At 45.8% G+C, this 68,072-nt stretch overlaps 6 protein-coding genes across 17 annotated transcripts in view; 3 read left to right on the top strand and 3 right to left on the bottom strand.

Annotated features, from left to right (window-relative positions):
* Nucleotides 1-20,799: 20,799 nt before the first annotated feature.
* On the bottom strand, nt 20,800-28,222 carry mfng (MFNG O-fucosylpeptide 3-beta-N-acetylglucosaminyltransferase). The gene is made up of 8 exons (XM_003972278.3): nt 27,516-28,222; nt 25,261-25,306; nt 24,997-25,099; nt 24,404-24,557; nt 23,383-23,468; nt 22,680-22,845; nt 22,513-22,598; nt 20,800-22,161 (listed from the first exon to the last, which is right to left on the bottom strand). The coding sequence occupies exons 1-8, from the start codon at nt 27,813-27,815 to the stop codon at nt 22,110-22,112; spliced, it is 993 nt and encodes a 330-aa protein (XP_003972327.1). The 5' UTR covers nt 27,816-28,222; the 3' UTR covers nt 20,800-22,109.
* On the top strand, nt 27,647-35,308 carry LOC101073623 (E3 ubiquitin/ISG15 ligase TRIM25-like). Of its 5 annotated transcripts, XM_011612745.2 has the most exons (14): nt 27,651-27,784; nt 28,640-28,737; nt 28,836-28,888; nt 28,987-29,124; nt 29,238-29,359; nt 30,200-30,914; nt 31,150-31,248; nt 31,346-31,426; nt 31,574-31,726; nt 31,940-32,096; nt 32,318-32,356; nt 32,706-32,756; nt 33,438-33,515; nt 34,094-35,308. In XM_011612745.2, the coding sequence occupies exons 6-14, from the start codon at nt 30,333-30,335 to the stop codon at nt 34,645-34,647; spliced, it is 1,794 nt and encodes a 597-aa protein (XP_011611047.2). In that variant the 5' UTR covers nt 27,651-27,784; nt 28,640-28,737; nt 28,836-28,888; nt 28,987-29,124; nt 29,238-29,359; nt 30,200-30,332; the 3' UTR covers nt 34,648-35,308. The 5 variants fall into 5 exon arrangements, with proteins under 5 accessions (XP_029706314.1, XP_011611048.2, XP_029706315.1 ...); XM_029850454.1 differs by lacking the exon at nt 28,640-28,737 and having other exon boundaries at nt 27,647-27,784; nt 31,153-31,248; XM_011612746.2 differs by lacking the exon at nt 28,640-28,737 and having other exon boundaries at nt 27,647-27,784.
* A 325-nt stretch (nt 35,309-35,633) lies between these two features.
* Nucleotides 35,634-42,456, top strand: man2b1 (mannosidase, alpha, class 2B, member 1). 2 transcript variants are annotated; one of them, XM_011612741.2, is made up of 23 exons: nt 35,634-35,789; nt 36,114-36,216; nt 36,720-36,893; nt 36,967-37,160; nt 37,333-37,465; nt 37,592-37,737; nt 37,964-38,163; nt 38,237-38,357; nt 38,521-38,599; nt 38,742-38,851; nt 38,969-39,076; nt 39,156-39,272; nt 39,350-39,532; nt 39,595-39,692; nt 39,760-39,880; nt 39,949-40,067; nt 40,141-40,242; nt 40,309-40,396; nt 40,467-40,547; nt 40,612-40,836; nt 40,952-41,101; nt 41,192-41,291; nt 41,861-42,456. In XM_011612741.2, exons 1-23 carry the CDS (start codon nt 35,655-35,657, stop codon nt 41,956-41,958), a joined length of 2,985 nt encoding a protein of 994 aa, XP_011611043.2. In that variant the 5' UTR covers nt 35,634-35,654; the 3' UTR covers nt 41,959-42,456. The 2 variants fall into 2 exon arrangements, with proteins under 2 accessions (XP_011611043.2, XP_003972325.3); XM_003972276.3 differs by having other exon boundaries at nt 41,189-41,291.
* trmt1 (tRNA methyltransferase 1) lies at nt 42,085-47,316 on the bottom strand. 2 transcript variants are annotated; one of them, XM_011612742.2, is made up of 16 exons: nt 47,186-47,316; nt 46,244-46,564; nt 45,843-46,050; nt 45,188-45,375; nt 44,959-45,074; nt 44,650-44,762; nt 44,046-44,194; nt 43,870-43,953; nt 43,736-43,805; nt 43,527-43,661; nt 43,374-43,459; nt 43,152-43,260; nt 42,952-43,028; nt 42,696-42,815; nt 42,470-42,584; nt 42,085-42,337 (listed from the first exon to the last, which is right to left on the bottom strand). In XM_011612742.2, exons 2-16 carry the CDS (start codon nt 46,549-46,551, stop codon nt 42,263-42,265), a joined length of 1,953 nt encoding a protein of 650 aa, XP_011611044.2. In that variant the 5' UTR covers nt 46,552-46,564; nt 47,186-47,316; the 3' UTR covers nt 42,085-42,262. The 2 variants fall into 2 exon arrangements, with proteins under 2 accessions (XP_011611044.2, XP_011611046.2); XM_011612744.2 differs by having other exon boundaries at nt 47,112-47,262.
* Nucleotides 47,317-48,577: 1,261 nt separating this feature from the next.
* nacc1b (nucleus accumbens associated 1, BEN and BTB (POZ) domain containing b) lies at nt 48,578-63,195 on the top strand. 6 transcript variants are annotated; one of them, XM_029850135.1, is made up of 8 exons: nt 48,578-48,770; nt 54,960-55,110; nt 55,713-55,955; nt 56,331-56,540; nt 56,620-57,079; nt 57,188-57,485; nt 57,641-57,738; nt 57,813-63,195. In XM_029850135.1, exons 2-8 carry the CDS (start codon nt 54,985-54,987, stop codon nt 58,136-58,138), a joined length of 1,761 nt encoding a protein of 586 aa, XP_029705995.1. In that variant the 5' UTR covers nt 48,578-48,770; nt 54,960-54,984; the 3' UTR covers nt 58,139-63,195. The 6 variants fall into 6 exon arrangements, with proteins under 6 accessions (XP_029705995.1, XP_029705996.1, XP_011611040.1 ...); XM_029850136.1 differs by lacking the exon at nt 48,578-48,770 and adding an exon at nt 49,511-49,694; XM_011612738.2 differs by lacking the exon at nt 48,578-48,770 and adding an exon at nt 49,512-49,699.
* A 3,032-nt stretch (nt 63,196-66,227) lies between these two features.
* The window catches only part of LOC101071151 (syntaxin-10), an 8,544-nt gene continuing 6,699 nt past the window's right edge, over nt 66,228-68,072 (bottom strand). Inside the window, exons 8-9 of the mRNA XM_003972266.3 lie at nt 67,975-68,069; nt 66,228-67,898 (exon numbers count right to left, since the gene is read on the bottom strand). Of these exons, the coding sequence (XP_003972315.2) occupies nt 67,822-67,898; nt 67,975-68,069 (172 nt within the window). The 3' untranslated portion in view covers nt 66,228-67,821. The remainder of the gene's footprint in view (nt 67,899-67,974; nt 68,070-68,072) is intronic.

Genomic DNA, 68,072 nt, shown 5'->3' with positions numbered 1-68,072 from the left:
CTAAATGTTGACCTCCATTTTTGCCTTATATTTGTCAATGTTTCTCAAATAAAGAAAAAGTAAACATGACAATCACTTACGTTACTGGGGTTGTGGCAGTTCTTAATTCCTAGGACCTGTTTCCTGTTTGGTTTGAGAGTGCTAGGACCCAGGGAGTGGCTCCTTTGTCATGATGGGTGACACCTGGAGGGACTGCTCCCCTTTAAATGTGGCTGCATTAGAAGCCTTCAGCCCTCTGGCTATGGTTACCTGTCTGGTTTTGAGTTTGTTTTCGGTTTTGGCTTAGCTTATCCTACTTCTGAGTGCTGTTCCCTCCAATTAATTTGTCTATTTGTTTTGAAACATCTTGCATGGTCTCCACAGTATTTTGTCCTTCCTGGCTGTGACAGATTTGTCAAAATAAATAGTAAGAAAAGATCTGTTACTGAAAGCAAAACTACAAAACATATTTTTTCTCTGTGTCAAAAGAAAATACAATGTTCTGACCTTTGCAACTGTGTCCCAAGGGTATTGCCATGTTTTTCAACAGACACTCTCCTCTGTGCACAGCATTTATGCTAGCTCTCTCTGAAAGGTTTTACCCATATTGGTTTTATGTGCCTTACAAAACAGCAACTAACTAATTAAAGCATGAGTCACATTCACACTGAAGCGTATAAACCAACAACCATTGTTTAATTAAGGTGTTGCAACATGCTTATGTCATATATTAAGATGAGGTGAGGTAGGTGCTCCAGCATAAATTGGTATCTGACAGGGGTATGTGCCAGGACCAATGCATTTTACATTAGTCTTCCGCACTTTATGTGATATTAACTGGGAATTTGTTATCAATTCCCATCCCAGCAGAAAGTTATCAGGGCTTCCTTCCTTTACCTGCACATTGCTGATAAAATCAGAAACTTTCTTTCTCATTCTGACTACTGTAATCCCCTGTGAAGCGGTTCTGAGGGGAATGTGGGGCTCTGCCTTCAGGGAGTCCCTGCATAAGGTGGCACAGAAGGATGACTGAAAGCGGTGCTTTTAAGGCCACATGCAGACTGAACTCAGCTTAAGCTGTTCTGTCTGTCCTTGTCAGGGAAGTGGCAATATGTAAGAAATTTATTGCATTTTAATCCTTTACCCAACATGGGCCAAAGTCTTTGTTTAGTAGGGTTCTTAACATTCAAACAGCAGCATTTTTACACTCTAGCAAATGCCTGTTGGAATCATCTGGACAAAAGAAACATTCACAGTAAATAAAAGATAAGGTGGAGATGTGTGTGTGTGTGTGTGTGTGTGTGTGGGGGGGGGGGGGCGAAGATTCATTCATTGTTAAATTAATTTAGAAGGAAAAAAAAATGAAAATCTAGATTTAATTCACTGCATTTTGTCCTTTAATTACTTCCTGGATTTCCATGCTCATCTTCCAACTTATCGTGCTCTTGCACTGTGAAAGAAAGAAAGACTCAAACGATTGAGTGCAGTTCACACAATTATCAGGAGAGCTGCCTTCATAAAAGTAACAATTAAGTTGGGATTCCTATTTCTCATGGCTGCAGATGTCTAATTAGAGGTCATGTGCAAATTGTGTGTATTCCTCAGTATTAGTGGAATGTAAAGGCCATAATTGACCTCAAATAGAGTTTATTCTTTAGCCACGAGCTCTGGTGGAAACCCCACTGAGGCGAGTGCAGCAGCACTATGTGGTACACAATGACTTGTTTGGATCAAAACACATCTGATATGTTGAGGAACATGAGCACTGTCCCCAGTGCCTCTTGCTGAGCCCTGAGTGTAACATGAGAGCTCTTAAATATGGCGATGAGCTTCCTGAGTTGTAAAAATGTTGTTGTTTCCCACAATAATTTAATCATTCTAATTAAGTCTATGTCTACTACGCAAATATTAAAAAAAATACATTACACAAACCAAACACACGCCCTACAACTTCCTGTTTAAAGGTCGTCCGTCTTGGGGCCAGGTTGATCTTAGCAGGGATTTCTGTAGAAAAATGTGTATGTTTACACAAATGCACAAAATCTAAAGCAAAACTTGGAAGTTTCAAGCAGTTTGTCCTGCTCATGCTACGACAGTAGCATAGCAATCTTTTCATGTGGGTTTCGTATGTATTGCCTACAAATCAAGATTCAATAGCTGCTATGGATTATTGCATGTGTATAATTTTATCATTTTTATTGTTATTGTGTCATTGTGGCATCTAAACTCCTTAGCTCAAGTTGTACATGAATCAACTAAGCAAGAGAGGCGGCACTTTTGGAAGATCATCCAATTATGTCCCACAATACCTGGAATTGTATCATTCCTATTTGGTCCATCTAACACATTGAACTTCCAATTTGAAGGCTGTAAAATCAGACACTTCCATTTGGGCCAACTATGGTCGATGGATGCGCTGCCGGAACGCGGATTTGTGCTCCTCCACGTTTGTCTTTGCACGGATGTGTGCGTAAAATGAACACAGCCATGCGATGAGGAGAGAGGACCCAGAGAAGGCTGTGAACTGCAGAAGCTAAGCGAGTGTGTGTTCAGGTAGGGCCGTGCGTGTGCATGTGTGGGCGCAATCTGGGCGCTGCCGTGTATCCGTCTATATAGAATCTGTTGGTGAAACAAATGCTGTCTTTAAGCACATCTGCTGTGTCGTGACACCAGCCTTGTTTAAATTCTTTTCTGGAGTCCAGATCATCATCTTGGTGTGATTTAAGGCCACACACCGCCAACTGTAAACAAGTGCTTATCAATGATTGTCTACTGAGCCACTGAATAACAAATTAAATGAGGGTTCAATATAATTAAATTGGCTAAATCTAATTAAATAGAGGGAGGGGGATCCATCACAGATCGGACTTCACACTTAAAGAAGAGAGCAGACTGCTGCAGCCTAAAATAGCCACGCTGGCTGTGCTGTTAGAAGCTGCGCATCACACTTTCTTTAAAAGCCGAAGAACGTTTGCTTGTGTGTTGATGTCTGACAGCGGCGGCTGTTGTCTAACTGGCACAGAACTTATTTATTCCCAGCAGACCTCTGTTAAAAATAGCACCCTGGCAGCACAGGTCACCCCCTGCTGAGCGCGACTGTGGTTTTTCTCGCTCACCTGGTCGGATTAATGCTGTTAGTGTTGATCTGCCCCGTCAAAGCTTCATTTCATAGTTGTTTTCTCTGCCCTCATCTATAAAAGCAACCATTTACCGGCTGAATTCATCCTGGGGAAGATTTTGGAACGGCGTTGCCAGTCCACTGATAGCAGCTCGGATCTCAGATCAGTCCTTACATTTGTATTCATGGCGCTGACCCACGATACGTATCGATCTGTCCGCAGCAAAAGAGCTGTTCGCTCGCTGGATCGATGAAAGACACACTCAGAGATGCAAAGATCTTACCGAAACTGCTCTATGGAGGGGGAGTGGGCCCAAGCAGGACCTCTTTGGGGTGGGGGGTTGTCTCTATAGATTAAAGCTCCCATTAGTGCCACATCAAACCATCCAATCCCACCATTCTCTCACGCATTTTTGAGTTTTGGCTCACTGAATGCATGGAAAGTTGTGCTCATCTGACTGTATTGGGCTCTAAGAGGAATCCTAACTGTCTGTGCTGTACTGCCTGTATACCTGCATGATTGTGCATGAGCAGGCACACACATGTGGTGGAAGGTAATTGCTTCTCCCTCCATCTGATCGAACAAGAGGAGCAGCAGCTGCAAAGACTTCGTGTCAGCCGTGTTGAAAAGCTCTTAATTGGATGTTGGGTTTTCTTATGGCTTTTTTTGCGGGGGGGGTCTTTAGACTCATTGAATCATCACTTCGCCAACATTGTCTCGTTTACTAGTTTCCAGGTCAGGTCATAATTTATTTTTGTATGTATTTCTATGCTCTAGTCTATGCCCATCCTCTCCTCCCCTCCCCTCCCCTCGCCTCTCCTCTCCTCTCCTCTCCTCTCCTCTCCTCTCCTCTCCTCTCCTCTCCTCTCCTCTCCTCTCCTCTCCTCTCCTCTCTCTACCCAACCGGCCATCAGCAGGAGGGTCCCCCCACATGAGCCTGGTCCTGCTCAAGGTTTCTTCCTGTTAAAGGGGAGTTTTTCCTTGCCACTGTTGCTTGTCTGGGGTTAGGCCCTGGGATTCTGGAAAGCGCCTTGAAACAATTTTGATTATAAAAAACGCTATATAAATAAAGATTGATTTGATTTAATTTGATTTGATTTGATTTATCCTTTTGCAGCATCACCTGCCGGAATGCACTAATGCTAACGCCGTGCGCAGCTCCCCAGCTCCACCACACGGAGCTCTGCTTCATTCATTTGAAATGTAATAACGTTGCAGCTCCAGAATCACTTTAATTTGTTTCACCACCACTTCTAATTTCTTTTGCAGCTGAAATCGGCGTGTGGCGCTGTGAGAAACTGGCCTGCGTCCAAACAAGCAAAGCACTGGAAAAGAGGGCACCAGGAAATTAACAACAGTGGTCTAATTGGCTCCTGGAGCTGCAGTCTCTGTTTTATTACATCTGCTGCTGGTCAGGATGAGGGGCTCCAGGAAAATGGAGCAACATTTATCTGGGTCTAGCTCCTGTTGCTACATGAGAGGCTGTTGGCCTCCTTTCATGGCCTGTGTTGAATTTGTGTCTAAAGGCTGAGGCCAAGGTGTTGGTCCCAATACTGAGGAGCAACATTCGGTGCGAGCTTCTCCTCAAAAAGCAGCTTTATTCACCAAGGAATTCTTATTCATGTCAGTTTTATTACCTGGGAGTTTTCTCCTGCCTCTGAGTGGTATTTTCCCAATTACCCAAAAGATTGCAAGTCGTTCAGGGACACACGTTTCCTCCAGCGTGCCCGCTGCGGTGACAATATTTCTGCTGCTCAGAACGCTTCTAATGAAATTTCATATGAATTTTCAGTTAACGGCAAACTGGTTCTTGCCGGCTAATCAAACAAGCGCTGAAATTTTGGAGAGCGCCAGACTCGAGTTTTGTTACGAATATGCTGATGCTGATCTTCAAATATTCATCAGTTAACCGAATGGCCTCATGTTTGAGTCAAGTATCGACGGCTTCATGCTAAATCTTTTTTACTGAGCAGCCTCATCAGGAGACCCTGAGGCCAGCCGACCAACTGGTCCTGCACACAGCACTTAGTTCCTCCTTATGTTTGCTTGTCTAAGTGGAATAACTTGTGAAAGAATACTGTAAGTAATCTACATTTCCTCATATCAGTGAAAGTGCTGTGGGGGGTGTTGCGATTTTCAGAGAGAGGAACCAGCTTATAGAACCAGGGTGCGTGCATTCTGATGAAATACTCCGGAGAGCAAAATCAGAGGCCTCACACTGAAACAGATAATTTATCTGATGGTCAGGTCTCGCGTGGGTGTATGTGGATGATGGGAAAATGTGAAATGCAAACATTAGCATTGACAGCAGGATACATACATTAATGCAACACGCAGCATCTCAAGCTGAAATGGTCGACTTCCGCAGGCAAAAAGCTCCATTTCACACTGTTGCATCAACTGCCGTCCGTTTAGCTAAATAAGCAGTGTGTTGAGAAGTTGAAATAAAAGGCATCACATTGTTTTATCTAAAGGCAAATAGCTTTAATTGGTATTTGAATTATTAATGGCCTGGATTCGCATCTAAACTTCTACAAACAGAAGGTGCAAATGATTTCACTGGCGTTGCCACCAGTAGGAACACAAGCACTGAGGGTTTAATTAGCATCCCCACTCTGATGCAGGTCTCATTAACTTCAGGCTCATTCCCGCTTGGTTGGAAATGACAATCAAGGGCCGCCGCATTTTTCTGACATCAGTTGTGAAAATCCACCAGCAGCTTGAGGGACGTTTGGACACGATCTTTGCTGCACTCACAGTAAACATCTCCGTTTAATGGCTACAACCTTAGGTTAACTTAGCTTATCACTACCCTTCATCTTCATCACCATCATCTTCATCCACATCATCATCAGTCATGACCCACAACAACATAAAATCCAATTATTTGCAGCCCCAGAACTAAAGAAAAAAAAACCTTTCCCAATCAATCTCTCGCACCAGCTCCCACATCTGGTGTTGCTATGGCGACCATGCTATCGCTGCAAATGCTGACTCTTACACGTTAGAATGTTAGAAAAATATGATCAACTTTAAAGTCATTGTCGCCGTGTGACAACAGGCCCTCTGCAGTCAGTTGGGAACATAAATAATACTACAGAAGGGTCAGATTCCCGACGTTCCGAACACATCATCTACTGAACTGTTTTAGTGCTTTTCTGTGCTGCCGGGTAACGGCTGAAATCCAGGTGATGTCCACGATTGTGAGCTGCGTCCTCTAAAACTGACGCTCAAACTGTGGATGCGGAATTGTAGCCAGTGTCGTCCTTCATCCAGGACATCTTTGGTGAGGTCTTCGGGATCCCGTGGACTAACAGGAATTTGGAGAGATTTATTCCACTTTTATGCGTTTGGTTTGGCTTCTGGCTTGGCTGCTGTTTGATATTCATCAGCCTGTAAACAACTGCCAAAGCATCGATGATGGAAAGAGCAAATTCAGGGAGAAAACATGCAATGCTTTTTAAGAATTAAAACGGAAGCATAAAAACCCTAAAAGATTTATGCGCCCTTGATTCTTTTAGCACCTCCGATGCCAGTCGGGTCTTAATTTCTACTCATAATGAAGTCCCAGGAGGCCTTGTGCAATCCACCCTTGACGTCAGTGCTTCCTTTTTCTTCGCTCCTGGTGAGATCAGCCCATTTCCACTCTCAAATCATCAAATATTCATGCTCACCATCAAAATATGCCATGGTTGCACCAACATTTTGGGAATACCACCTGGACCTGACAAGAGTTTGACCTTTCTCTCCTGTGACATCCTGACAGACCTCCATCACTCCTCACACCAGCTACGAATGTTTAATTTTCAATTCTCAGTAGAAAAGCTGCGGTAAACATCTGGACGCTGCAAAACAAGGCTGCAAAGTCACTAAACAGGCTGTTTAAACAGCAGATTAACAGACAAAATAAATAAAACTGCAAAGAACTTGAATTCGCAGAAGGAACAAGCAGATGTTCAAATAATCCTCCCAAAAAGAATCTCTTTAATGTCTTTAATTTTTGTCCAGCTCAACTCCTCCCCACACATATCCTTAAACTTCTATCTTTGTGAGGACTTTCATAGATATGGATTATGTCTTGACCCTCAAACAGTCCTTTTAAGTTGTGAGGACAAGACAAAATGTCCTCACTTTGCAAGTACAATTAGTATTTTGGTTCTCAATGTGTAGCAAATACAAGACCACACACACAAAGTTATTTTAGTTTCTGATCGGAGCTACTACACTACAGTAATTACACTTTACACTGAAACCTTTTGCAGGGGCAGATCTATTAAGTGATGTTAGTTTTAATATCCCATGAATATTTGTGAGAGATTCCACCTCGTGCCCAGAGAAACAGCCAGACAGATATTTCCTGCTTAAGTTGTCAGCCTGTTTATGACTAATGTGGAAACGCTTCCAGGTTGTTCCTGCGGCGACGCCGAGCACAGGCCCGACCCGACATTGTTCAGTTAACACGTAATGTGTCGCTGATCAGTTTCTCATTAACGTCGCTCGCGTCTGCTGAATTCCATTTGAGTGTGAAAGGACTGACGGGGGCTGCTGCTACGTAGGAGACGAGGAGTGCATAATTAATCCCAAAGTGATGCCACAAATCTCTTCCGTGGCAACAGAAAAGTAACGACGGTGAATTTTAAACTCCACAATAAATGTCCACGCTAAAAAAGGACACTGAGTGGAAAATGTGCAGCGCGTTAATGTCGGGCACAGGGACGAGAGTTTGTGTAACCGGACGCTTGTGGACAATAGAAGTAATTAAAACACACACACAAGCTTTGCGTTTTTCATGGCTTCTTTGCAGGCCTCCACTGGTCGTGTTCCCATTTGCTGACCACTAAATTTACTTGACTGAGTGAAGCTGAGGTGCTGCAAAACACGTCTTCAGCACACGGTTCACCTCAGCGTCTATTAGCATCATCACATGCTAGCTGAGGCTTGACGCTACGATGCGAGTGCATGATAAATATATCTAATTCTGAATATAGGATTCAGTCACTGTGTTGCAAGCTCAGAGTGACGGCTCAGGTGTGAGTGCCCTCTTTTTTCAGGTCTAAACCGTCACAGGAAGTTAATAAGGTTGCAGAAGCGACAAAAATCATCCTCTTATCTGCTGGGAAATGGCTCCTATCAGATGTTTGACAGGGGCTAATTAGCAGACTATGCTGTAAGGTTTCATCGTTATGAACCTGATCTCATCTGGGCTCATCCATTGTTTGGTGGTATGCAGACACAGGCGGTGCCCTTGAGCAAAGCAGGCCCGGTACATTCATCTGCCTTTTGTTCCACGCGGTTTGAGGCACGACCCGACACTGTTTAATGGCCTAAAGTTCACAAACATGACCCTCCTCCCGAAACGTATAACTTTTACCTTTATCGGTGCGTCAGAAGACCCCAGAAATATTGTGTTCTAATCTCCAAAGATTGTCCTTTTCTTTACTTTCTAATTTTAGGGTCTTTCTGGAAAACTGAAGATGACGCCATGCTAACTTGCGCTAACCGACCACCTAACAAATGATGAAATGAATGAGTTTCAGCCTAAATGTTATTATCCTGAGGTTATTAGCCTTAAAAACGTTTTTGACATACTGTACCGAAACCCAAATGGCATAAAAGTTATCAACTTTCTGTATGCAAGAGCAGATTTCACACCAGCTTTGAGGAGGATGCAGCAAATCCAGCAGATGGAGCATTTGTGTGTGAGCCACAGCCAGAAAGTTGGTGTTTTATGGAAGCGTAGCCTCTTTGGTGATGAGAACTCTGGGACAAACACAGAAAAAGAGAGCCACAGGAGAAAAGCTGGTTGGAGGGAGAAACACACAGCAGATCGCTCTCGATGGCTCGAAAGCAAAGGATGTGATGGAAAATAGGCATGTGTGGGTGGAGGGGTGGCAGTTGTTCACACTGGGAATTAAACAAGAAACAAGAGAAGCAGAATAGTCTGACAAAAGACAGATTAGGGAGGCGTCCCCTCAAAACGCTCTGCCCAACATCAGATCTGGCCTTTGGATAATTCCGATTACGTGTGTGGAAGAAATGAGGAACATTCTTTTATCTCATCAACCCCATTTAAAGGGAGAGATAGGCTGAAAAAGAAATGTACTGATGACTTCTGGGCGGGGAAGCGGGGCTGAGACGGTTCTTCAGGAAGAGTCTAACGTGCTGAGACGTGTCGTCCATCTGACTGCAAACTTTCTCATCCGAATATTGACGAGTAGGAAATGACCAAAGTCTTGGCTCGATTCTGGAGGCGCCCACGTGAACAGAACTCGCCTCGTCCCCCCGGCGACCACACCAGATTGCAGCGGCCGCTTCGATTCGGCTGCAACGTGCAAGCATTGATATCTGATGGCTGCATATTTTAATGGCATTAAGGATGTTGTTGGGGATGCGGCGGAGTGTCGCAGGTTATTAATCATATATGCAGCAACAACGGGCCATGGGGCTGAAATCAAAGGCAGAGGGACGAAGACGGGTAATGAAGGAGCGAGGTAGAACAGATGGAGAGAAGGCCAACGCCAATGTTAATTAAGAAGAGACAACAAAGGCAGTCTTTTATAAAGGGTTGAAAAATGGCAGGAAATCCATGAAGGTGCGTGGAAGTGAAGGCAGCATGGCTTAAGCGTCACCCCGTAAGCCTCTTAGAGGGACCTTTAGAAGCCGGGAGATGGGAGGAATGTCAAATTAGTCTATTTCTCTGCTGGTAATTACTCTCTATCTCCGCATTAACAGCTTATTTAACAGGGAAAATGTATTAAACAGGAGGAGATACTGAAGCAGAGGACACAGAGGACGGAGAGGAAGGACTCCTCACTGGATGTCTGGTAGAAACTCTTTAATCTTCATGGACGTCACCTTCCTCTCTGTGTGGGTGTGATGTAACAGGTGAGTGCGCGGCTCAGGTTGCTGGTTCCATTCCTGCTTTCGCCGACTGGAAGCAGATGCAGCTCTGCAGCGTCGCCTCCGTCTAATCTGTTGCATTTACTGTTTTTTACTCTTTTGCACCCGCCCTCTGTGAAATCCTCATCGGAAATCCTTTATCCCGAATAACTCTGATGTTCTTCTGCCTAATATAACATCACATTTACATACTGTTCATTTGCAATTTCATGTATTTTGTCATATCTGCATAATGCCTCATCTGTCATGCCGCCGTGTTTTTTTTCGGCTCAAGCGAACACTGTCTACCGCATGAAAAGTTGCTTTAAAAAGAGTTCTTCCTCAGTTTGGTGCACCTCAGGTGCACCCTGGTGAAGCCTCTGCAGGTGAACTCTAAAGAGATGATTGTTGTGCTTTGTGCGAGAACAACAAGCCTCCTTCACTCAGCCGTGCCCTGAAAAACCCCTCCCTTTTGGAATAAACGTAGCAGAATGCTGACAACAACCTGAACCACGGTGCTTCTCCTCCACCTGCCTGCTCTTAATTCCGAATTAACGACGGACGTTGACCTGCAATGACTCGGCGGATCTCGTGAAGCTGATTTCTTCCTGAAAAAGGCCCAGAGGGCGGAGGAAAAGCGGAGACATCACAGAGCAGTATGTGAATGTGTGCAGATGTTCTTTTTCACACATTAATTTACCTGATGTCGAGCCTGCAGATCAAAACAAGTTCAGCTTTAAACAATCCTCCATTGTCATCCTTTCATATCAAAAGTGCTTCAGCCTCTCATTTCAGCCTTTTATGCTACAGGTAATTCAAAGAGACCATTAATAATGTCTGCAGCAAAGTTTCATGAAGGCGCAACCTACAGCTAAACGCTCAATGCGTTATTCTGGCATCCGGATGGGAGTCGTGCGGGATTTATGATTAATTATGGGTGTTTGGGGGATGCTCTGTGAGGTCTGACCACGCTCGGTTGACTTTAATTAGTTTGTGATCCCTAAACAGCTTTTATTGTTCTAGTCTGAGTAAACGGAGCCAGAAAAGCTCCTCGGAGGACTCAGATTTTGATAAACCTGCTCAGTTCTGCCATGTGGGTATTTCATCGCCTTTCTTTCCATACTTCCCATTTCCCTAAACGACCAGTTTCCACTGTTTATTTTTCCATCTCTCTGTGTGTCACAGTCCTGCACGTCACATTTTCTCAGCAGAAAAATCGGTTCACAGTTTCAAGCCTGAAAGAGCAGCTGGGTTTTAAAGCTCAACCTTTCCTGATTGGCTGTGGTTACATGTGGTGCTGCTGCAGGATCCACCAGGTTTAACAGTGATTTGGGCTGTTTTAATTATTTTTAACAGTCATATTTATGTCATATTTTAATCATATTTTAGCAACTTCTTCATATGTGTTTCCCACCATTAAGTCTGAGTCCCTGCTCATTTAGCCCCAGACAGGGTCCCATGGTGCGGCTGGTCATCAGCCCGGAGGCAGGAATGCTTCCTGGACAGGATGCACACACACTTGGGGGCAGTTTAGGGTCTCGCACCACCTTAATGCGCATGCATCTGGTCTCTGGGAGCTGTTTTTAGGGGATGTCAGAGCAACTGAGTTGCTTCGTTCCTAAATTGTACTGGACACCAAAGTAGCATTTACTGCTCAGCACACCAGCTGCCGTTTTATCTTAAAAGTGTCGACATGGGTGTGAGCTGATCAACAAGCAGAAAGACAAGCTTGCAACGTTTGTGGATGGCAATTACAGCCAGGTTGAGAACCAGGAGAGCAGTGCACCGCAAAAGACTGGGACAACTAAAGCTCAATCACCAAGAGCGCTGGCACCAGCAGGGCAGCCCAAGCAACCTGCTAATTGGTGGCCCAGGAGCTGGAGTTAATAAACTGCTGAGGTGATGGATTACAGGTGAGCCGCCTCGAACAGGAGGCTCATCTAAGCCCTAATCAGGGAGGTGGAAGCAGGGAAACAGCAGGGTTAGTCCAACCTGGACCCGAAACCAAGTCAGATGAAAGGAACCAATAGACGCTGCAATATGGTGCCGTGCCTGAACTTCCTCCCACTCTTTGGTTCTTTGTTTCTCCTGTTTTATGCCAGCTGATTTTCTACCTTCATGACGGTTTCAAGCCGACATCCTCTCGCACTGGCCCCTGCCTTACTCGCACTAATGGAGGGTCAGATGAAGGACGGCGTGTGGAGCAGGGCCTGGAGGTGGCGGCTGTGCACCAGCGTTGGGACCTCAGACGGCGTCTGACAGTGATGCTGTTTAACACAATCGTCCAGCCCGTGGGCCAAAGGTCTGTTCACATTATGGTGAAGCGCTGAGCACAAGCCAAGAGCATCTTGTGTGTGTGTGTGTGCGTGCGTGCATGCGCGTGTGTGTGCATATTTAGCATATGTGGTGCACGCACTTGCCCCTACATCCCTCATCATTTATGCTTTGTGATAACTGAATCAATAAAGTGAGCAAAGGACACTTGAGTTCCGTGGAGATGCAGAGGTCACGCTCGGTCAGCTGAGAAGGATTCTTGTTGTGAACATCTAAAGCTAATCGCTGCTTCTCTCTGTCTAATTGGTGGATGATGAAAGAGCTAATTAGCACAGAGAATGTGTGAAGAAGGCCAAGGTAAGGGAATCGTGAAAGTCGAGCTAAGCTGGGAGCAAAAGGCCAAAATGGAGCAGGACGTATGGTTGTCCTCTCCTCTGATCAGCTGAGGTTGGTTACCACAAGGTTCAGGAGCAACGATCCTGCAAAAACAATGATGCCTTTAAATTTAGCTCATTCTCGCTTTCAAATTATGGAAGTAGAAATACTCTGGGGAAAACACTCTGGTGTTTGGGATGCAACTTAATCCGGGCCTTTAATTAACGCTGTTGTCGAAGCTGCTCTGCCCAGCCTGCATTCTGAAGTGGGTCACTCTGGCTCGGGCTTTTATTCTCAAGACAACACCTAAACACTCTTCATCACATATTAATTAGATTTCCAGTTGGTTTGAAGACCTGCATGTTTATTTCATCGTTTTCTCCCATCAGATTTCCATAGTAATGTATTCAAATTAGAACCGTCATCAGTATCAGAGTTCATCAGCCGAGATGAGGCTGAGTGGAGATGGGGCACATCCTCCATCCTCATCCGTCCTGCTCCTTCTGCTTGAAAACTGTGGTGGTAGCTGGGCTTATTGGGGGGAAAGTTAATGAAAAGTATGTCTCGGGGGAGGGATACAAGAACATCCCGGTCAGTGAACATGCTGGATTTCAGCCCGATCTATTTTTTTTGAGAAATGGAGGGACTAATACATGCAAATCTGCCTGGAGGAGCTTGTCTTCACACAGTGTTGACACAAGAAGGAGAAGAAGTGAGAGGACAAACAGTGCAAATCATATTTTTTACCTTTTTTTTAGCATCTATTTAGATCCGCATTATGGTTTTAAGAGGGAATCCTGTGCCTTTTCTCTCTCTGCAGTGCTCATTTTGGGCCTGCTTCCTCCAAGGTTGAGGCCTGGAGAACTCTTTCCAAGTAAGGCAGGCTGCACAAAGCAGCTTTTCACATAATTGGAATTGTTTTAAAACAGAGGCTTTTCCAAGTGTTTTGGTGTTTTAAATTTGACATACACTTTCTTTACATCATCTTAGTCAGGATGCTAATTGCTTGGCTTAAGGCTTGAAAGGGAAAAGGAGCTGGAGAGACTCATTAAAGGAGAACAAAGAGGGATACAAACACAATAAGATGAAGAGCTGGGGGGGGCGTGATGGCTAGCAGAGCAAAGGCTCTTCTCTTCTCTGGGTCCAGGCCCAGAAAGCCTCTCAGGTGAATGTGGTCAGTTGCTCATTACTCCTCAAAACACACATGGAGATAAATGGCTGCACATTGCTCAGCCAAAGTAATTAAAACCACCGCCCTATGCGTGGGGAGGCCAAGTTAAACTGGGGACGTACCAGTTTCACAAAGGTAGGGAAGGCACAATCAAAACAAACGACCCCACACAATTGTATACACACACCACGCCTGGCCTGTTTACCCTCTTTAGCGCTCATGTGATGCACGGTTTCTGCTACACATGGAGCCTGAGACAGAAAATCCTTCATATCTCATAATTGGTCATTCCTGGACACCATCTGTGAAGTGCTGCTAGCATATGTCTGCTCTGAACCATGCTAATGTAGCATCCTGCTTTAATGGGCTGTTTTGAAAACACGTGCCAAAGTCTCACAGGGTTTAGCTTGACTGCTACTGTATGCTAATTAGTGGGCTCTGGGATTTAGATGAGAGTGGTGAGGTGGACCTCATTAAACCCAGAAGAACAAGGAGAATCAAAGAGCGGGGGAGGAGGAGAATGTTGCCCCAGAATGGGCAACAAGAAGCAGCCAAATGACAGAAAGGCCGTTCCAAAACTTGCGTGCGCCGTTGGCTCATTTAAGACCTCATCTCCCCAATCATGGATCCTTAACTCATCATTTCCAGGCCTGTTACGTCAGGCTGTCAATTCTCTGTTTGCTGCATTGTGTATAATTGTGTATTACATTGAACATAAACTTCTGAACATGCTGAACTTGTATGGTTGTTGGCTTCATCTCAGGGGCAAAAAAATCTCCAGAAAACTGCACCAGGTGATCAGCATTTAACCTCCTCCGGTCTTACTTTTAATCATCACTAGCGCCATCTTCTGGGAAAGGTAGTTAAATTTGTTTAACAAGTTGTACTTGTCTTTCTGCTGTTCGGGGACATTTAGATTTACAGCATCTCTAATAACAGGCTGCTCTTAGAGCACCGTGTTGCACTTTCAAATCAATACTCAATTTTTTTCGCCTTCTGCTGCTGCCTTTCAGAGTCTCGTAAACACGGTTCTATTATTTCGCTTGTGCTTCTTCTTGGCTGAGAGCCTTGCCCTCCCTTTGTTTCTCAGCAGAGAACTCAGCAGTAGATGAATGGCAGATTTCCTCCCGCAGCTACACATTTCCTCTGAATGGGTAGTTGGTGTTACCGTCGACGTCGCCTGAGCGACGTGCCCCGAAATGTTCGCTCGACACGTTTGCAATCAGGGTGTGATTGTGAGCAATGCTTCCTTCCACTTGTAAGGACTCACACAGAAACACAGCAGCAACGTGAACAATTACCCACAAGTATCCAACACCGACGGCGCTCTGAAAACAGGTGGTTTATTGTTTAAAGAGACAAAAGGAGCACACAGGCGCTAAGTGTGCTGCCAGATGCGTGGCATCCTTCAGCGTGTGGTGAGCAGGGGCTTTTGTGCCAGACAGAATGCATTAAAAAACATTCAGACACGCTGGGCTCCGCGTGGGCGCCACCACCAGACCATCAGATGGTGTTAAAGGTAATTGGTCCGCTGGGTTCTAATCATGGCCCCCGTGGCGGTGGGATGCGAGGGTGCGCCAGAGCTGCACGGGCCAATGCTGCGGTAAAGGGCGGTGGAATGGTTCCCAGTAAAGGACTGTAGGAAGCCGGGGAGGACTCGCGTGGAACATCTGGCTCCTCCAACAATTAGGACAGTGCCTAATATCTGTGTGTGTCTGTCTGAGTTTTAACCTTTTGCTGTCATCGGTTCAGATTTCAAGAACCGCACGCATGATTCTGTTGTATCAGAGACACAGCAAGTGCTTTACAAAGCTAAAGCTAAAGCTGAGCTGCCTTCAGGGGAAAAAGTCTCGAAATATAAATCTGACCATCTGCATGAGCTGTGTTTACACATTTCTTTAGTTTTTATTAATTGCACTGTTTCCATGTCAAAACCCTCTCGAGCCTTCTCATTTCACCACAGGGCTTTTAAAATACAACTGACTGATCTTGAATATCTAGGTTGTTGTTTTCACAGCAGAAGCCACTCTGTTTTATTATTCATAGTTAAAATAATAGATTGGAATCCAAGTACAAGTTTATAATCAGAAAATGAATCTGCCAACAAATAAAACACATATTTTTTATTTGCATTTTAACAAAAAGCAGTCTTTCACAAAAGAGACAAAACTCACTAATTAGCATAAAGATCAGGATTTTTATGTCTTCTGCAGCTGTAAGTCCTCGACTCCTGGATCATTTTGAAGATCTGTTCGTGCCCACGTATGAAGTGTGAGTAATGGAAACACTATTGGGTTCTGGGAGGTTGGTTACGGTTTTCTTCCTGCAGGGGGCGTGATGGAGCTTCTCCCCTGCCGCAGCTGGAGCCGCAGGCAGACGCACCTGTGGCCTATCAGTAATCTAGTCCCCTATTTAAAGCCTGTACTCCTGTTGGCCAGTGGTGGATTGTTTTGTCCCTTACGCGAAACCCCGACTCTTTGTGATTTTGCCTTTTGTGATTTTGCCTACTGTGATTGGACTATCGTGGTGAGTTTCCCCCGTGGACTGTTTGCCGGATTCTTCCGAGGTCTCGATGCCTCTTGTGGATCGTTCATTTGCCTGTTGCCTCCACTAAAAGTTTTTCGGACACCACCCTCCACTGTGTGCTGCCTGCTTTCGGGTCCTGCTACATCTGCTCCTAACAAACATTCTGTGTGTCTGGCAGCTCAATAGAGACTTAAAACTGACAGCTTGACAGGTTTTAGCCATTCCACACATCTCAAACTGGGCTTGTAATCCTCAAACATTCATTTAGAAGTTCCATCAACCGGCATGTTTTTAAAAATTGGTCGGTATTGTGTAAGAGGTGAAAAGCAGCCTGTCATCGCTGAGTTAATTTTCCTGTCAGTCAACGTCAAAGCTGGGGAAAAAACCCGGGAGAGTCGCGTTCTCTTATTAAGAGACGAGAACTCGTATTAACAGATGAGGATCTTACCACTAATAAAGAAATTGGAAGAAAATACGGAGAAAAAGGAATGTGGTGAACTGGAACCACCAGAGGGTCTGCCGTCACCTCTGTGCTTCAGGCGCTGCCATGTTTGTTGGTGCGGAGACATTACGCAGCTCAGTGGTTTCCATTTAGGTTTCCCATCGGCCCCCTGAGCGCTGTCATCTCTGCGGGCTCTGCACAGCAGTGCTCGCCGCGTCTGGGCTGTTTTAACATCGTATTACGGTCCAAGACCAACAGTTACTTATTTCCAATAGCTGCTAATTGGGCTGAACTTGTGTTTGGTACTTTTGGGTCAGACGTCTACTACCTTGATGATCCAGTGTTCCAAACCAAGCGGGAAATGATGTGAACAGACCTTCTGGTGGAATTTTCTCCTGGTAAACTAGAATGTTCACTGAGGCTTCCAAACCAGGCAGGGATGGGACAGAGCAGCCAGAGTCCCCCAGAGATCCGTATCCTCACGGGTGGTTCCAGCATAGCGGCTCACTGGCTAAATAAAGCATTGAGTTTTTACTGCTAATATGGGATGAAAAATACAATGAAAGGAGACGAATCCTTAATGAAAGTGTGATTGAACGAGTTCGTGTCGGCGCAGAGGCGGGGGACATTAGGCATGGACAAGCAAACGACCTTGTCTCCCACAGAAAGGACTTTGGCTAATGTGCAGCTCGCTGCATGACACGAGAGCCCCCAGATGAAACTGCACGATTGGACGCGCGGGTGCTTGATTTGACAGGCAGGTAAAGTGCATCAGCAGCCAGTACAGCCAGACGTTCCTAAAGCTCCTACCTCATCACAGCATGGCTAATGCCTTTGTTTTGCATTCCTGCTGTTATTGGCAATGTGAGTAAAATTTTACCTAATATTTGTATACATATCAATATTCCGCAGCGTTACCCTGGAGCATTCTGCTTCCTGACCTGCAGCTCTCTGTGACTGGCTGACTCCTTCTTCACCCCTAAGCTCAGCCCATCTTTGGTTTCCTGAATGTGGACATGCCTGAGGCTTAATTAGCTCCATTAGTAGGCACTCACACATGTAGTTATTTCTTCCTCTGCAGCCCCCCCCCCCCCCCCCACCTTACCTTTCCTCTCCCCTCCAACAGCTGAGACCCTCTGGCCCTGAGCACTTCCTGTTTTTAAGATCCATTAAAATAAAGGTGCCGCAGAGTTCAGGGGAGAGCGGCATTGATGTTTGACCCGTTTTGCCTGGCTTGTCACCAGGCGACAGCAGCAGACCCTCCGGTAGGTCCTGGATGTCTGACTGGGCCCTCGTGGCTCACGCCTGCCCAGATTGTAATTGGCTGGCTGGAGGCCATTTCCTGACAGCTGGTGGGAGGATGCAGGATCCTCCAATTAGAAAAACACAGAAAGAGACGCTGTTTGAGTCATTACAAAAGAAAGCAATTGTGCCTTTCATAGTTGTATGCCTCCGAAGCTGTGATTAACATTGATTAAAAAGTGTTTTAATGCTAATCAGCATCAGTGATTATTCAAATTGGTCAGTCCTCAAGTATTTGAACTGGCCTCCAGTGTTTTTCGTTGTTTACCAGCAAGAAATGGTTATAAAAACGAACACCCTTGCTCCAAAGACTTTCTTTGTGATGGAACAGCTGAGGAGCAGCTTCTCAATTCACAGCTCATCAAATATTGAAGCTTGTGGAGACCTTTCACTTCAACCTGGAGGAGCTGCAGCTGGTTCCATTGTAGAATTGCACTCAGGTAGAGAAGCCACATTATCCCTAAATCTGTGGGTTCAGTCAGCTTCGCGTGGATTTTAAAATCAGTACCCTGGCAATAAAGAGCTCTGGATAGTCGCTGGAGCCCCCACTACAGGGTAAACCTGGAGGAACCTAAAGAGAAACATCCAAAGAGAACAGCTGCCTCGTGTTATACAGACGGTAATTTATACTAATCTGTTGGACTGATGGTGCGTTTGTGTGTCCTGCTGTAATTAAACTGTAGTAATGAATGAGTGCATCAGTAAACAACTGTACAGGCAGAGAAGCTCCACTCTCACATCATTAATGAGAATAAAGCACCAACAATAATCTGAGCTGATGTGTCACAAGGTCCAAAACTAAAGTTTACTTTAGATTTGTGACGTCTGCTTAGAGAGATGAACACTGACTGCTTCAGAAGATCCGCGTTCATCTTTTTAACCTGCCAGGTCTTTAAATGTCTCTGCAGTTTCAGGAACACGGAGAGTTAAATTCATCCGCAGCATATTTACACTCAGATTTTCCAGTTTAAGGAGGTTTAAACGGGACTTTTCTCACCAGCACACTCAAAACGTGCAGGCTAGACTTTGTTTTCAATATAAACGAGCCCATTACACTTTATGGTCAAGGAACATTTTTAAAGGAAAAAAAAAAATCCAGCAATAAAACTGACATCTGATGCTTTTAGGAGATTTTTTTTTTTTTTTATGTAACGGGATTTAAAAAAAGAGAAATAAGGGGGGCAGTCATTGCTTGTTTCCTCTGTTTTAAACATTTAAACTGCTCCTCAGAGGGATGACGTCTCTGCTCTGCCAAAAACTCTGCTCATCTACAATTTCTAACTTCATCACAACTATTGACAAAATCTGCTCGAGCACAACAAGGGCAATAAACTCTGAAACATCATTAGCCATTAGCTCTTGATTTAGCATTTAGCAGCACTGTTTGCTGAGCGTGTTTGAACAGGTTTACATCGTCATTAGAGTGGAACGAGCTTTCACAGCTTTGATTTCCTTTGAGGTGATCTGCAGCTGACGTCCTAAATAACAGTCTGGGGTTTAGCGAAGAAGGCAGGAGCACATCTGTGATAGTTCCTGAACCATCTGTAAAGTTCCCTCATCACTCATCCAGAGAGCTTCTGAAAAGATTTGGTCGCATCTTTGAGGTCTTGAGAACATCAGAGGACAGAGAAATCATCCGATTCAACCTGTAAATTATTATTCCAAAGACCAGCACGGCTCGCTGACATGTTTATTACTGACAGCAGCAGCAGCAGCTCAGAGTTAGTCTGCAAACATATTTTTCAAACTTTTATATCAATTACGTTCATTTCCATCAGGTTGTCATGAATGTGAAAACAGGTAAAATGAGGCGTGAAAACAGGCAGTCAGAGAGTTCTTATTGGAAACAGTCTGATGGCGTTCCAAAAGTTCAGACAGAGAATAATAATGTGAGAAAAGTGGTGGGAAAAAATGGAAATGGTTCATTTATTCAGAAGATGGTGATTTATTTATTCATCAAACAGCAACAGCAACTAGCCTGAAGTCTGGACTGGAGTCTGGACTGGGGCCTGTATGGACCCCCACGGACCCTACAGAGGTGTAAGAAGGTGCCCCCCTCTGTTAGGAGGGGGAACCAGTCTCTTTTTGGAAGTGTGAAGCTGAGCTGCTCAGCCTTCAGCCCTACTGGGTTCCAGTGCTCCTCCTCTTCAACGTGACATCAGATTGACCACCCTCCTCTTCTGTCCCACTTAGTCCACCTCTTTTGTCCTACCTGGCTGCACAGAACTAGTCATCATACCCCAAACCTCCTGCGGGTGCTCCGGGCTCTGGGCTGGTGTGAGGCCAGCTGATGCTCGGAGGAGCCGAACGTCCCGGCTCACAGCCGCCATCTTCAGAGCTCCACTTCTGTCACTTTCACTGAAAATGACGACGACGAAGAAGCGGCTGAGAGTCATCCAGTCAACCATGAACCAGAGGATATGTTTTGTCCATCTTTCTCCATATGTGAATAGTTTTATTCAGTTTTCCTTCCGCCTGGACCACTTTGTCATGTTTAACAGTTTAAAAATAGTCGTTAGCTTCTACAAACTCAGCAGGTAAAATGAGGAATATGTTTTTAAGGAACCTTCTGATCCGCCTGATATTTTCTGCTGATGGTGCACGAAAGAACTGGTTGCACGTATCCATCTGCTCCATTATCAGCGCAAACAAAGAAAGTGCTTCGGTACCATCATTCTTGCTGCCAAAAATACACACTAATGCTGCAGATTCAAAAGAAAGAGGCCTCGATCTCAGCCAATTATTATTTATGGAAAAGGTTCTGAGAAAATCTCATCAAATGATTACAGGGATTTTGGACTGATGCGCTTTTTAAGTTTTTCTTCTTAAGATGCAACATTGGGCTTGATGGATAGTTCTTTTCAAACCAAGATGGACTGAAGAAACATTAGCAGCCCAATTAAAGGTAAAGCTTGTTTTGAGGCCCATTAGTCACACAAATGTGGTGTCATAACAAAGAGATGGAGGTGGAAAAAAAGAGGAATTCTTCACAGAGCCGTCAGGGCGCCTCAGTTTTCAATGGAAACGTTGGTGTCAAGGATCTTTGATGCCACCGACTTGGATTTCTGACCCAAAAGGTCTTAAGTGGAGACCCCCAGGAACCCCCCCCCACCCAACAACATCTGAAAGGCTTCATCTCTGAGTGGCTCCTGATTGTTTACCTGTCAGAAACATACCTGTCCCACTTTACACCAGTGTTCCCTGTACCCTCCCAGCATCCCTAGGTCTGGCAACACGGTGCATCATACGAGCGCCGCGAGTTTACAGTCAACAAGCGTTACATCCCTCACGCTTTCCAATTCACACAAGGTCGTCTCAGACGCATCTGTATTCACCGCCAGTAGTCAGCAAACAAGCAGCCCCGGCCTGCAGGCTGCGTGTGGCCTCGGCCTCCAACACCTCCACCCCCTCTGATTGTGCGCATGTTATTAGGAGATTCTGGTTTTGACCCGCTGCTGATTACTGCAGCTGGTGTCGGTTCCAGACCCGTCTGTAATCTCCTCGGCTGGTGGAGCCTCGGTTGTTGGCAAGGTCAAAATTATGCATGCAACAAAAGCACAGGTGTGAGGTCTTCAGCCATGGGCTTGCAGGGAGAAATATGAGTAAACACAGATGGATGGAGGGATGGAGGGAGGGAGGTGAAAGAGCAGGAAAAACACACAGAGGAGGTTAGCTAGGAGAAGCTGGAGGGTCTGACTGTAGATGTAACCAAACCAGCACCACTAGAATCTCAACACCAAGTTGGCATCAAGAAAGTGTTTATGGGATTAAAAAGGGAAAGCCTGCTAGCTTCTGTACAGGTTAACCGCTGGAGCTTCGGCCGTCATCTTACCTTTCAGCCATTTTTGATCAGCCCAACTTAAAGGAAACTGCAATTTTTATTTCACTGACAGTGAATCTATTTTGTGTCTCCCAGTCTAAAGTGCTTAGTTCTTGCCTATAAAAAAGATAAAAACATCCAGTAGTAAAACAGCAAATGTCCATCTGGAAGACAGAGATGAATCCTGTCTGCTGGACGAAGAATTCTGTGTGGGCGAAGACTTCAGGGACACCAGCTGGTGAGAGGGAACAGCAGACAGTGGACGCTCTTAAACCTGCAGAAGTTGGAGACAGAACGCCAGAAGAAACACCTCAGTGGTGAGGCTTTAATCCGCCATCAAAAACGGCGTCCGCTAACATAACAGGCAAAAATATCTGAGCTTTGTTTCACTTTGATCTAATCGGAGTCTCATGGAAAACTAGCTGAAAGAATAGGTGGGTTTCTGTCAAGACTTTTGTCAGACTGGGATAGTTGTCAAGGTCCTGAAACAAACCTGGGCCCATGGGAGGGAGCCTGCACGTGAAGAATAAATGAGTGTAGCACTGTGAGGAGGTGATTTACTGAGGTTCTTCTTTGTTACTTTTCCAGCAACAACATAGGAAGCTACAGAATATGACGAACAGACCTGGAGGGGTCGTCCTCTTTAGTGAAGCTCCCTTTGACCTCAATGGTGTTCATCTTGTTCTCAAACATCCCATAACTCAAAGTGACCTGCAGCAAAGAAAGCACCATTAAGAGGCTAAGAGAGCAGCAGGAGAGTAGGAAGCACCGAGGACGAAGAGCTGGGACCACCTGCTGTGGAAGGCTCCTGTGGCCGATGAGCAGCAGGTTCTCCAGGTGGGAGTGGAACAGAGGGGAGTGGACCATGGAGACACCCAGACGCTCCTCCACGATGAACCCCACCGTGCAGTCGTCAGGGAGACGGATCTTTGCCGACGTCAGCTCAAACCGGGAGCCGCTGGCAGGGAAACGATCGTTTTTCGGTCACCGTTGTCGCGGATTTGAGCAAAGGTCGTTATACACGCGAAAACATGTCAAAACGTGTCATAAAGGCCAGTCGAGGTGAAAACATCACTTATAACGGATTCATTGATTAAAGGTTCCCATTCTATAGGACTGAAACTGATGAACATGTCCCTAAACAGAGAACGATGGGCCGCCTGCGTGTTTTGGATCAATACCGGCGTCTTCTTCGGTGCTGACCTTTTCCAGAGAAGGGACTAAACTTTTCTGATGGACTCGTCCACCAGTCTCCCTTCTAGTAGAAACAATTAATTATATAGCACCAGATCGGTGCTGTGTTTGTCCAGCATTGTTTGGGGCCCTTCCAGGAGTATTTAAAGCCTTTGTTGCATTAATGAGCCGTCCTGGTGTCTTGGCTAACCCAGCTAATGCTAAATAACCCAGGGACGCTCTGGGGAACACAGACGCATTCGATGGTTCAGACTCGTTTGCATGTTTGACTGTAAAGATGAAGGAGCTGGCTGGTAAATACCTGGCCCATGGCGCCATTTTCTCCGCCAGCCGCCTACTGAGGCAGAATCCCGCTCCACCTGTGGCGAACCAGAAGTGCACTTCCCTCTGGAAAAACACACACACACATACACACATACTTTAGGCACTAACCCCGCACCGGTCCCAACATGGGGCCCAACCTCAACCCAGCAGGTCTGCTGTGCAAGCATCAATATTCCTCCATCTTCTCCCCCACCCATTTATCCACTATGTTAATATTTTGATCATTTCCTCTCTTTTCCTCACTCTTCAGATTTATTTCTCGTTTCTCTTTAAAACGGAGTCGCTTCATTTCCTGTCTCTTCACTCCAGAGTCCAATTTTTTAGCAAATTCCTTTGTTGTCGTCTCATTTCCTCCCCTCTTCTAGCAGGAAATGGAGAAAATGAGGGAAGATGAGAAAGAGAGTCGTCCCTGTCCCTCCTCCCATCTGTCCTCAGTGGAGCACTGAACTGATGATGTAAATGAGGGCGATCAGAAGACGGGATGTGAAACAGGCGAGAAAGAGAAGTGGCGCGCTGATCCTTAACTTTGACATCAGCGTGTTTCCGGAATTATGGAATCAGCTCTAACTCATTTCGCGTTTCTTAGACGTGGGATCTTTCTAATTTACCTTGACTGCCCGTCCCCTGCAGCTGGAGCTTACCTGCTCCGTCCCCGTGTTTTGACCCAACATAAATTATCAAAGTCCAGTTTTCAAAACGTCTTAATTCAATTTAATTAACGTCTAAAATTATCCCTAAACCAGTTGGCTGCAAACATTAGTTTGGGCATCAGGATGTTGAGATAATAGGAGGTTTCATTACCCCCAAAAAATGAGAATAAAATTTGAATCCCTTTAATAATAAATGATGGATTTTGGACTTTCATGACCCCTTCTCACTCTCTCCTGTCTGAGGGTGTCTTTGATATTCCGATTTTAACTCAGCAGAGCCTAATGTTGCACCCAGCCTCAGACTCAGTGTTAGAGGGATTAAGCTGTATGAGTGCTCTGCTTTGGTACCGTTTTGTTGCCGTCCATCAGCTCGTGGGCAGTGATGGGCTTGTCCAGGCTTGGTTTGCCCACGTAGACGTCGCCGTCCTGGGGGAAACGTGACAGCAGCGACAGCAGCGCCTCAGGGTTCAAGTAGTTGTCGTCGTCCACGTGACAAAACCACCTGCAGGAGGTGAAATAACGTGATAATGATGCTAAAACCCAACCAGAGCTTTAAAAGCCACCAGCTGCTGCTGTTCTGGCTGCCAAACGAATAAAATGAGTTTCCTTTCAAACTCAGACAGGCTCCGGTTCTGTCTTCAGCCCGAATTCAGCAGCTGCCTCCATCTCTGCCAGCTATAGCAGGACACTTTTATAAACTGTCTCTGATCCCACAGCTAACAGTTTAATGTGAATATGAGAGGAAGAAATCTTGAGCAGGACCAGGGTCCGACGTGGGGGAGAAGTTTAGAGTAAAAAGAAGATATTTAAGTGTACCTGAAGCCCAGAGGACCCAGAAAAATATTTTAAAACAGGTAGGAAGTTAGCAGAGATCCAGCTGCCAGCTTTCTGAAGGCAGGAATAGCACCAACAACCTCAGCCTCTGCTGGCTGTTCCCTCACCTCTTGTCTGAGGCCATGAAGCTGTCATACTCTGCAGACATCTTACAGGACAGAGCCTGTTGGCTGTGGTCGGAGTGGCAGCTGGTGACAAGCAGGTTCACACCTGCACAGATGCAGGAACATGTCACCTTTATACCCATGATGGAAGATCATTTTTGATATTTTCAGATGAGTTCAGAGAGGTGCTCTCCAAATTAAGGAGACAGTCACTCTCCTTCTAACATTAAGGTTTCTTGCAGAGATCAGGTTCGTGCTGCTGCTTACCTTCTGCACGCAGGTTCTCATCCTCCGTGTCTGTGAAAATGAACGTCTGAATTGGAAAAGAAAGAAAAGAAAATGCATTAAAATGATTAATTCGTCTGGCTGGATTATTTCCTGTCCTTAACCTCATATCAGAGAATAGATAGATGGATGGATGGATGTGTGGTTAAAGAAATGAATTGATAAATAGACGGAGCTATGCTGACCTCTAGCGGTAAATCTGTGGTAAAACATGCAACGTCCGAACATCCTTAAATTCTTTGAAGCTACTTTAAACAAGTGTTGTCATTAAAATGGATTTGCTTATTACAAAAGGTGGTCTTATTTAAGTTTTTAAAGTTGGGGTTTAATAATTAAAAACATGAATTTCATAATGTCTTCTTCATCCAAGAGGAACCTGATGTGGTTAGTTCTTCCTGTGTTACTTCATATGTTTCAGACATTTTCCAGAGGGTCGTGAATCCTTTCAAGCACTTCTGCAATCCTGATTCAGTCAGGTGTAACCCCGGCCCCTTTATCTGTGCATCCAGCAGATGGAGTTAGCTATAAAACACCGTATTGACTTGAAAATCCTGGGACAGAACTCCACCTGCGGCTGGCATCCCTGAACAATTTCATTTCAGCACGATAAAAATCTGATGAGCGCTGAGAGCCGGAGAGGTTTGCATCGGGGAATTTGAACAGGCAACAGTGGCATCACGCTCCATCTCCACACACCCTGGGGCTGTGATCACGGCCTGCGCCAGACAGGCAGTAAATAACCTCCGAGTGGGACAAATCACCCGTTAGATGAGATAAACACAAAGCATAAATCATGTTTTATTCAAGAGCTGCAAACGCAGCCTCGCCAGAAACCAAAAGCCTGAAATGTGTTTGGAAGCCTTCACGTTGGGTCTGCACCTCTGTGACTGATGCTGAGAAGAATTAGACGTGGATTCTGCAGAGGACTCCTCTGAGAGAAGCCTGGCATTTTCAAGCGTGTGCAACTCAACACAGACAACCGGCCTATTGAGAGGTGAAGAACCTGACCAGACAGAGCCGACACAGATTCTTCAGGTTCCTGCATCTTCCTCCAGCTGGCGACCATCTCCAGAAACAGGAGATGTGGTTGTTTCTGCCCAGTTGAGTTCAGACATGGTGGCGTCCCTCAGAGTGGATCTACACGCATGTTTTTTACATATATGGGTCTCTGCAGGGAACTGACGCAAAAAACGGCCAGGTCCAACTTTGGTTGCAAACTCTGAATTTGAAAAAAAAAAAAAAAAAATTAAAAATCAAAAATACACAGCGTGTTGAAAAATGTGGGTGGAGTGTTGCCGTTCCGACAGCAGAGGGAGACAGATCAAGACTAGCGTGTACAAACAGGTTGCCTCGTCGCTGTGTTGCTGCAACGTGTTGCTGCGTTTTCAGGAAGGTGCAGTTCCCAACGAGCAGGTAAATGACCCAGGTGCATTCTGGGAACTCTCAGGTCTGACCTTTGACCCCTGTTTTTTGTGATTTTCACGTTAAGCAACAGTGTTTGTGTATGTGATGAATTTCTGTTCTGCATTCTGCCTCTCCACTTCCTGTTCTGTGACCAGCTTCCTTTTCAGTATTGTTAACCAGGTCGCTACTTCCCCTCAATTCAGACAGCCTCTGCCTGCACAGCTTCCTGTGTGTGTGTGTGTGTGTGTGTGTGTGTGTGTGTGTGTGTGTGTGTGTGTGTTTCAGTTACTGTTCATTTTCCACATTTTGTAACTGCTGAAAAATGTTTTGAAGTGGTAGAAAATAGAAATGTGTGAAACTCTGATCCAGGAACAGACAAAGCAAAGACAGAAGAGCATCTTCCTCGTTCACTCTGAAATTCTGAAGATTTGAGGTGGTTCTTCCAGTGTGTGTGTGTGAGTGTTTGTGCGTGTGTAAGGGAGAGAGATCACAAATGTTACTTGAACCTGTCGATCAGCATCATAATGTCATTTTAGAGGTTTTCAATTTATACTTGGACCCAAACGAAATCTAAATCATCATCACTGGATTTAAAGTCGGTTCTTCTCTTGAATCATGAATACGGACATATAAATATAAGCTCATCCCCTTATGATGGACTGTTCGGAGAAGCAACAGTAATTCAAAACGAATCTGAAACTGCTGAAAAGCCCCCAGAAATGCCGAATTAAAATTTTCTTTCCACGTGCTCAGAGATGACTGACACCCGCAGTTCAGTTGGTCACACGCACACGCACAGAGCTGTAGTTTTCTGTCCCGGCCACCTGTCTCACCTGCGCTTTGGTCTTGGAGATCCAGGTCTGCAGCAGCAGCGCCAGGCGTGTCCTGTGGAACCTGCCGGTGGTCTTCACAGCGATGAAGACCTGCTCCAGCTTCAGCCGTGGGCCAGGAACGGAGGCCGGGTTGGTGTCAGCCGCTGTCTGTGCGTGTCTGGAGGAGCGCGGCTGAACGGCTGCGCTGCGGCGCGCATGAGGAGCGTTGGTGCCGGCGCGTAACTGAAAGTCCACGTAGAGGATGATGAAGATGGCCAAGACCACAACAGGTAACCTCCGACACAGCCATTTCTTATGCATGGCAGAAAAAGTTATTCAGATTCCAGATAATGTTAAAATCTCACAAATCCTCATGTCGGTCCCCCTCGAGGTCTTCAGGGTTCAACATCCTTCAAATAACCAAAGAAAACTCAGCCCGAACGGAAACGCTGTCCGGTTTTCATCCGGTTTTCTTGGTTTATCTGAGGTGTTGCTACATTAAGACATTAAGTCACAGTCTCCGGTTAGCCGCAAGTATCAAACTACAGACGCCAGATAAGAAACTTTCGGTCAGAGACTTCAAAATAAAAAACCGGAACTGATGAGAATTTCGCGAACTTCATGATGACAAAAGTATAAGAAATTGTTTATGATAAAAGTTATTTTCTGGTAGGGGACGTCTTTAAATCTGTATTTATAAAGTCTGTTTATAGTTTAAATACTGTAAATTGTGACATAAACAGCTGCCAAAAATGTATGTGAAAAACCCGTTGAGTTTGGAAACATCTAAGCAGAAACCACAGTGGAACTCTCCGCCTCTTCCTTCCTGATTGGAGGTTTCTGGTGTTCAGTCGAGTCAAAATCACAATCAGAAATTAATATATCCATAAAAGTGGAACAAAAGGTTGACTTTTGGAATTCTAAACTCAGCCCAGTGTGTCAGAGTTGGAGACTGAGATGGGAAATCACCACAGGTTTTAACTCTGACCCTTTTTCTAGAGGAGTGATGAGTTCCTCCGTTCTGATTAGTTCTGTTCAGATAAAAACAGAATCAACATGATTTTATCCCGTACATGAAATGGAGAAACATGTCCTAAATGAAAGCAGCCTTTATGAGTCATGGACACAAACATGTGTTTATGCAGGCTGCTGAGGAGGAACTGGAAGTTCTTCTAAACTGGTGCAGTTCTGCCACCTCTCTAGAGATCTGATTGATTCACCTCGGACCCTCGTTGCCACCTTTGTATGTTTGTCCTTTCTCAGCGTTCTCGCCTTACATCCATCCCTCCCTATGTCGCTCCTCCTCACCCACTGACCAGCTGCTTTCCTCCTCTCCGCCAGGACTTGGACCAGGTCAGACCCACCACTCTTTCGTATCCATGGCAGTCCCGCAGGTAAACCAGAGAATCAGGCGGCACACCCAAGCTGGCAGAGGCCCGGCAGAGGCCCAGCATCGCCTTACGGGCTTACTGAAAAGAATCTTTTCTTGCAGGACAAGTCCGCCAGCACCTCACTGTGAACAAAGAGCCAGGGGAGTCCAGGGATGGGCCCCTTTCTCAAGGCTTTGTGTTCTGCTGGGATTTGGACCCCGGTCAACAACTGTGATTGGAGGATGAGGAGAGGTCATAAGGTTGTTGTGTGTGTTCCAACATAATTCCAACATAATTTTTAACGTGTTTTTGAAGCAGGTTCTGGGTGTTTGAGTCATCTCTATGAGAATGACCTTCTCTGCTCTTTTGGCAGCTACTGGAGAGCATCAGCCTGTCTTGTGTGTGAAACAACATCCTGACTCATCCTCAGATCTGCAACCTTCCTGCTGCAACATACTTTGATGCTTTTGCTCCTCCTGTTCCTGCCTTTTAAAGGTATATTAAGACACAATCTACACAGAATATTTGCAAAGCAATATGACAGTTTTGAACAATCTGACAACGATGCTGCTATTTGTTCATTGTCCATTTTTATTTGAGCCTAACAATTCATGAGTTTGTAAAGACATTACATAAAATTTAAAAACAAAAATGAAATTCAGAACCGTGAAATGTCTGCGCATAATGTTTCCAAGTAACTTCCTGCGCTATATTCTCCGTTTAAATGACATTGATCCGGGTTTATTCCGCTCAGTCGTTCCAGTTTGGATGGTTTTAGCATTGTTTGCGGTGGCCAACAGGGGGCACTATAGATACATACAGAACATTTCTCCGTGGAAGCTTACGTAAGATTGAATATTTATCAAGCGTTTTTAAGTCTTTTTACGGTGTGTGTGTGTGTGTGTGTCTGTGTGTGTGTGTGTGTGTGTGTGTGTGTGTGTGTGTGTGTGTGTGTGTGTGTGACTGACAAACGTTTCCCTGCAAGCAGAGGATTTGACAAGTTAAACGAAAATACAGAGTATTTTATTATCCAACTTGAATTAAAAATATGAACATTACGTCATAGCCTGTTAATGGGGATCTTTCAGCAAAATTTCCTTAGAAATTACATTTCTAAGGAAAAGATCCCACTGTCACTCAGAACATCACATGCAGGTATTAGTAGTAATTCAGCTTGAGTTTCTCATATAAAACAAGTGAGGAATTAGTTTTTGGACTGTGTTTTGGCAAATAATAACCCCAAACTCTCTTTTCACGCCCTCAACTGTTTCTTTAATTGCTAATGTTGCCCCTAAGGCCCCAACAAAGTTCAACAACTCATTATTTTCATCTCAGATGACGTCACTGACGGGGACTTCCGGGTTCCTGACCGCGCCCCTTCACAGGAGGAAACCGGAGCCGCCGTCCCGGTCATCCCCGGGACCATTGAAGCAAGAACCAGAGCCACAGAGGCCAGTGTGACGGAGCCATGGCCCACGCCAGTATCTCGGTGACGGAGAGCCAGTTCAAGTGTCCCGTGTGCCTGGACATCCTGAAGGAGCCGGTGTCCACCCCCTGCGGACACACCTACTGCATGTCCTGCATCAACAACTACTGGGACCAGGCCGAGTCCGGTCAGTTCAGCTGCCCCCAGTGCCGGGAGACATTCAGCCCCCGGCCGGTGCTGCGGAGGAACACAGTGCTCGCCGAAGTCGTCGATAAAATCAAGCTGAGCGAAATGTTCGCGGCCCCGGAACTCTACAGTGGTGGTGACGGGGACGTCCCTTGCGACTTCTGCCCGGCGGAGAACAAGCTGAGGGCGGTCAAGTCGTGTCTGGTGTGCCTGGCGTCCTTCTGCGAGCACCACGTTGTGCCGCACCGGGAGGTGGGCACGCTGCGGCGGCACAAGCTGGTGGCCGCGGTGGCGTGTCTCCCGGAGCGGCTGTGCGCTCAGCACCGGCTGGGTCTGGAGCCTGCGGGGGGCGGCTTGGAGTGGAGCGGCGGCTGCCTGCTGTGCGAGGCTGACCAAGAGGAGCTGCATAACGTGGACGCCCACAGAGCCAGGAGACAGGTAATATAGTCATTATTTTACCGCGATTATATTTATCAATGACCCAATTTCACGTAATTTAGAGGTTCCATAGCCGCAGGTGGATTATAAATTACATTTCCATTCAATCAAAAATGTATAAATGCAAGCAAATAGGATAATGGACATAAGACTGATAGGCTTTTTTTTTTTAATAAAAAAAAAGGTTCTTGACCACAAGGACTGTGGAAATATATAAATGTTATAAACATGTTAGCAGCTGCAGCTACAGGAGACTCAGAAGAACATCCAGGAGAGGATGAGGAGAGGAGAGAGAGAGCTGGAGGAGCTCCAGAAGAGCCTGCAGTTACTCAAGGTCTCACACACATACACACGTGCAGGAATGCTAAGGGATTTTTGGAAAATAGCATTTGGATATTCTTCATATTTAACGCCTCTTGCATGGGCTCCAGGCGTCGGCCTTGGCTGTTCTGGAGGAGAGTGAAGCTGTGTTTGCAGACATTTCAGAGCATCTGGAGAAGACAAAAGCAGAGGTGAGCAGCAGGATGATGGGCTGGCAGCTCCATCCATTCGTGGTCTCAGTGTGTCCCAGTAGTTCCTGTTACAGGACATGAGCAGATTTAAATGACCCATCAAGACACCCGTGGTGCAGGGTCACAGTCTTTGCCTTTGTTCTTCAGGTTCGAACGAAGCTAAAGGCAAAGGAGCGAGTGGCGGTTGGGCGAACTGAGCGCGACATAGAGACACTGGAGAAAGACCTGGAGGAGCTGAGGAGGAGGGATCAGGAGATTAGTCGGCTCCTCCAAAGTGGGGACAGTGCCCACTTTTTACAGGTGAGGTGGAGAAATTTGAGTGGAACTGGGAAACGTGTTGTACAGTAAACTAAAAGCCATAACAAGATAGATTAAGAGGCGCATCGAAGGAGCAGCTCAGAGGGAAGAATGAGTCCGTGGTGGAAAACACAGTGCCTGTTTTAGAAGTTATTTTTAATTTCAGGGGGGTATTAAGCTGTACTTTCCACTTACTTTATATTTTTCTTGACCCAGGCTGCTCCTCCGCTCTTTGTTACCACCAACGGTTGGCACAACAGAGCTGTCTGCCTGCCCTCGGAGGCCTTCGGCAGCGCCAGGAGAGCGCTGAGCCACCTCTGCAGCCGTTTGGAGGAGGTCTGCAGGGAGGAGGAGGATAAAATCAGCAGGGCAGGTATGATATGGGTCACATTCAGGCAGGAACCCACTTTAGAGTGGGTTAAGGTCTTTTTTTAAGATTTCTATACATTTTGACTATTTTTAGTGCTGTTTTTATATTGTGTAATGAGATTTTTCCCTATTTTATCCCACTGTGTCATTATTTCTAACTAAGTCCCTCTTACATTTCTGTAAATGAGCTTCCACGAAGTTTTACTGACTGTGTTTTTGTTCCAGTCAATGAAAACTACGTCTCTGCCGGCGAATGTGTGAAAGGTAAGCAAACGGAACATGATACACACACGCGTGCGGCTCTGTGTGTGTGTCAGGTCTGAGCTGAGCCGTGTCAACATGACATTTAATGCTACAATAGCGTCAAACTGAATTATTGATGATGAGACAGACGCTCGTATCCAGCTCAACGGCAGTGAAATTCAGTTAAACTGTCCAAGTGTGTGTGTGTGTGTCTGAGAGTGTAGGTCATTGACTATATATTTGATCACTGCTGACTGTCTTTGCCCGGTTTATTACTTGACTATGGTGGTTATTATTAATATTATTGATAATATATCAATACAAAGCAAATCTATACTGTTCTGATGAGGGGAATGAAATCTCAATGCAGAGAACTCCAAACCACACCAAACACAACCAACATCTGCAGGGCAAAGTGAGGGTAAGTTGCTAAAGGAAAATGCCAATTTTTCACTTTTTAATTTTCATCAAATTACATTTTAACGTCAAGGAAACGTGTTTTTCACCACAACGTCGCACTCTCACCTGCCTGTACGGAGCAGTCTGGCAATTTGGGAAATGCGCTTGTCCATGTTCACCATCACCATCATTCTACACTTGAATTCCGGGTGAATCAGTATGAATTACAGTTTAGAAGGTTAGATGATTAGTTCCTTACAGTTGTGGATAATCACAGATTCATCCTTCTCTAAAGCAATGAAGGCGAATTAATGTGGTGGAAAGTAGTTTCCCAATTTAGAGAGTTTTGGGTTATTATTTGCCAATAGTTTCTCAATTTAGGCTCTAAATATGTGTTAAAGCTGGAGTCTGGGATTTCTGAGTTGTCATTTAAGTGTTTTTCCCAAAATGCTGAATTACTCCTGTTTCCCATCTGGTGGAAATGTGAAGAATAAAGAAGCAAATTAAATCTATTGAAAACTAACCCTGCATGTGCAACAGGAAAATCTAAAATTAACCATGGTTAAAGTCACTTTTCTGTCTGCCTTGCCTGGGATTCCCTCTTTACTTTCCTTTTCTCTTAACATTTGAGTTCTTTCTTTTCCTTTGATGTGAAAATACTAGAAGACCGATTTAAAACCCTCCTCAATGTTTGCTTTTTCAGCCGCGCCTTCGTCCTTCCGTCTGTCCTCGTTGTCTCTGCAGCTGGCTGACCAGAGGATGAGGGCAGTCTTCCTCCACTGTGAGTAATCTCTGACCAGTCGAATCTCCTTTTTCTGATGTCCTTCTTTCCATCCTCGCACACATAAGAAAGATGAAATCGGAGCGGCCAGTCTCGTGTGCCTCATCAAAGTTGGATGATGAGGAACTCACTGTATTTTTGACGTGCATCAGGAAGCAGCTAACACAATGACAGCTAACACCTTGTTAGGTGTTAATTATTTACGCTGAGGGGGATTACAGCCCTAAGTGTCATTTATCCCATCTGGGCCAGAAGGTCAGTTGAGATTTCTGGGTCAGGAAGTGGGAAACATCTCTGCTGTTCAGGGTGCAGCCCTCCCTCCGTGTTACCTCTTCTTTTCCTTGGTTGAGTTAATTGCCGAGTTAAACTAGGTCAGGCTGCTGCCAGCTCACGCAGGTTCTGAAGCTAACGCCCCATTGTGGAAACACAAGCCAGGTCAAAGTATAGCGTTCTAAACCATACAATGACCTGCTGCCCTGTCCTGAGGTCCATATGTGGCCTAATGTGGGTCAGACTCAAAAGTGATGGGGTTTACTGTCTCCTGTGTAGCTTCTGACTGATTTTTTTCTTTCTTTCAGGTGCTTGTCGTCTCTCCTTAGACCCTGATACTGCCCACCCCACTCTGCTTCTCCTGGAGGGACATCAACGTGCCCACTGTGGCGAGGAGCCTCAGTCTTACCCACCTCACCCACAGCGCTTTGACTCAGTGGCTCAGGTTCTGTGCAGGGAAGGACAGTTTGGTGATGCCAGCTACTGGGAGGTGGAGTGGAGGGGCGGGGGCTGGGTCGACATCGGCGTCACTTACCGGGGTATTGGACGCAAAGGTGGGGGAAAGCCGTGTCTGCTGGGTCGCAATGAGAACTCTTGGCGGTTGAGGTGCACACATACTGGATATGCTGCCTGGCATGACAACCGTAAGACCACCGTGGCCGCGCCAGCATGCCCCAGGATCGGTGTGTTTCTGGAGCGTAACAAGGGGGCGCTGTCCTTCTACAGCATATCGGACACCGTGGTGCTGCTGCACACTTTTCGCTGCCTGTTCTCACACCCTCTGTATCCGGCGTTCCGGCTGGATCTTGACTCTACCCTGATTATCTGCCCTCCTGAGGGCAGTAATGGAAACCCATCCTAGCCCCACCCCCCTCACATCCAGGACTTGTATAAACAGGGCTGCAAACACAAGGGCTGAAACAATCAGCTCGATATCAGGGAAAATCTTCAGCATTAAAGACTTTTTTACTTTTTCCATTCACTACATGAGTCAATACAGTACGTCAAAGAGGGGCAGAGTCAAATACTTGACAAGATGAGGCTGGGTTGGACCCTGAAAATCTTCCTCCATGCATGTCTCGTGCTTATCTGTATGTTCAGTTCAATCTATAATTCCAAATTTGAAAAAATTGAAAACAAATGCAAAAAATATATCACAGTTAATAACCAGTAGTTGCTGTTACGACTGGCTGCTACACATTAACTTGAACTTAAATTTTTTACAAGCAATTTGCAGGGAAAAATTACTTTTGAAAATATACTAACCTGGTATTTAAACCCGCATTAAGTATGAAAGCGCATTATTTCAAAAAGTTTGGCAGCTGTATATGCTGGTCAGTAAATGTTAATCCTGTTGTTAATGTTTCTTAATGTGAATGTCTACACTGGTTCACAATAAACTGATCCAGAGGCCTGGAAGCCTGGTCCCACATATTCTTCTAATTTTGAAACTGTCGGCTATATTTCCCTTTTCTGCAGTTTAAACCATCCATCATTAAAATCAATGATGACATCCTGTAAAATAGTGTATTTCAAGTATTTATTTATGTTGTCATACACAATGACCAAATGCTTACATGATAAAGTGTTTATTTGTGTCTGTATGAGTTACTACCTTAAAGAACGTTGACCTTTTTGGCCTTCAGACTAAATGGATTAACTTTAAATGCCATGAGACAATTGAATCGTTTTGGAACTTTTACAGCTGAGAAAAGATGACAGTAAAGTTTGAGTCATTTTGAGTAAAATAATCTGGTGAGGGTGTGTCTTAACTTAATATTTTACACTTTAGTGTCCTGTCAGCGTTTTGGGGGCTGTTGAATTCACACAGTCTCGTCACGTGATGCGCTACTTCAAAACAGCGGTCACATGACGTGTTCTCTGGTTTCCAACATGGCGGCGGTGTCGGAGACGCTGCTCGCTTCTCTTCTTGTTCTCAGCATCAGCGTTTCGGGTTTCCCCCTCGACAAGGAAGCTAAACAGTCGCGTAGCTGCGGATACGAGGTTAGTTTTGTTCGCATTTGTTCTCTCAGTTATTTATTGAAGCTAGTAAACGGAGCTTTAGCTCAGGTGTTTTGTGATTTAAGATCCCTGTTGTACTGTGATTTACCCTTTACTACAAAGTTTCACTTAGTCGAATTTTTGTTTCCTTGGTCTTCGATTTGGATAGAAGAAAATTAAAGAAACACTTCATAAATCAGTATAACTAACTGTATGTTAATATTAACTTGCTTTTTAGAACCAGTTTAGTGTTTATTGGAGTCAGGTGCTGTAGTTTCAGTCTCTCTCACTGCGTCTCTATGTCTCTCACTCTCTCTTTCTTTCCAGTCATGTCATCCCACCAAACACAATATGCTGAACGTCCACTTGGTCCCTCACACACACGATGATGTTGGCTGGCTCAAGACTGTTGACCAGTACTACTATGGAGGTCTTACACACATTCACTAAAGTTGTGTTTTAATGTTCTATTATCACCATATGTCCTTGTCTTTCATTAAAACTTTAGGGTGCTTCTGAGGTTTCTGCAAAGTCATTGAATTTTTATGTCAGTGTAGCCAAAAACAGTTCCTTTCATGATTATCTTTTAAAAATGATTATTGGTGACTAAGCAGATCTTGTATCATTTTGACAAAAAACGTCAATCATTGCTGCTTTCCTCACACTCATGTTGATGTTGTCATGTTTTAGCAGCCTTTGACAGATGAAATGTATATTTTTTTTTTATGTCCTGTCATGTGTTCTTTCCCCCAGTCAAGAGTGTAATAATATACTATCTGATGATTTATGCACCACTTGTCTCTTAAAACTTTACAGCCTGATCTGTGTGTTTTTATTATTAGCCGTGAGGGTTCGATTTGTAATATAGCCTATGTGGTTTAATCAAGTTAAGAATCATTCATATCCTTTAGTGACTGTAGTGTTTCTGGTTAGATCGTAATGACATCCAACACGCGGGCGTGCAATACATCCTGGACTCCGTGGTCGATCAGCTGCTGAAGAATCCTGACAGGAGGTTCATCTATGTGGAGACGGCATTTTTCTACCGCTGGTGGAAGCAGCAGAGCGCAGCCATGCAGCAGACCGTCAGGCAGCTTGTAAATGAAGGTGCGTGGGTAGCACAGGTGGTGGAGTTTCATTCTGAAATCCTGAGGGAAGACTTCCTGCTGTCTCCTTGCAGGCCGGCTGGAGTTTGTAAATGGCGGCTGGTGTATGAGTGATGAGGCCACCACCCACTACAGCGCAGTTATTGATCAAATGACAATGGGACTGAGGTTCCTCAACGAGACGTTTGGACCGTGTGGGCGTCCACGTGTTGCCTGGCACATCGACCCGTTTGGACACGCTCGTGAACACGCTTCCATGTTTGCACAGGTAACTCATTAATGTCATGGTAGAATGTTGAAAAGGATCAGCAGGTTCCTCAGGATGGTGGTTTGGCTCATTTAATCTCCATCATTCACCAATCCAGCCGCTCCCAGCTGCAGTTCCTCACAGTCCTTCAGCTGAAGGCTCTTCTGCTGACAGTTCATGTTCTTTGATCCAGATGGGGTTTGATGGCTTCTTCTTTGGTCGTGTGGACTACCAGGACCGCTCCCGAAGGATGGTGAAGAAGGAACAGGAGCTCCTGTGGAGGGCTTCAGACAGCCTCACACCCCCCTCAGCAGATCTGTTCACTGGTACAGAACATGGGATTCTGATGAAGAGAAATATTTCCTACCTCACGCATGCCTTTTATTTTTGTTCTTCAATTTGTAGTGTATTTGGTCTTATCTTGTAACCTTTGACTTTCACCCACCCGTTAGGCATCCTTCCTAATGGCTATAACCCTCCCGAAGGCTTCTGCTGGGATCAGTCTTGCAGTGATCCACCCATAAGAGATGATCCTGACCTGGAGGACTATAATGTTGATGAAGTGGTGGAGCAATTCCTCACCGTTGCCCACAATCAGGTTAGACACAGAATTTCACTAGTAAATATGTACTCTGACCTTTTTTAAGCGTTTTCTTTATTAAATATTTTATATTACTTTTCTATAAATATTTAATTTCTCGTTACAGTGTAGCTCAACATCGCCACCTCGTGGCCACGTTGTTGAATAGTAGCAGTTGATGGTTTTGTGTAATTTTTAAATGCTTTAAAATGATCCATAATACAACAGTTTTTCCCTCTGTCAGGCATTGGTGTATAAGACCAATCACATCATCATGACCATGGGGTCAGACTTCCAGTATGAGAATGCCAACTTGTGGTACAAGAATTTGGACAAGCTTATCCGCTACGTCAACGCCCTGCAGGCCAACGGCAGCAAAGTCAACGTGCTCTACTCCACCCCTTCCTGCTACCTGCAGGAGCTGCACCGAGCAAATCTCACCTGGTAATGTCAGAGTCGCACTCCAACAGTAGTTTGGTTATTAAATATTGAGGTAGACTCTTTTCTTTCTGCACAGGGCTTTGAAGACTGATGATTTCTTCCCTTATGCAGATGACGCTCACGATTTTTGGACCGGATACTTCACCAGCCGGCCGGCACTGAAACATTACGAACGCATCAGCAACAGCAACCTGCAGGTAGGTTTACGGATCCGTAAAGAGTGTTGGCACACTAAAATGCTCACGCCGTAGCGTGGACGTTGGTGTGCCACTACGTGGTCTTGGTTGACCTGTTGGTGGTTAACTGACTGACTTCTGTGAGATATTTCTACTATATCTACATTTGTTCTTCTTAACATAGACATGCAACCAGCTAGAGGTACTGGGTGGCCCAACCTCCCGGAAGGGGCCTTTTGGGAAGGGCACCAGCCAAACATTGAGTGAGTCTCATGAAGCATAAGGGATAGCTCATGAAGCCAGTCTTTACATCTCCCCTTAGTGAATTGGCGGATCAACAACGTCTGATAGTCGAGTACACATTAATCTTTTTTGTGATCGGGTTTTTTTCTGATTGGTTGTCAGAGAACGCCATGGCGGTGGCTCAGCACCACGATGCCGTGTCGGGTACAGAGAAGCAACATGTGGCTAACGACTACGCCAAGAGATTAGCCGGGGGCTGGCAGCAGTGTCAGGTGTGTCTTTGTTCTATTTCCCATTCAAAATTTTTGGATCCGCTGCAAAAGTTCTGTGAACGGTGACCCAGCTTGTCCCTTAATTATGATCCTGAACAAATTTCATCCGACTCTCAGGTTTTAGTCAGCAATAGTCTGGCTGCTCTGAGCGGCTCCACGTCTCGGCGTATCTTTTGCGACAGCCTCAACATCAGCGTGTGTCCTCTGACCGAGTCCAGCAGAAAGGTGATGCATATGAATGTTTGTTTCATACAAACGCTGCAGAATGTGTTTAAAGTGTAACCAGCACTGCAACATTTCTCAGTTCTCGGTCAACATGTACAACCCCCTGGGTCGGCCTGTGGTCTGGCCAGTCAGGCTGCCGGTGAATGGATCGGCGTATGAGGTGTTGGATGCAAAAGGCAGATCAGTGGACTGTGAGGTTTGACCGCTCTCTTTGCCCATCTGCAGTTTGACCTTCGCCCCCCACGATTAGCAGCTTCTCCTCATCTCTTCTAGGTGCTTCCAGTTTCCACAGCCACCCGAGAGGTGAGGAGGAACCGAGGCTATGCCCTAAACGAGCTGGTGTTTGAGGCGCAAGCTCCTCCCCTTGGCTTCACGACCTACTCCGTGTCCCTGCTGAAAAACGAGCCCCCGCCTGCCCCTCTACAGCACCGCACACCCATGGCCATCCAGAACAAGGTTAAATCAAACTATGACATTGTAATGTGACTTCTAGCACTGAGAAAACCGTATGTCTACAGTTCTTACGTGTGACCTTTGACCCTGACACCGGCCTCTTGAGTGGTCTCAGCAACCTGAAGACCAAACAGACCATCAAGCTGACGCAGAATTTCTACTGGTCGGTGTCGCCCCAGAATCTCAGCTGAAGGATCTGCTGTCACTTTCATGGCCCTTGGTTGTTGCAGGTACAACGCCAGCGATGGCAACAACTCTGCCAGTGACCAGCCGTCGGGCGCCTACATCTTCAGACCCAACTCCTCCACGCCGTTCCTCATCAGCAAGACGGCTCAGACGGAGAGCGTTCAGGTAGAGACGCATGACTCTTCTAGGTTGTATTGTGCCCTCTCCTGATGAGGAGTGTCTATGTCCATCAGAGGCCAGGGGTGCAGGAAGTGAGGCAGCGTTTCGCTCCCTGGGTGTCTCAGGTGGTCCGCCTGTACGCCCACAGCAGAGCTGTGGAGCTAGAGTGGACCGTTGGACCACTGCCTATCGAGTGAGTGTGTTTTTGCCTCATCGTTGACTTGCGCGCTTGCTCTGATCCCACCTTTTCTCTCTCCGTCTGTCAGCGACAACCTCGGGAAAGAAGTGATCACGCGTCTGGATACCAGCATCAAAACTTCTCAGTACTTCTACACCGACTCAAACGGCCGCGAGATGCTGCAGAGGAAGTAAGCTGATTGGTATTTCAAGAAAGTCCTCACAGAGACGATATAACCATTTGGGTGCTCTTGTAGGACAGATTTCCGGCCCACTTGGCACCTTAAGCAGTCGGAGCCCATCGCTGGGAACTACTACCCCATCAACTCTCGCGCCTTCATCAAGGTGAGTTTAGCTACTGTTGTTAAAGCATAAATGTGAGTTTGGGCTGCAAGTTCTCAACAACTCTTTTTAGGACGACGTGGACCAGCTGACAGTGGAGACGGATCGCTCTCAGGGAGGCAGCAGCATCTATAATGGTTCCCTGGAGATTATGGTGAGACACAATCACAGGATCTTTGTTAAAACCGTGCGTCCACCCTCTTAACTCCTGCCCTCAGCTCCACCGCCGGCTGCTGTATGATGATGTCCGCGGCGTTGCTGAGCCCCTCAACGAGACCTCGGACGTCTTCCCGGAAGGACTGGTGGTCCGAGGACGACTGCTGCTCTTCCTCGACCGCCCGGCCTCTGCAGCAGATACTTATCGCCCCCTGGCCCAGAAGGTGGTACTGCAACCACTGCTCACATTCACAGATGGAGATTTGCAACCAAACACGGAGCTGGAGGTAAGTAAAGGAGAGATCAGCTCCTGAACTTCCTGTCCCTCAGATCTATCAACAGCACTCCAGTAAGTGTGCTTTATCTTATTGGAGCCAGCTGAGCTGACGTTTCTGTCCGTAGTTCTCTGGGTTGCAGGCTGCGCTGCCCCCTGCTGTCCACCTGCTCACACTGACACAGTGGGATGAGGATTTGGTTCTGCTGAGACTGGAGCACCAGTTCCAGCGCTGGGAGAGCAAAGTGAACTCGCAGCCCGTCACCGTCAACCTGCAGGTCAGGCATATCTGACACCATCACATTCTCAGAACAGCCCCAATGACACTAAACCTGAATATGAATTTAAATTTCTATGCTGCACAGAAGCTGTTTTCCACTATGAAGGTTGTGGGCATGTCTGAACTAAACCTTTCAGCCAATCAGTGGAAAGACGAGATGAGACGTTTTGAATGGACACCTCAGACAGGTGGGCAACGGCTACTTAGTCCAAGTCCCTTCAAAATCCCGTTTGTCCCTTTTCATATTCACATGCAGCTCAAATCAAGTTTCCAGTTTACAACAGTTGACAAATTACATTTGAGGCATTTCTGACTAAATTAAAGCTGTTAAAAGTTGAATATTTTCAGCTGGCATTTTGCACATTCACTCATTAGTTTGAAATGTTGTTTAGGTGTTGGTTTGAAGGTCAGGAAGGAAACCACACATTAGATACACGACGTTGAACATGGCAGACGCTCTAAATCGGGAACTTGTTATTAAATTCGACGAGGGCTGTTATCACTGCCTCATTGCTGTCAACTTCCCTGCAGGGATTAATGGAAGTGGCAGATATGAGTCATACACATAAAGGCATCTTTCCTGCTCACAGCTTTATTAGTAAACGACAGGGTGGCTCCATATGGTTCCTTCCATGACTGTTAATTTTGGGAATCTGTCAGACATGGCAATAGATATATAATAACTGCCTGGTTTTGAGTTGCATTAATCTGCAAAGTCACTCATTTTGTATGTAATTTTTCACTGTCACTCTTCCAGGAGAGCGCCCCCTGCTGAGAACCTTCCAGGACCCGTCTGTATGGGAGGTGACTCTCAGGCCGATGGAGATCCGAACATTCCTGCTCCAAGTCCGATAGAAAATATGAACTTTTCCACGCTTTTAAATTGGAATGAACAGCCAACACACGTCAACAACACATTCTCAAGGTTCCCAAGGAATGAAAGCCTGAGTATGTAATATTTACCGGACTGACGCGAGGGGATTTTCTTTGACTGAAATTGTATTTAATCACAGAACCTCAAACAAAAAAGTTTCAGCACAGTAAAGAAAAGAGGCTGTTGACTTGGGGTTTTTTTTCTTATCCCCATTCAAAGTACAATAACGTGATTGTTCCAGTCAGTTTATAAAAAATAAAAAAAGATTTAAAAGGGAAAAAAAAATTATTCCATTTTGTCCTCATTTGTTGGCACGGAGTCATGAGAGTAGCTGCATTGGTCTCCATATGTGCAAGTGCCCTGATAATAAAATGCAAGAATATCAGAAACAACCAATTAATGTACACCTTCTGAACAATTCCTGCTGTCATCAGTGTTAATGTAAGCTTTTTTTATGTAATTAAAAACCTGATCCTGTATTCCTGAACTGACCTTTCTGAACTTCTTGCAGGGGAACTTTTTCAGCTCAGAAGATTCAGTGATCTGGTTCTTTCTTTTGTTCTGGAATTTCTTCCTCTTATCCTGCAGGTTGTCAGATATGCCTCCACTGCAGTGGACAAGAGGGGTTTTTTTTTCATTCTTTATTCAAACATCTGGAGGGAAAATCCATTTTCTTAAGTGTTAAAATTTTTACCCTGTACAACACAAACAAATTTACCCAGCTTTGGCTCGTGCTTTGGGCCCCCAGAAGGCTTGAGGATTTTCCTGGAACCGTGTTAGGTGGCGCCTGCGGGACTGAGGGTTGGCATCCTCGCGTACAGTAAAACAGGCTTCAAGACTGCAGACAAATTTGAGCCCCGACATGTATGGAAAGATGATCAGGTACAAGATTCAGCCAACTAGCACTCTAAACTTCCCCAGCTGTGGAACTGATAAAGGACTAGCTAAGCTTATCTTCTCTATATCGCTCTCACCTTGGTTCTTTGGAAAGGATCCTGAAACTGGGACTTGTGTTAGAGAGCTTCTCCCTCTTTACAGGATGGATCTTCTCCTGCAGAGAGATCCATCAATCATGTAAGACATGATGACCATCAAGGCTTTAACACAAGTTCCATTTAACGTAAGCAGAGAATCGAACGTTCCCGCACATGAGCTTTCAGTGCTACTAATTTACCCAGCAACGCATGATGTCCCACATTGTTGCGGGGGGAGCGTCGGTCTTGATCGCGTTCTTACATGCGTGCGACAGCGACACCTTATAGCCAGCGTGAAGGAGAGCAGACCTGCAGACAGTCAGACCAGTTCATTCAACCTGTGGCTGTTGGATGTTTCCTGTTGACGTGCACGTTGGACACATCCAACACCCCCCCCTCATCATCAGTGGACCCATGTTTACCTAAACTGCAGCATAGGCGGAGTGTTGCAGCGAATCGAGCTGCTCAGACTGTCCAAAGTGTAATAAAATGGAACATCCTCCAACTCCTGAAACAAAGATCAAATAGTGACCAGCTGAGATAAACCATGCCTACATCAGCAGAAAAATGAATACCTCTGTCACCATACTGAGCACGCCTTCAATGCGTTTAGATGTCCCAAAGCGACCCGGGTTCGCCGACAGGGCAGATAAAACTTTCTGAACAAAGGTCAAATCGTGGATAGCCTCCGCCCACAGAGGACCACCCAGCTGCAGGAGAAGGGAAGCCGTTTTGATCACATCCACTTTGACAAAGACTTGTGCTTTACAACTAGTGCTCTGACCTGATGTCTTTGTCCACAGTGTTCACACTCTGGTCCCACTGGAGGTCCAGTAGCAGCAGAATATTTCATTCTGAAATTACATCAACGGATTTTAATCATTCTCAGCAACACCAGTAAAGACTGGTTCCTCTTACTGTCTTCCATTGCTGGTTCTCCGTCCCATCCGCTGCAGGTAAAAAGAGCCACAGCCGGTACAGTTGTAAACCAGAGCTTGTTTACTGGAGGAAATGAAAAAAAGCGGTGTTAAGCCTTCTGATTGTGAGGGTCTGTCATCGAGTCCTCACACAGATAGAAGTCCAGTTGTGTGTACCTGGCTGAGTTCTTCACCGTGGCCTGGCCGGTGAAGACTCGCACAAACACCCTGATGTAAAAGTCGGCACTGATTGATAGCAGCGGTTGGATGTATCGCTGGTAGACCCCCGCCCTCTGATCCAGACTGTGGAGGATGATCCGGAGGGCCTGCGGGAGGGAGCGTCACATTCCAGATATATAAAAAGACATTTTGGTTCAATACCACACAAAGTCTGAAGACAAAGGAAACTTCAACTGCCATCAGTTTTGGAACCTTTTCCTTCCATTTGGCTTTGTCCACTCGTCCAGATGTGGTCGTGATATGCAACCCCATCAGGAATACGGGTTAAAAACACCTCCTGCCATCGCTGGGGCCTCCTGGGACTGCTAATGACTTAAACCCTGTTCTCTCTGCCCCTGATCAACCAGTCCCTTTTACCAGCTCTGACGGGGGCCAAGCGCTCCAACATGGCTTACGAGAGCAATGGAACACCTCCCCCACCCAGGTGGTTCACACAGGAGCAGACATATTTTCTAGAGCCACACACATTCAAACACATTCAATTCCAAAGGATCAAGAGCACAAACACGACATGACATGCCTCCCACGTGTGTTTACCCACCATCTCGTGACAGTATTTGCTTTTGATGGAAACAGAGCCGTATTTGCTGTAGCAGGTCTCGCCACTGTTGCCTGCCATCACCGCCATGTCTGTACACGTTACACACAGCAGACCTGAGAGGGAAACACAGGCACAGTCAGCAAAGACCACAAAAGGCCAGCGAGAGCTCTCCTGTTCCATTACCAGAATAAAAAAAAGAGAAGCTTCATGGTGTGTGTGACCTGCAGAGATCTGATGGCTTCCACAGTCGTTCATCCTGAATTTAGATGAAGGGTCAGATTCATATGAGCCAAATGACAGAATACATACCTCCGTCGCTGACGGCCTGCACAGCAGCATCCAGGAAGGTAGCGGGACTTCCATATGGATCTAGATCGATAACATCATACCGCTGCTTCTTCCCTCGCATTTCATACATCAACATACTGGAAAAACATAGAAAAGAGATTAAACAAAACACACACTTTCTAGCCATCAAGGAGGAGAACACAGGAATAGAGAGTATGGGCTGGACCAATTGTGTTCTGAGAACCTGTACCTGGCGTCTTTGCAGCTGGCCTGAATAAGGTGGCTGACTCCATTGTACATGGCATTTCTGGCAATTAACGCTGCAGCCTTGGCGGAGAAGTCATTGGCGGTGATGCTCTGTAAACCTGGGACCTCCAGAGCAAAACGCACTGAGCGAAGACCGGATGCTGCTAGGCCCTCCAGGACACGAAGGCCCTTCTGAAACAGCAATGTTTTTACTGTCAGACGCTAGAGGGCAGCAGAAACAAACGTCATATATACGCTTCACTTTTAAAACCTGATCTGGTTCCATCTCTGCATCGCCAGTGTGTGAAATTAACTGAAGCAACATTGGCATGAGTCCATAAAGGCCTCAGCTAAACAGCTTTACACTGACACCCCTGTGAATATTTATATTGTGGGGAAACCCCAGCGGGGCCCCGGAACCACCAACTGTGACTAAGCTGCAGAACTGCACTCGCATCCTCGGCACCATTTTGTTTGTGATACCAACAGTATCTGCTCTCCTGGGAAATACACAGCAGGGACTGAAGCCTGAAAATCCTTCTGAATGAACTGCACCAAACACTACACATTTTCTAGCTGAGGCATTTCCCTGCAAATTATATGACGTGCCAGAAAACCATCATCTAACAAAAAGGGCTGACTCTAATACTCCACTATACCTCACACTTCTCTCCCACAGTTGCTGTTAAAGCTGGTTCATCTGCTCCATTTTTTTCCTCCTCCTCCTCCTCCTCCTCCTCCTTCTTTTCCTCCTCCACCTCCTCCTCCCCCAGTGAGACCACCACTCGATCTTCCTCTCCAGGAACCACCAGCTTCACTCCTCGCTGAACCAGCAACTCTCTGGCAAATTCTGTGATCACAGCACATCTGGGGAGGAAAAAGAATCCCTGTTTATTTCTAGAGTACAAACACATAACAGGGGTGTGAGGATGACATTTTAACAAGACAAAAGGTTCTTGGAGAAAATACCTAACTGTAATTCTGATACATTTCTTCACAGTGAATTTCTGTAGTGAATCTGAATTGACTGTAAGAAACTGCATGTGGTGGTGCGGCTTACGTCAGGTCCCTGTTAAACTCCTGGACTGGGTTGTAAAACACCTCATTAGCACTGGGAAACAAGATGGCTGCCTTTCCCTCCTTGACCACAGTCTCTCCAGGTAACAGTTCAGTGGCAGCTTCAACAGAAGGTTCAGCTTTAGTGTTTGGGATCTCGAGGCCCTGAGAAGCTTCCATAGTTCCCTGCCCCCTCCTGGCAGCAATAATCCCAAAATTCCAACAGGATGTCTGTTTGGTAGGACGAGCGCAGCTCAGGTACAGATGATGGGAAAACACAAGCCGGAAGACTCGAGCTGACCACACCAGCATAAAGATACTCCTCCTGATGACAGGTAAAATAACATTATTTCTTAAATGTGAGCCAAACAGGACAACTGACAGTGCTAATGGAAGCATATCTGAATCTCTGACTTAAAGCAATACCAGAGAAAATTAAATGCAATTACTGGGGAAAACTGAAGAAAAGAAAAATAACTGTGGCTGACTACACACCAGGTTCTAAAGGGGAAAAACTGGGAATGTCATATATCTGACTGCTGGAAACAGTGACATATCAACAAAATAATGCCCAATGTCCTATTATTTTCCATAAGAATCTGAGTCTTAATATTTGATGTCCGTGCCTCAGTCAACATGTATATCAGGTGTGTGTGTGTGCATATATATATATTTCTATATATTTCTTCATGATTTAGAATATATATATTCTAAATCATGAAGAAACGATCGATTAAGGGCTATTAGGCAGTAAGCTGTGATTTTGAGGCCCTTGCAGGAGTTCTGTGACGTTGGTTTGTTGACTACTTTTACACGTAGCATTTAGCTTGCTACATCTCACAAATTCATCCCAAAATTCCCTGTAACAATACCTGTCGACGGAAACCTTTTTCTCTCCCTGTAGTGCAATGGAAATAATTGTAAGCGAGACAGAATGTAACTTCACCCCGATGCTGCAGTCGATAGTTTGACGCTCACGTTAGCACACGGGGGCGGCCATGTTTGACGCGTCTCTACGGAATCCTGCGCGGTCCAAAAGAGGAACACTGCGCGTTTAGCTCTCCCCTACGGAAGCGCCGAGTGATTTCAGGGAAACGGTGTAACGTAAGGACAAGAGAGAGAGAGAGGGTCGATCAGTCATCTGCGACATACACTGGCCTACTTTCTCCCCGCAGTGAACATGTGAGGAGACTGGAAAACGCATCAGTGCGCTTTCATGAATAATCTAATTTAATCTCAGCGTATTTGAAGTTGGTGATGCATTCCGATGAAAACGCTAAACATAGCCCGCGAACTAAGCATTGTATCCAAGGAACTGTGGTTCGTCCAGATGAAAAACAATGACCTTAGCCATCAATGTCGCAGTAGGTCAATGCAGAGCTATTTACAGGAAAAGTGAATTAAGGACACTTTAACATGCAGTGTCGTAATTTGTTGTAATGCTGCTTAAGGACACCAAATAAAAGGTCTTACACCCAGTGTCAAGGACACAATTACTTCAGAGGTAATTTATGCATATATTTATTCGTTCGGAGATGATTATGAGGCAAGCTGGTGGAATATTTATTGTGGTGTGTTTGTGTGTGACATCAGTATATCTGCGTGTAATAGAATATGTATACGTTTGAGCGAGTATTTCTCCACCCTGTAAACCTGCAGCAGGGTCACACTGGCTGATAAAGCGAGTCATGATAGGCAGTCACACACTCGGATCTGTGAATATTTACATACACATCACACGTGAAACTATATTTACTCATTGTTTTCATATGACTGCGCTATTTTTAGTTTGTGCACCCTCCCCTTTTCATTGTTTTTTTGGCATTTATTTACCATCATTCTTCTATATTTGTGGAGCTGGTTGCTTGTGTCCCAAGATTATGTGTGGAAAATGCACCATTTTGTCATTTCAATAGGAAATAGTATTTGTATTTAAAATGAACACATTCAAGTTAAGCTGAGGATTGGTTTTCTGTTGGCTGACTCTAGGATAAATATACTCACAATATTACACGTTGTATAACTGCTCTCCACTGCAATTTTGTGATTTTGTTGAGCACTGCAGTGCTCTGTCTGTCTATCTATCTATCTATCTATCTATCTATCTATCTATCTATCTATCTATCTATCTATCTATCTATCTATCTAGTTATGATAAAGTGAGACCTGGATTTGTGTTATTCGTGATGGAGATTATTAAAATCAGCCTCATCTGGCTGCGCGTTCACCTGCACATCTGGATGGGGGCGCTGTGACAGTGAACGCCCAGAGAGCGCGCCGCTATACATCTGACACAGGAGAATTGTAGAGTTAATAGTATTTGGTATGACAGGGAGAGGGAGCGCGGAGCGCAGCGCCGTGCTTGAATGCAGTCTCATCCTGTTTAGTATTCAGTGTGCGCAGCGCCTGGAGGCCCCGCAGGGCTCACCTGCCCTGAGTCTAGACTCACCATCACGCACATCAGGACGGCAGGATCGAACCAGTACGCGTCGACAGTCGCTGACAGCCGAGGGAGAAGACACTGGCGTGTGGTGAGTTCTGTTATGGAATAGGTGGTGGGCTGCTGGTGGTGGGTGGGGCTCAGACAGTCGTCGGGTCGGTTGGGGACGCTGCCTGTCTACCTGCATCCAACCTGCGATCCGTTACTTCTGTACCTGTAATCTGATTACTGCTGAGACCCTGCCGCTCCGTAGCTTCTGTCTCATGCAGACGGTGGGGAAATGGCTAAAACAAAATTTATATTTCATAATATGGAGATTACACAATAAAAAAACATAGCATAAAACAATATTTCCATGTGCAATAAACTCAAGGTTTATGCCATAACTCGAGCTATAAACTTAACGAGGTTATAGAAAATAATTTAAAGTGAGCTTTGGATTTCCTACAGATGTATGATCCATGTCTATCTATCTATCTATCTATCTATCTATCTATCTATCTATCTATCTATCTATCTATCTATCTATCTATCTATCTATCTATCTGTCTATCTATCTAGTCTAATTGTCCATCTCAGTTTAAGTTTGTCATTGCCATTGTTACCCCCAGTTACAGGGGGGTGTGGGGCTAATGGTCGCAGTAATTGGTCCCCCACCACACCCCCTGCCGTCCGTCTGTCTGTCTACCTGTCTGTCCACCTGTCTGGTCGATCAGTTGCTCTGTGATCTGTCTGCAACTCCTGGGAGAGTCAAAAAAAATAGTTCCCCGCTCCGCGCTTCAGCACCCTCCTTCTTCACACCCCCTCCCTCCCTCGATGGCTCTGTGTTCATCTTCTCCCCTGTGAAGTGCGTGCCCCGCATCGCACACGCGCACGTGCGCGTATTGCGTGCACGTAAAGGCTGCGGGATCACAGCGTACAGTTACAATGCGGGGCTGCCTGTAGCGCGGCGGAGGGAGACACCAGGCTGCTCAGTCTCCATTGAAAGACCATTCAGCAGGAACACAGCGGAGGGGTGAGGTGAGTGCGACCGGGTCACCGAGGACAGCGTTCGGCTTCGACCAGCGAGGCTCCTCGGTCGGTTGTCCGGGCTCGTCACTGTAAATGCGGGCATGTTTGGTGTGGTGGGGGTGCCTCCTTGAATTGGAATTCGGATGGTTTTGAGTCCTCCACAGCGGAGTTGGGCCATTGTTGTTTTATTGTGTTTTTTTGTGGACAGGGGAGGTGAAGTTATGGGGGATGGGCTCGCAGGAGCGGACCAAACTTTAACCACTTCACCGACTTCGCTCGCTCGTTGCTGCGGGCTGCCCCCCCCTCCTCCTCCTCCTCCCTCGGTGTGGGACTTCAGTCCCCCGTTCTTCTCCCCGGCATTCCAGAACTTTAACGGTTAACAAAGTGCTGAGGCTTTCGGGAAAGAATCTGTTTTTCTGCTAAGATTCTCTATTTGTAAAGTGTAGACGTTCGCTGATTCACCCAGCATGACCGTCTCCTGTCGGTAAACGGGTTAAGATTACCCAGCCGGCCCCATACTTTCTTCTCCCCTCCTCGCTGCTCTCGCCATGCCGGATCCATCCGTCTGTCTGGCCCACAGTTGCAGCGCATTTGTGTCCCAGGATGACCTGTTGATGTCGGCCAAAGATGGAGAACTCGAGTTGCCCCCCGCTCCTCTAGACCGCGTCGTCCCTCTCCTTTAGCCGAATAAAACCTTTATAACGAAGAGTTGGGCCGTGTGGATTCTCGAGTCTGCGGGCATTTAATGGTTAATAAGTAATTTATTCGCAGCGACATATCATAAGCGACATTTTGGAGGGGGAACATCGCGTGTCCGTCCCGTGTCGGCTGCTGCCATCGTCTCGATGAGAGGGTAAAGAATTGGGTTTAAACGGGCATCGTAGCGCTCCGACACGGAAGGAAGGAAAACCGCCGAACTGCTGAATATTTTATCTCCTTACGACTATTTCTGTGGATGATTTCGTGTCCCCGCTGGCTCAGACGACCGACGTGTGCGTGCGTGCCAGGGGTGAAATCAGGCTAAAAAGGCGAGTGGAGAACCAAGAGCTTTCCCTTTTTGTCCTCTCTCCCCCCGCTGGATGGTTCCTACCCCCCTCCGCTGAACGTACGCACGCACACCGACCCGGGCCAGCCGAGGACACGCAAATCCGAGCGGGCACCGCGGCTGGCACACGGCGGGGGCACCGAGAGCTCGCTGCCGTGCCGATTGCACCTCTGCCGGCGCCTCCTGCTGCTTCGGGCGGCGGTAACCGAGCCGATTTCGGCTCGGACAGACTCTGATGTGAGATTAATTCCTGCTTAATTGATGTGTGGAAATGTCGTTTTTGAAGTTTCAGCTCCGGCTGCGTCCAAGGGAGGCTACAATCAAGCCGTAATTTAGGGGCTCTCTGCCCACGTGTGTCGCTAAATGTACATTTTTTTTCCTCCCTTTTGGAACGCTTTAAACTAAATGTCACATTAGGCTGGAATTTATTTATTTGATTTTATCATTGTTTATCATTTCGATGAATAGATTAACTCTTTACTTATGTTAGCCTTAGCTTTAGCCCGCTACTTGCTAACAGGCCACCTTTAACCCCCCATCCAGGAAACTGATTATTTATAATGTGATTGATGTTGCCATTATAGACCTGCCCAAGTATTGATGAAGTGGTTGCCTTCATCGATTATGTGACATCAGGTTGATTACGGTAATCACGTGACTGGCTGGCATTTTGGTGATGGCTGAAATATGGAGGTTCTTTCAGGTGCAAACCTGAGCTGTCGACATTGAGGGTGAATCTGGAAGGCTGCAGAGGACCAGCTCCATCCATCGCAGCAGCACATAATGGGGCACGTGGCAGGGGGGGTTCTGCAGGTCAGGGGTCAAGTGGTGTGAATGACCTCCCCTGTTATGTTTCCTGGAAGTTGTTGTGACCTCTGACCCATGAGGAGTAAAAGCGTCTGACGGCTGATCCTTGGGTGACACATTGGAGCTCAGCACTGCGGCCCAGTCAGGAAACGTAGCACCAGAATCAGTCTGTTTTTTTTTCCTCTGTGAATTATCGGGGATGTTGTTCACACAAACTGCCCCAGCAACCGCCTGCTTATCATTCATGCCATTGCATGTCCTCACTCTTGGAAACAGACGCTAGTCGTCTACTGTTGGTGTCCGTGGTGCTACGGAGGGACGATCGTGGGTTTTGGAGTTTTGTAGAAGGGGGAAGTTTCAGCACTATATTGTGTAGATCCGGAACGTTGATTGTTCTCCGTCCAACACTGGAACCAACTCACAAGTGACATCATGATAGTCTAATTAAATTAGAAGTAATGAATGCAAACCCATTGTGGACGGAGAAGATTTTGCTCTTGCTGAATAATAATTACGTTAATGCTGCGCACATCGATTGCCTCACGTCCACACGAGATGTGGGGGCACATTAATGTGTGAAGGTACGATTTCGGCCAGACAAGGATTTAGTTACGTCAAAACATTATTGATTTTTCAGAAAACAAATGGAAAAAACGAACTGGCTCTAATAGTGTTTTGATATTAAAGTTATTCAGATCCAATTGTTCAAAGTGCTCTTAATCCAATTAGTCGCCTGTAGCCTTAATTGTTTTTTTGGCCAGGTTGTTGCTGCCAAATGAATTGAACATTCCGACGCATGTAAACAACGATGAGGCTGCCCGCTATTAGGCTCATGCCGAAATAAAGATAACCGGGATTGGTTTATCCGTAATTGTGTGGTGAACTAGTGCAGGGTTGAATCTGGAGCATTTATTGTAAACGCTTTAGAAGAAGCCATCTTGGGGATTTAAATAGATAAACTGTGTCTCTTCCAGCCTAAATTCCTGACAACCATAAATATATAAAATGAATCATGATAAACTGCTTCCAGTCGTTCCTGCTGGAGCTCTGCTGCTTTGGAGTTCTTTATTTTACCTTTGTGTGTATTCATCAGCATGTGTGTTTCCCTTCATAGCAACTGTCTCTTATTGCTCACAGAGGAGCAACTTTCTTTCCCCCAGTGCTGCAGTTATTGGAAAGAAATTATTTGCATTGCTCATTGTGGCCGAGATGCTAAAGTCCGCATTTTAACCCTCACCTGCTAATTTCCCTGAAACCGTAAACAAATATCCGGCTTTCGCACCCGATTGGATTTCAAGCCTCTGCTACCTAAGGCAGTTGCTGTTTCTGGACACACCTCTGCATTTGTTAGCGGTCTCGTGCTGTTCCACCATGTTCTCTTGTCTCTGGCATCCTCTTAACCATGACATCTTCAGGTGTGAAAGTAAAGCTGATAATTCCGCCTTTAGTTTGTTGTAATTTATTAAAAGTTTGGTAATGTGAAGACATGGGGCCCCTGCAGCAACCGGACCACCTACAGGTAGACCCATATTGGCAGTTAATCCTGAAAATTTAATGGTTCGATTTGTAGACTCTCACTTCTACTCGCATTCTTTATGCTGCGCGAGTTCAAAAGAATGTTTTCTCAAGGTGATGGTTGGCTATAAGGTAGCTTTTTTTCAGTTTGGCCTTCTTTTGCCCGTTGGCATGACTACGATAAGTTGCTGCCCCCTCATATTGTATAATTCTGATGACACCGGTTGGTTGTTTAGTTGAAACTTGGTGTTTAATTTGAGACAGATAGATTATCTGGTTAAATTCTCGGCTGTAGTAAGGCGGCTGAAAAAAGGCTGACTTGGCTGTTTCCTGGTGGTCGGTGTCTCTGAGTACAGGCCTAATGCCTGTTGAGGGTTTGAAACCGCAGTTTGTTTCTTTGTCTCTTCTCTCTGGTGATTGAGTGGTGTGAATAAAGAAGGTTTGTTGCTGGGCTGCTGACGGGGATGATAAAATGTGCAGGGTTTACATTTTCCTCCGGGACACCGAAAATGCTAAGATGCTGATTTTTCTCTGGTTGGCTGCAGAGTTTTGTTCTTTTCTTCCCAGTGTGAATATTCAGATATTGCTTTATTTATTTTTATCATCTGGTTTATCCTTTTTTTTTTTTTGGGTTGATAGCAAGGGGTGAATGGAGGCAATTAACGCCTCTTAGGGATTAGGGCACGTGGCGCTGCCGTTATATTGGATATTTATTGACTTTATGTTGTTTATGATGTTTTTTATGTCTGGTTTACAAATGTCCACCCCTGTTTAGAATGAACCTGTTTTATCATGATTTTGACTCATTTTTTAATTCCTTCCTTCTGAAACCTGAGCCTCTCTTGCTCTCTTTCCACTGCAACAGCTTTAAAAAAATAAATAAAATAAACCTCTGTAATGAGGCACACTGTTGTTGTGGAAAATGGCTGTGACTCATACAGAGTGGCAGTTTATGATGAATTCACACGTGAACAATGACGCGGTTGCCACTGTTAATGACCTCCGGCTATGACTTCAAGCAACAGTGGAAAGTTGCTTCAACACAAAGTCAGGTCGGCATGACCACTTACGTTTTATGGGATGGTTCTAGAGAGGGGCAGACCTGGTTTGGAGGTTCCATGAACACTTCAGGCCATATTTCTGTTGTCAGACAACCCCTAGATGAGAACACGACATGATGGTTGTGCTGCTGCCTCAGTTCTGACCTTTTTCTTATCGCAGAATTCCGCCTGCTTCCCCGCTGTCATGTGTGCACCCGAGGGGAGAACCAGATGTGGGGATTCTCCACACCTGTCTGGAGGATCAGGAGATCTTTTAAGCATGATGTATCCTGGATCAAATCAGGCATGAAAACAATGCTTCATGCTCCCTTAGCCACGCCTCCAGGATCTACGTTTGTAACATTGATACCCTAGAATCAGCCAATTGCACAATTTTTGTCGGCGACCGTGAGGGAACTAAATATATTTGCTGTTGCTGCTGACTTGCAGTGTCAATATATGACAACATTGTCCTGTCACCTTTTATTGAGAACCGGGTTTTTGTAAGGAAATGGATGCGGAGGCATGACGGATTGAAACGTGTCATTTGGGTGAATGTGTATGTTAAATGTCCGTATCCATTTTTGTCTTCTGGCTTCTCTGTGGTGGTAAAATACAGGACAGGTTTTTCTTTACGGAGTAAAGTGGAGGAGTTATGTAAGAGCTGGTGCTTTGACTGAGAAAGACAGTCAGAAAATAGGTCAGAAATGACAATTAGATGTGATGAAAACACGGGAAAGATGGTTTATATAACGGCTCATTTAACAGATGTTTACCGCCATTTTCTTCATCCTGTCCTCCGCCCTTTAGACGGTGGTCCTCTGCCCTGACCTCTGACCTCTTCCTGTGTATCTCCACTCAGACCCTGTGGTGCTGGGCAGAGCGTTATGGCTCAGACGCTGCAGATGGCGATCCCCAACTTTGGCAACAACATCCTGGAGTGTCTGAACGAGCAGCGGCTGCAGGGCCTCTACTGCGACGTCTCGGTGGTCGTCAAGGGACACGCCTTCAAGGTCAGAGTTTGGTTACCTATTGAAGGAATGATTTCTGAAACTTACCCTGAAACTGAAACTTACTGGTGTGCGTGCAGTCACCTGCTATTGGTTACCCCACAGCTGCACTGGATTAATTGGGGTCTGAGAGATTTTGCCTTAAGATCTCCATTATTTAGCCATTGGTCAGTTATCATGTCATGCATTCTTTAGCGATTCAGTATTCGCCCCAATGAACACTTGTGGCTACCAAAGTGCTTTGATGTTGGACCATGATGAGATTTTTCATAATGGACCCAGATCCATAACCAATCCCATCCTCCTCATTATCCTGCCCACCCGGTTCTGAGGGCTGTGCTGAGGCCATGATCATTACCTCAGCAGGATTTTAGTCCTGAGCTATCGATTAAGACGCAACAAGTAGATCCTGCTTTCTGCTGTAAGCATCAGTTTATCAATTTTCCATTCTCCCTCCACACCGTAGAGTATATTTTTGGTTTTACACCCACTGCATTTTAGATGTAAACATAGTTGGGGGGGAGACATTTAACTGCTTTTTGGTTCAAAATCACACTTTGTGCATGCGGTGGTGTGACATGCTTCCCCTGCTGTTTACCCCCCAGGCCCACCGTGCCGTGCTGGCAGCCAGCAGCTCCTACTTCCGGGATCTGTTTAATGCTGGGGGGAAGAGCTCAGTGGTGGAGCTGCCCCCAGCCGTGCAGCCGCAGAGCTTCCAGCAGATCCTGGCTTTCTGCTACACGGGACGTCTCAGCATGAACGTCGGGGACCAGTTCCTCCTCATGTACACGGCGGGCTTCCTCCAGATCCAGCAGATCATGGAGAAGGGAACAGAGTTTTTCCTCAAGGTAAAACTCCCAGTGGGGGGTGTTTTTGTTCTCTACATCACCTGCTGGGTGACACTTTCAGGGCTTCTCTTCCTCTTTTGCGCTGCCTGAAAAATAATTGAAACATCATATTAACCACAAAAAGATTCCCTTGGTAGTTGCAGATGATGTGGTTAAATGTTGCTTTGTTTCACTGCATAAATCTGCATGTTAATGTGTTGAGAAATTCATGAAAGGCCCTTCCACGGTTCTCCCAGACACAGTAAATGCGACACATTTATGACCCACAAGCTAAAGGTCTGTCCTTGTTCCGTTAAAGGAAGTGACCGGATTTTTTAAATGGCTTGAGTCAACCGAAAAACACTCCGAACAATGAAAATGTAACCTCATCTCCAGGTCTCATCCCCAAGCTGCGATTCCCAGGGTCTCCACAACGAGGAGACCCCGACATCTGAGCCTCAGAGCCCCGTCACTCAGACTGTGGGTGGAGGTGGGATGGGCATTGGCGGCACAGCAGCAACGCGACCCACCCCATGTTTGACGCCCCTCCCGTTGGTGTCCAAAGTGAAGACGGAACAGACTGCCACCACCCCTCAGCCACAGCAGGTGAGCGCAACCGCTGTGTAAATGGTGTCCAAATTACTGACGTAGAAGAGAAGATGAGTGATAACCTATTGTTCCTCAGCAGGAAGCCTCTCCCTATTCGGTGGTCTGCACCCCTGTGGCCAAACGGCTGTGGGAAGGGGGCAGTCGTGATGGAGGGGGGGGTTCAGGAGGAGGCGGGGGAGCCAGCATGAGGAAAGCTGCACGCTACTCCTCCTCTTCGTCGTCATCCTTGTCCAACAATAACAATAACCCTGACGCCTCTGGCCGTGGACCAGTGCCCACCAGCACCGGCGTGGGCGGGGGCACTACAGTGGGAGCAGCCGGACTCAACAGCAACCACAACAACAATAACGGCAACAATGGCGGCACCCCCGAAGGCACCAGCCCGGGAACTCTCAGCATGTACACCAGCGACTCGCCAATCAGTTACCACGACGACGAGGAAGAAGACGACGTAGCGGATGACAGCGCTGAGGAGCAGTACAGACAAATCTGCAATATGTACACCATGTACAGCATGCTGAACGCCAGCGCTGCAGGTAAAGTTCCCACGGCACACAAACGCATCAGTGCCGTTCAGGGTCATCTGGGAACACTCACTTCATTCATGTTGCGATAAGTCTTCTGAACTGATCTTTCCTCCTCAGTGGTCGGGGAGCGGGTGGAGGCGCTCCCAGACCTGGGCCAAGACTCGGGCGGCGGGCGGGGGGGCAGAGGCGGGCGTTCCCGGCAGGACCTGGCGTCACTTCCCGCTGAGCTCATAAGCCAAATCGGGAACCGCTGCCACCCAAAGCTGTACGAAGAGGGCGACCCGGCAGAGAAGCTGGAGCTGGTGAGCGGCACCTCCGTCTTCATCTCTCGCGCCCAGCTCATGAACTGCCACGTCAGCGCTGGCACGCGCCACAAAGTGCTGCTCAGACGCCTGCTGGCCGCCTTCTTTGACAGGTCGGTGTCTCATAGCGTGTTTGGGAAGCAGACTGTAAATAAAGTCAGTTTTGTTCTGAAACCCCCCCCCCCAGAGGCTGATGTAGGGGGGGCCGTGATCTTTTGATGTAAAATGAACAATCCCTAATTACTGATTTAATGGGTTTGTCCTTCAGGAGCACTCTTGCCAACAGTTGCGGCACCGGCATCCGCTCGTCAACCAATGACCCCAGCCGTAAACCTCTGGACAACAGAGTGCTACACGCCGTCAAATGTGAGAGACCCACGCTGCTTTCTTTGGTTCATTGTTTGTTTTTTCTATGTTTTCACCTCTTTTTCTTCCTCCAGTTTATTGCCAGAACTTCGCGCCAAGCTTCAAGGAGAGTGAGATGAACGCCATTGCGGCCGACATGTGCACCAACGCACGCCGCGTCGTCCGCAAGAGCTGGATCCCCAAACTCAAACTGCTGATGGCCGACAGTGACGCGTACTCCGCCTTCCTCGCAGACAGCGTCAAGATGGAAGCGGATGCGCTGGGGGCGGAGCAAGGCTTTGACCCCACCTCCCTGGAGGCTGTGGCAGAGGCAGCAGCCAACAATGGTGAAGCCAGGGGCGGAGCTACGCCGGCAGATGCCCTCCAGAGCGTTGGCGCAGATGGAAGCACTTTGTTTTGAGTGAGTGATGGGACAGAAACATGAATGAACGGATTGACGGAGGGAGGGGTGACATTTCCGTGGCTGTTGGGGCTGTGATGAGAATTTGTCCCGTTCGCTGTTTTGGGATTCTTCTTTTCTACCTGTTTTTTGGTTCATTCCTTGTCTTACTGCTATCCAGAATGCCTCTTTCTTTTCTGATAATGGTAGTTTGGAGGATAGGAGAAAGAAAGCAGAGGGATGAATGATGGGGGGGGCCCCCCACCATCTCATCTTTGTTCCTCTGCAGCCTTTCATAACTGGTAGTTTTAGCCTTTTTTAAATGTTTTTGCATTCTTTCTCTGAAGCCCTTTTCCAACCGCAGCCAATCACAAATGTTCTTGGGGGGGCGGGGGGTTTGGGGAGTTGTAGTCCTATTGGGAGAACATCGTATCTCCTTCCCCGAACCACCAACACTGTTGTTTTCATATTGAATGTATACGTGTAGAAGCATCAGCTTTGCTGAAAGCGAGCGGGTCGATGAGGTCAGGGTTTCGAAATGAAAAGGCTAATCGATGATTTAGGATTTTCCTGCCCCAACCCAGTGGAGAATTATGAGTGGTGCAGCCTGAGGTGGACCCCCAGCCACCCACAATTTATGGCCCAAAAGAAAAGATCATTCTCAATTCTGTCTTTGTTTCAAAGTTTATTAAATGTTTTTTTTTTTTTGCCAAGCCTCTGAAAGGGGAGGAAACCTGCAGGCGAAGGTCAGAGTTAGCTGTGATAAATGCACTGTTTTATTTTTCCTGTGGTCTGAGTACAATCAAACTGTTTTTGTACCTTTCAGAAAGAGAAGGCAAGCTTTGCCTGGAAAAAAAATCAGTGAAAAGTAGTGAAAAGAAAAATACTCTCTTAATTCCCATTTATATGTGTTTATTACAGTTTTTCTTTTTTTAATGAGAAGACAAACGGAGTTGCTTCCTGGGAGCGTAGGAACGGTGTGTTTGTGTGCGAGAGAGAACGCAGCGTTCTATTGTTCTCCGCTCATGTTTAAATTGTTTTCACTAAGAATATTTGCAGTTGTGCCAGGAAGCTGCACAAGTGTCCTCTGGCTCCACACACAGACACAGACACACACAGAGAGAGAGAGAGAGAATTTGACCAGATGCTAAAAAGCTGCTGAATGTTGGCACAGGAACCTGTCCAGGAGGTTTCATGAGGTCACATACGATTCTTGCAGAGCATAGAATGAACAATGTTGCATGTTGGCCTTCAGACCGCAGCTGAATGCACTCGCACAGTCTGGAGGGTTAGATCTGGTGCCAGGTGGGCCAGGACAGGTCTCTTAACGCAACGCCATTTCCCAGTGGTTAGGGGAGCGTCTGTCTCGCTAACTGTTCGACACCATGGGCCCGTTTGGTGTCACGTAGATGTAAAGTCCAGTTTATGGCCGCTTTTATTTCAGTACAACCACAGCTTATTAATCAAACAGCGATTACCAGCAGCTGTTTGGGGTTCAGGTCTTTTCTTTATTAGTGCCCTTATGTAATGAAAATGTTTTTGTTAAGAGAAGATGCGCAAGATGGCCCAATCAGATCAGAACCAGACTTTTTCTGTGGGCTGATTAAACCATGAACCATCTTCCCTCAATTTGGAGCCTCAGAATTTAGCCTCATTATCCAATCGCTGAGATCAATGGGAAAAATCATGGTAGCGTCTGTGATGGGTGTGATGCAGTGTAGGGAGGCAGCAGCAGGTGTAAACGTTCTTATTATTCTTCTGATGATAATCGAGTTGTGTACACATCTGTAGTGTAAGACCTGCTTTCACGCCTTTTCCCACACGTGAAATTCAAACGAATCTTTAAGCCCCTATTTTCTACAGTTTTCTAGATGACGTTCTTGTCGTCTTCACACATCTGTTTCCCTCCTTTTGAAGATCGAGCACCTTATAATTGTAATGGGTTTTAGAAATGGGTTTGACCCCTGCGATGAACTGGTCCATGTCTCTCTCACACACACACACACACACACAGACACACACACAGTAAACCATCCCTTACGTGAAAAGCAGGAATGACCCAATAAAGAACCAAAAGCGCCTTGATGATGGCGTCTAACTGAACTCGTTCTGAGATCAGTCTTATAAAAATGTTTTTGCCCACCTGAATGATGTTTACATGGTTTTTTTATGTTTTTACCTTTTTGTAGAATCTTAATTTAATTATTTAAAAAAAAAAAAAAAAAGGCTATCAGTCAAAGAAAGACAAGCACCTAAAGGTCCTACAATCATAAGGCCGAATGGGGGGGCGAGCGGTATCCCACCCTCATTTCTGAGTACGTGGTACAATCCGTGGAGGCTGAGGAAAGAGGTGAGGGGGGGGAGGAAAGTGAATAGACTTGGGGAGGGGTAGATGATCTAGGAGACAATTTGCACATTTCTGATTCCTCTTTTTTAAAAATAAAAAAAAATGCTGGTTTTAGAAGACTCCTTAGAGGGAGGGGTGATGAGGGTATTGGGATGAATGTCTGCTTACATGTACAGCTACGCACACGTGTTTGTGCGGGGAGGGTTTGCTGGCTGTTCCTGAAGGCTTTGTGTGCATCTGTAAGCAAACACAATACGTGGGTGTATTTTTAATGTGTGTGTGTGAGGGAGAGAGAGAGAGAGAGCACACACATTAATGTATGCATTTCCCTTCTGCCTGCTTTCCTCCATCTCCATTTATGGCATGTTAATGCCTGCCTCCTCACTGGAAAGAGCCTTTGACAGCGTGTGTGTGTGTGTGTGTGTGTGTGTGTGATGCGCATGCCCATGCTAGACCAGGTCTGCGTCTCGATCTATGTGCTGCATACGTGTGTGTCTGACTTAACGCTGCGAGTGCGCATGTCTGTCGCTGTGCGTGGGTGGTTTGGGTGCCCGGATCTGCAAGGTCTGTGTGAGCGGTGGGTGGGTGCACGCAGAGTTTGAAATGAGTGGCTGTTTTATGTCTGGCACAAGCGCACACACACACACACACACACAATGACTGCAGGGTCACATATCCATTAACGGTGTCTACGTAACATCTGTGGCGTATCAAATCTGGACATGTCACCTACCATGATTCATTTAAAAGTAAAATAAAATTTCGTCATCAGAAATAAACTATATATAATTCCCTCAAAGTCCATTAAAGGTGATGAGATGTGCCAAAATGTCGTGACAACACTGTTAACACCCAGATTTGTCCGTATGAATGGCAACATGTCAACACGCACGCAGTTCCACTCTGTGTGGAATTCTTCCCTCGTCTGTTTTCTATTGTCTTTGTTTACGTCAATTTTCGGCTCATATCTGTGTGCGTTTCTGTCCATCATTTCCATTTGTTTCTATACACATCTGTCCACTCTTTTCTTCACAGAATACATTGCACACATTTGAACAGGGTTTACAACGTGTGTGTGTGAATGGGTGTGTGTGAGAGTGTGTGAGTGAATGTGTGTGTGAATATGCAAAGCAATGGGTGTAGGTGCATCTGAGCAGGCACATGAATGTGCACCCCTCCTCTCTGGTAGGAGAAACTGTTGTCCAGTTATGGCTTTCGTGTTTACTGCCGTGTGTGTGTGTGTGTGTGTGTGTGTGTGTATGCATGCATGTAAAGAAATGAGATGATTGTTTAGGAAGGCCAGACTTTGATGACTGACGGGTGACATGATGAGAAATCATGAATCTAATCGACTGACGCTGAAAATGTGACCAAATCAGGAAGAGATGGAATAATATGTCATCGTAGACATGGGAAGGGGGGGGGGGGGGGGGGGGGGGTTGTGTGTACGTGTGCGATATGTGTGTGAGGTGTTTGTGAAGAATCTCCCAGGACAGATGAGGCATTGCGGCAGTCTGCTGTCACATGAGCGAAGCCACAATCCAGACAAAGAGACAAGAGTGAAGGGGAGGGGAGGGGGGGTTAATGACGAAGAAGAGGAGGAGTTGATGGGCTCTCTGGCCCTGCGCCATCGTGTTGAATACCTGTGCACTTGTTTGTTTTACGTGGTGTTTTAAAGGGGGGATTGACTCCAGAGAGATGGGATGAGGAGGGACGCTTGCAAATTGTGGCTAATGTAACAAAATCAGTGCATATCCCATTCAAAGGAGGGTTTCTGAGGTTTTAAGTCATCCACAGAACAGGTGCAGCACCAGACCTGCAGTAGTGTGACAGGAAGCGAACCGTTAGGACTCTGGTCGTGGACTGTTGGCGGTGTTGTACAATAAAGGGGTTTAAAATGCCACTTGAGGCAGGAAGACTTTGAGCGTAAAGATTGTAAGAGCGCCGCTGTATTTCCACTCAGCAGCACAGTTGATTCAATATAGTTATGACCAAACATTTGTATTTCTGCTTTCCTCCTCTGTGGTCTCGGATCGAGAGTTTCACAGTAAAAGCACAGCATAAAGGTGGATATTTCCGGTCACGAGGCCAATCCCATTTCCTGTTTTAATGGCCGTGCGAGCTGAGCATTACTGAACATCTTTTGTCGAGCACCGAACACTCTTCTGCCCCATGGGACAATTACATCTGAGCACAGTTTTGCTAGTACAGGTTGATCGGGGCCAGGCCAGATGTTTGCTTCTGTGTTTTTTTTAAAGCGATACGATTTCCTGCTTTTAGCTTTGTACACTTTTTCATTTTAAACATGTTTGATATTCTTTTGCATTTGTACTTTTGTTTTGTATGTTTGAGCTAGCGTATTGTAGTCCTCCATTTTTATTTTAAAAGACACATGCTACTAATAATTGAACATTAACACCCGTACGTAGAGATGCCAAGTTATGTTTTGATGAAACGTCATGGTTAGCTGTAAAATAGTTTAGGGAAAGAGAACCACATATTTTTGCATTGTGAATGTTGTACGATCGAGGGGCTAAAGGGAGGGATGGGGCTTTTAATGCTGGACCAGATGTTGGTTTACTCAACTGCAGCTTCTGTCAAGGCAAGATCGGGGTTGGGCGGATGGACAGACGGTCAAGGCGAACAACTGCTGTTCTTCCATCATTTTAAGACTGAACGTCTTGAATGTCCGTTAAGAAAAAAAAAAACCTTACTGAAAACACGACCATCATTTGTCTTGTGACCATTGAATATATATATATATATATATATATATATATATATATATATATATATATATATATATATATATATATATATATATATATATAATTTTTTTTTTTTTTTTTTTCTTTAGAAAAATGAACCCAAAGCGAGTTTACTTGACCTGGTTCTCCAACCAGCCTCTACAAATAAGCTACTGTTGCTTGAATGTTTTTGTCTGTTTAGCACCTCCCAGTGGTGAACACGTTTACTGCACATCAGAAGTCGGGGGGCTCAGCCTGCAGTATCCATCAAGTTCCACCAGGGGGCACAGTCAGTGATCCTACCCAACCAACGATTGTAATCAGTCTCGATCACTGTTTATCGGAGCACCTTATGGGCAGAATGAAGCTTCTGCTGCAAATTTCCACAACCGCGACACAAGACACAAAAACCTGCCAAATCAGCCACAGCACGCGGGCTAAAGTGGCCAACAAATAAAAATCAGCAGATTGAAAGTGGCTGAGAGAAAAGAGCACCGCAGCTGTTTTTAAACAAAAACGCTTTGACTCGTTTGTCCATGACGATCCTTTTTGCACTCCTGATCTTTGCTTTGGCTGTCGACCCACTAAAGTGACGGGGGAGAGAGAGATAATCTTTGAGAGAGAGAGAGAGCGAGAGAGAGAGAAAGTTAGCACCTTTTGGGTGAGTGCTCAACTGACCCGGAGAGCCAAAGCCCTCTGAACCCTTCTGAGCACGCTCGCAGTATCATTTCCTGTTTCTGAGGTCAGAGGTCACCGTGTTAAATCTAGCGGGAGGGACAGGCACGGGTCATGTAACATAAGGGTTCTTTTTGTAAGGTTCTTATTTTGGATGTTTTTATCTTTTTGTACTATTATTCCCTTTTTTTTTTTTTTTTTTTTTTTATGTTTTCTCCTCTTACTGACATTTGTTGTTTACTGTAAAAATGTGCCCATCAGTCTCCCCCAGGTGGGAAACGGGAGCATGGACTGTGTAAAGTCTTGTATAAAATTGGAATAGGGAGGGATGAACATGTGGGTGAGGTAAAACAGTGAAGACTGGATAGATGCTAGGAAAAGGCAAGCATTGTACGGTTGCATCCAGGTGACCAGCAAAAGGTCTTTCAATTCTCTGCTCGTTGGATTCACCTGCAACATTGTCACAGCAACAAACCGCATTTAAAACCGTCAGCGGTGGAAATGTTCAAGGAAAAATCCACCCTCAACTTTAGGTGCTCGGACCCCGGATTTTCACAAGTTGCCCCGGTCACATCACATCAACACCCGTTTTGTCATTGGGTGAAATTTTGGGGGATTTGTACCCTAGATATCCAATTTAAAGGCGGATGCTGCCAGACTACAGTAGGCCAGGCCTTCCACGGGCTCAACCCTAGAATAATTCCAATCACCTGTTAATTTTTAGAATTGGAGTCTAACTGGGAGCCAAGTCTTTCCACTGACCCAGAAAGGTAATGTTCAGATAAGAATGGAGCACCTTAATCCTCCCCTGGGGGGCGTCAGCAGGGTGGGTTTTGACTGTGACACCAGTGGAACGTTCCAGTCAGTTTAAAGAGAGAAAATCAATGCTTGTGTAAATTCTGAGACTGGGAGGAGCCAGACAGAAGCTAGGCTTCACACTCTTGTCCCTGTTACTTTTGGACCAGAGGGTGTATTTTTTTTCCTTCCGTTATCAGGAGCCGTGTGGTCAAGTGTGTTTTTAAAAAAAAAAAAAAGAGAAAAAATAAAAGTTACAGCTGAGAATGAAGCCGCAAAAGGAAGAGGAGCCGACCCTCATTCAGCTCCTCTTCTCTTTCCCTTCCTCTCAGCCTCCTCCATGTTAACCTCCTCCCCTTCATGCACCTCGGACTCCGCGGGTCTTTCAGAAATCTTCCCCACACACCAGAGACAACAATACTCTCATATCTATATAAATACTGTATATGTATAATAGAAACAGGTAAAACCTCTGAGACAGAAACTCGCGCGCTCGCCTGCTGGCGTGTTGCGGGGCTTGCACGTGGGTCTTTGTGTCGCTGATGCAGTTTTAACTAAAGTTTACCTCGGGAGCTCTCAGCCATAGCAGACCTTAACCCACAGCGCCGTGGACAGCCCCCCCGCGGCTGCCACGGCAACAGCAGGTACATTTTTGTTTTTCAGGAACCAAGCCGGGAGTCTCAGCAGAGCGCTGCCGGACCATCTGAATGCACACGGCACAGGTTACACACATGTTGAGAGTCCATGTCAACACATTCTTACCTCAAAATTATGCTACAGAATGGGGGGGTGGGGCTTTTTATGATCACAGCAACTTCGAATGACTTTTTTTTTATTTACCCCCACGTCCTTGTCTCTGGTGGAGTTGGTTGAAAACGATCTTTATTTTTCCTCCTGTCATTTGTTTTACACTATAAATATATAAATATTTAGACTGTACATTACAACATAGAAGCACTATCAGAGTTTGATTGTTAGATGTGCACTCGCAGCATGAGGTATTATTCTTTATTATCCTTCATAACCCAGAAATAAAAGTGAAATAAGAAGAGCTTTTGGGAAGTAAAGAGAATTTTAAGTCAAACCTGTGCAGTAGCATCTGCTGATGTCAGAATCCCCCATTTGCCCTGTCACACATGCACGCCTGCCGTGTCAATCCCGCCCCATCCCACCGATGACGATCCCCGCCCTACCCCCACCCCCCTTGTACATGCCAGTGTTTTCCCCATGTGTTCCAAGTGCCAATAACTTTGTGAATTCCTAACTGTGACCCAGTAATAAATTGCACATTAACTACTGTAAAGAGCAAAATGAACCAGACTGATTTAAAAATGAGGGAGGGGGAAAAAAAATCTGAATATCTTAATAAAAAGGTTTTTAACAAATGGGATTGACTTTACAGATGCGTGGTGTGTTTATTGACCTTTTAAGAAGTCTTTAAAACAACTGGTATTGTTGGAGGTTTTGAATAGCGGCCACTAGTGGACAAATAGAAACGAGGTTTTTTGTCATTTAAGATTCATTTGCACAATGTTGTGAGATCGAATCTGGCAAAATGATGTCAGATAAAATGTGTGTTTAATCTGTTTTGGCAAACATTACATTCAAAAGACAAGTACAAGAGCAAAACTGTACAAAAACATCTTGTGGATCGTTAACAAAAATTCAAAAAGGTGATTGAGGGAACTCGTTTGGTCGTCAGATGTGAATAAATGTGTAACACGTCTCTGAAAAGCTGCGCCACTTGTTCTGATCTGGCTTTTTAACAGTCAAACATCTTCAATCTTGATTCAACTAAGCAAATTTAACAGCAGAAAAATCACTTTTTGGTTTGAGCTTCTGAAATGTGAAGATCTCTTATCTGATCTCAAATCATTTTAAGATAAAATGAGGGTAATCTGCCTAAAAGTTGGTGAGAACCACACGACTGCAGCGACGTGACCTGAACCGACTCTCGGCCTCCAGCAGGGAGCGCTGTGAGCCTAAACGTTTGCTTTGACAGCCTGCCCAGAAATCACTAAGACGGGAAAAGAAGAGACCGTCCTGCTGGTTTGGGTCTGTCACCCCTCGGGGTCCAGACCCAAACCAGCCTGGAAGGACCACAACCAGTTTCCCCCCCACCTTGAGTCACGCGTAGGCACAGAAACATAACACACATTTCACAATATAAAAATATATTTAAGGCACGCCAAAAACTCCCACGCTGCCCTCGCCAGCTTCAAACGGCCAATCTGCATGGTTTTCCCTTCAAGGGTTGAACCTGAAGGACAACATCTGGCAGATCCAAGATCCAGACAGCATCATTTACATCAGCATTGTGCTGCAACTATTCAAACATGTCACACCATCCGTGAAGCGCCTTTAAAACAAGCATCTTAATCAGGCACCAAGTCTGCGGCCCCGCCAGTGACGCCTTCAGTAAAACAAAGTGTTCCCTACAGTTCTTCACCAATAAAAAGTCCAATTTTTGACCTAAAAGCCCTACAACTTTGGAGAAATCAGAGTGGGTGTTTAAAAACAGGGAATTCTGCTGCGTCTTAAAAGATAACAGCACCTCTAAAAGCCGGGGTGGTGGTTCAGTCTGAGCTGACAAGCAGAGGGTTGCCAGTTCAAGCCCCAGTGCTGGACAAATGATGGTGTTTTGGGTTAGAACACCCCAGAGTACCAATAAAGTACTAAGCCCACAGGGCCCTGCAATGAACTAGCAACTCACCCATGTGCTCATCCCCATAATGGACAAAGCAGCCAAGAAGACAAAGCCAAACCTATAAGAGCCAGATCAGCCCCTCCCTCCCAACAGATTAGTGTTTAATAACAGCTGAAGACCTTTAAGCACTGAAGAACCTTAACAACTCATGAAACATAAGGAGGTAGGCCAACATTAAACCTCACTTAAACTTGCATTTTGTTGTAAGTGTTCATGTTTGCAGGCAAATATTCTCCACTGTCATCAGGTAATTTTTCTTTCCATGGAAATTAAATTTGGAAATATATTTAATAGTTTCTATTATTAACTTTTGGACCTGCTGAGAGCTTCAGCAGCTCTGTTTCACTGAGGAGTCACCAGCTTCTTTCCTCAAGCGGAAGGGGTGAGACCTGCGTCTGTCCGCCACGCCGTGGAACCTTCTGGATCATCGACATCAGAGGACAAGGAAGAGGATGAGGACCACAACCATGACGGCGACCAGGACCCCGATGGCACACCACTGCCTGCGACCTGACCAGGACGAACACGGTTTTAGTCACGTGATGCTTAGGCTGAGGAGCTCCGTGGATCTTTCACGTCCACTCACTGCTGGTCATGTGCGACACCTTCTCCAACTTCTTCAGGACAGAGTCCATGCGGGAGGATGTCTGCTGCATCTCCTCTCCAAAGTCCCCCAACATACTG

This window comes from Takifugu rubripes, chromosome 17, assembly GCF_901000725.2.
Source record: "Takifugu rubripes chromosome 17, fTakRub1.2, whole genome shotgun sequence".
In the NCBI taxonomy this organism is placed as follows: domain Eukaryota; kingdom Metazoa; phylum Chordata; class Actinopteri; order Tetraodontiformes; family Tetraodontidae; genus Takifugu; species Takifugu rubripes.
The sequence above is the reverse complement of the archived record's forward strand: the minus strand, read 5'-3'. Positions and strand labels throughout refer to the sequence as shown.

What these genes read in the sequence shown, in the direction of transcription:
- mfng (XM_003972278.3), bottom strand. Translation starts at nt 27,815, where the DNA reads ATGCATAAGAAATGGCTGTGTCGGAGGTTACCTGTTGTGGTCTTGGCC. An exon ending in TTCATGGCCTCAGACAAGAG is followed by an intron (nt 24,558 to 24,996) that starts GTGAGGGAACAG and finishes CACCTCCTGCAG; the next exon opens with GTGGTTTTGTCACGTGGACG. An exon ending in ACAGGAGCCTTCCACAGCAG is followed by an intron (nt 22,599 to 22,679) that starts GTGGTCCCAGCT and finishes TCTTTGCTGCAG; the next exon opens with GTCACTTTGAGTTATGGGAT.
- LOC101073623 (XM_011612746.2), top strand. Translation starts at nt 30,333, where the DNA reads ATGGCCCACGCCAGTATCTCGGTGACGGAGAGCCAGTTCAAGTGTCCC. An exon ending in ACAGTGCCCACTTTTTACAG is followed by an intron (nt 31,727 to 31,939) that starts GTGAGGTGGAGA and finishes TTCTTGACCCAG; the next exon opens with GCTGCTCCTCCGCTCTTTGT. An exon ending in ATCTGCAGGGCAAAGTGAGG is followed by an intron (nt 32,757 to 33,437) that starts GTAAGTTGCTAA and finishes TTGCTTTTTCAG; the next exon opens with CCGCGCCTTCGTCCTTCCGT.
- man2b1 (XM_003972276.3), top strand. Translation starts at nt 35,655, where the DNA reads ATGACGTGTTCTCTGGTTTCCAACATGGCGGCGGTGTCGGAGACGCTG. An exon ending in GGGCACCAGCCAAACATTGA is followed by an intron (nt 38,600 to 38,741) that starts GTGAGTCTCATG and finishes ATTGGTTGTCAG; the next exon opens with AGAACGCCATGGCGGTGGCT. An exon ending in GGGGCTGGCAGCAGTGTCAG is followed by an intron (nt 38,852 to 38,968) that starts GTGTGTCTTTGT and finishes TCCGACTCTCAG; the next exon opens with GTTTTAGTCAGCAATAGTCT.
- trmt1 (XM_011612742.2), bottom strand. Translation starts at nt 46,551, where the DNA reads ATGCTGGTGTGGTCAGCTCGAGTCTTCCGGCTTGTGTTTTCCCATCAT. An exon ending in GGGACATCATGCGTTGCTGG is followed by an intron (nt 43,029 to 43,151) that starts GTAAATTAGTAG and finishes ATCTCTCTGCAG; the next exon opens with GAGAAGATCCATCCTGTAAA. An exon ending in CCTGCAAGAAGTTCAGAAAG is followed by an intron (nt 42,338 to 42,469) that starts GTCAGTTCAGGA and finishes TTTTATTATCAG; the next exon opens with GGCACTTGCACATATGGAGA.
- nacc1b (XM_029850133.1), top strand. An exon ending in GAACAGAGTTTTTCCTCAAG is followed by an intron (nt 55,956 to 56,330) that starts GTAAAACTCCCA and finishes CCTCATCTCCAG; the next exon opens with GTCTCATCCCCAAGCTGCGA. An exon ending in AGTGCTACACGCCGTCAAAT is followed by an intron (nt 57,739 to 57,812) that starts GTGAGAGACCCA and finishes TTCTTCCTCCAG; the next exon opens with TTTATTGCCAGAACTTCGCG.